A 63,224-nucleotide genomic window follows, 5' to 3' on the forward strand; every position below is an offset into this window, starting at 1 on the left:
CCTTGGGAGCAATTTCCAAATGCCTGAAGGTACCACGTTCATCTGTACAAACAATAGTACAAAGTATAAGCACCATGGTACAACGCAGCTGTCATACCACTCAGGAAGGAGACACGTTCTGTCTCCTAGAGACGAACGTACTTTGGTGCAAAAAATGCAAATCAATCCCAGAACAACAGCAAAGGACCCTGTGAAGATGCTGGAGGAAACAGGTACAAAAGTATCTATATCCACAGTAAATCGAGTCCTGTATCGACATAACCTGAAAGGCCGTTCAGCAAGGAAGAAGCCACTGCTCCAAAATCGCCATAAAAAAAGCCAGAGAACGGTTTGCAACTGCACATGGGGACAAAGATCGTACTTTTCGGATAAATGTCCTCTGATGAAACAAAAATAGAACTGTTTGGCCATAATGACCATCGTTATGTTTGGAGGAAAAAGGGGGAGGCTTGCAAGCCGAAGAACACCATCCCAACCGTGAAGCACGGGGGTGGCAGCATCATGGTGTGGGGGTGCTTTGCTGAAGGAGGGACTGGTGCACTTCACAAAATAGATGGCCTCATGAGGAAGGAACATTTTATGGATATATTGAAGCGACATCTCAAGACATCAATATGGTAGTTAAAGCTTGGTCGCAAATGGGTCTTCCAAATGGACAATGACCCCAAGCATACTTCCAAAGTTGTGGCAAAATGGCTTAAGGATAACAAAGTCAAGGTATTGGAGTGGCCATCACAAAGCCCTGACCTTAATCCTATAGAACATTTGTGGGCAGAACTGAAAAAGCGTGTGCGAGCAAGGAGGCCTACAATGCTGACTGAGTTACACCAGTTCTGTCAGGAGGAATGGGCCAAAATTCACGCAACTTATTGTGGGAAGGCTACCCGAAACATTTGACCCAAGTTAAACAATTTAAAGGCAATGCTACCAAATACTAATTGAGTATATGTAAACTTCTGACCCACTGGGAATGTGACGAAAGAAATAAAAGCTGAAACAAATAATTTTCTCTACTATTATTCTGTGATCCTAACTGACCTAAGACAGGGCATTTTTACTAGGATTAAATGTCAGAAATTGTGAAAAACTGTGTCTAAATATATTTGGCTAAGGTATATGTAAACTTCTGACTTCAACTGTGTGTATATATATATACAGTGGGGCAAAAAAAGTATTTAGTCAGCCACCAATTGTGCAAGTTCTCCCACTTAAAAAGATGAGAGAGGCCTGTAATTTTCATCATAGGTACACTTCAACTATGACAGACAAAATGAGAAGAAAAAAAATCCAGAAAATCACATTGTAGAATTTTTTATGAATTATTTGCAAATTATGGTGGAAAATAAGTATTTGGTCAATAACAAAAGTTTCTCTCAATACTTTGTTATATATCCTTTGTTGGCAATGACAGAGGTCAAATGTTTTCTGTAAGTCTTCACAAGGTTTTCACACACTGTTGCTGGTATTTTGGCCCATTCCTCCATGCAGATCTCCTCTAGAGCAGTGATGTTTTGGGGCTGTTGCTGGGCAACATGGACTTTCAACTCCCTCCAAAGATTTTCTATGGGGTTGAGATCTGGAGACTGGCTAGGCCATCATTGTCATGCTGAAAGACTCAGCCACGTTTCATCTTCAATGCCCTTGCTGATGGAAGGAAGTTTTCACTCAAAATCTCACGATACATGGCCCCATTCATTCTTTCCTTTACACGGATCAGTCGTCCTGGTCCCTTTGCAGAAAAACAGCCCCAAATCATGATGTTTCCACCCCCATGCTTCACAGTAGGTATGGTGTTCTTTGGATGCAACTCAGCATTCTTTGTCCTCCAAACACGACGAGTTGAGTTTTTACCAAAAAGTTATATTTTGGTTTCATCTGACCATATGACATTCTCCCAATCTTCTTCTGGATCATCCAAATGCTCTCTAGCAAACTTCAGACGGGCCTGGACATGTACTGGCTTAAGCAGGGGGACACGTCTGCCACTGCAGGATTTGAGTCCCTGGTGGAGTAGTGTGTTACTGATGGTAGGCTTTGTTACTTTGGTCCCAGCTCTCTGCAGGTCATTCACTAGGTCCCCTGTGTGGTTCTGGGATTTTTGCTTACCGTTCTTGTGATCATTTTGACCCCACGGGGTGAGATCTTGCGTGGAGCCCCAGATCGAGGGAGATTATCAGTGGTCTTGTATGTCTTCCATTTCCTAATAATTGCTCCCACAGTTGATTTCTTCAAACCAAGCTGCTTACCTATTGCAGATTCAGTCTTCCCAGCCTGGTGCAGGTCTACAATTTTGTTTCTGGTGTCCTTAGACAGCTCTTTGGTCTTGGCCATAGTGGAGTTTGGAGTGTGACTGTTTGAGGTTGTGGACAGGTGTCTTTTATACTGATAACAAGTTCAAACAGGTGCCATTAATATAGGTAACGAGTGGAGGACAGAAGAGCCTCTTAAAGAAGAAGTTACAGGTCTGTGAGAGCCAGAACTCTTGCTTGTTTGTAGGTGACCAAATACTTATTTTCCACCATTATTTGCAAATAAATTCATTAAAAATCCTACAATGTGATTTTCTTCCCTCATTTTGTCTGTCATCGTTGAAGTGTACCTATGATGAAAATTACAGGCCTCTTTCATCTTTTTAAGTGGGAGAACTTGCACAATTGGTGGCTGACTAAATACTTTTTTGCCCCACTGTATATACAGTACCATTCAAAAGTTGACACTTTTACTTTTTTTACTTTTTTTATTTTTACTATTTTCTACATTGTAGAATAATAGTGAGGACATCAACACTGTAAAATAACTCATATGTAATCATGTCGTAAGCAAAAAAGTGTTAAACAAATCAAATACATTTTATATTTTATATTCTTCAATGTAGCCACCCTTCGCCTTGATGACAGCTTTGCACACGCTTGGCATTCTCTCAACCAGCTTCATGAGGTATTCACCTGGAATGCATTTCAATTAACAGGTGTGCCTTGTTAAAAGTTCATTTGTGGAATTTATTTCCTTCCTACTGTGTTTGAGCCAATCAGTTGTGTTGTGACAAGGTAGGGGTGGTATACAGAAGATAGCCCTATTTGGACCAAGACCAAGTCCATATTATGGCAAGAATAGCTCAAATAAGCAAAGAGAAACGACAGTCCATCATTACTTTAAGACATGAAGGTCCGTCAATGCGGAAAATCTCAAGAACTTTGAACATTTCTTCAATTGCAGTCGCAAAACACATCAAGCGCTATGACAACTGGCTCTCATGAGGACCGTCACAGGAAAGGAAGATCCAGGAAAGGAAGATAATGCCACCTCAGATCGCAGCCCAAATAAATTCTACACAGAGTTCAAGTAACAGACACATCTCAACATCAACTGTGCAGAGGAGACTGCGTGAATCAGGCCTTCATGGTCGTTGAATTGCTGCAAAGAAACTACTACTAAAGGACACCAATAATAAGAAGAGACTTGCCTGGGCCAAGAAACACGAGCAATGGATATTAGACTGGTGGAAATCTGTCCTTTGGTTCTGATAAGTCCAAATTTGAGATTTTTGGATCCAACCACCATGTCTTTGTAATACGCAAAGTAGGATGATCTCTGCATGGCACACGTAACCAGCATGGATATCACAGCATTCTGCAGCGATACGCCATCCCATCTGGTTTGCGCTTAGTGGGACTATCTTATGTTTTTCTACAGGACAATGACCCAACACACCACCAGGCTGTGTAAGAGCTATTTGACCGAGAAGGAGTGATGGAGTGCTGCATCAGATGACCTGGCCTCCACAATCACTCGACCTCAAACCAATTGAGATGGTTTGGGATGAGTTGGACCACAGAGTGAAGAAAAAGCAGCCAACAAGTGCTCAGCATATGTGGGAACTCCTTCAAGACTGTTGGAAAAGCATTCCTTATGAAACTGGTTGAGAGAATGGCAAGAGTCTGCAAAGCTGTCATCTAGGCAAAGGGTGGCTACTTTGAAGAATGTAAAATCTAAAATATATTTTGATTTGTTAAACACTTTTTTGGTTACTACATGATTCCATATGTTAATTAATAGTTTTGATGTCTTCACTCTTCTTTTTTCTACAACGTAGAAAATAGTACAAATAAAGAAAAACCCTTGAATGAGCAGGTGTGTTCAAACGTTTGACTGGTACTGTATATTTACACACAATACACCATAATGACAAAGGGAAAACATGTCTTTAGAAATGTTAGCACATTTATTGAAAATGAAATACAGAAATATCTCACACCCCTGAGTCAATATTTTGTAGAAGAACCTTTGGCAGTGATTACAGCTGTGAGTCTTTGTGGGCAAGTCTCTAAGAGCTTTCCACACCTGAATTGTGCAACATTCTTCAAGCTCTGTCAAGTTGGTTGTTGATCATTGCTAGACAACTATTTTCAGGTAGTTCTAAGACAAAACTGTAATTCGGTCACTCAGGAACATTCACTGTCTCTTGGTAAGCAACTGCAGTGTAGATTTGGCCTTGTGTTTTAGGTTATTGTCCTGCAGAAAGGTGAATTTATCTCCCGGTGTCTGGTGGAAAGCAGGTAGAATTTTGCCTCTGCTTCGCTCCATTCTGTTTCTTTTTTTATCTTGAAAAACTCCCCAGTCCTTAACCATTACAAGCACACTAATAACATGGTGCAGCCACCACTCTGCTTGAAAATATGGAGAGTGGTACTCAGTAACGTGTTGTATTGGATTTGCCCCAAACATAACACTTTGTATTCAAGACAAAAAGTTAACTGCTTTGCCACATTTATTTTGCATTGTGTGGGGTACAGAGATGAGGTGTTCATTGAAAAAATCATGTTAAACACTATTCTTTCACACATGCATCTTATTATGTGACTTGTTCCGTAAAGTCTTACTCCTAAACTTATTTACAGTTGCCATAACAAAGGGGTTGAATACTTATTGAATCAAGACATTTCAGCTTTTCATTTTGTATTAATTAGTCAAACAAAATGAACATATCATTTCACTGTGACATTATGTTCTGTGACAAAAAAAAATCCATCGAATCCATTTTAAATCCAGTCTGTTAGACAACAAAATGTGGAAAAAGTAAAGGTGTATATATACAGGTTTATGTGAGTATCCGACATTGCAGTTCTTCTATATGGGTTAGTTAAGTGTCTCCATGACAGTCTCATATTCCCTCTCTTAATGTTTGTAGTGTAGTTTAGAGACTGGATAACTAGAAAGGTGAAACAGGAAATCCGTAATGCATTGTTTTGTCATTGCGTTGAACCTGAAATCAAACTAAAATGGAAACCATCGTCTCTAGACAACATATTGTGCACATATTATAAAAATTGACATTATTGTTAAACTGTAGTTACTGATGGAAGTGCTCTAAATTCACCCACATTTATAAGATGTATAAGGTTTAATTTAACGTTTTCTTACCAGTAACGTGGCCTGAGAGAGCAAGACCAGCCAAAGCATAGATCAAATGAACAGTCAGCTTTCTGTTAGAATAAAGAACACAGAGATAGAACTGGTCACACCACTTTTAAAACTTAAGGTTACTTGCGTAACCCCAGTTCTCTGATAATAGAGGTGTCTCACAATGGGAATTAGTTAAATAAGCAATTCACTACTACGGAAGATCCAATCACACAGTGTCTGTCGTGGACAGATAAGTCACGTGGCCAATGAGGAGGGGATCCTCCTCAATAAAAAGTGCCATGGAGCTGCTCTCTGGTCATTCTAAAGCATGTCCCTCTTCCTTGCGCTCTTGCAAGCAGGGAACTGCAGTGAGATACTCACTCAGAGAACCGGGGTTACATAAGTAATAATAGTTTGCCACCTCACAATGGGATGTAGCCAACTCCCATATGCTCTCCAAATAATAATAATAATCGGACAGATTCATCCCTCAGAGGCTCAGACCTTCTGTGAAAATCAGGGGTATATAAAGCCATAGAAAACCAGTGTCTGAAATAGAGGTCAACCGATTAATTGGAATGGCCGAATAATTAGGGCCGATTTCAAGTTTTCATAACAATCGTAAATCTGTATTTTTGGGCGCCGATTTTTTATATTTTTTATATACCTTTATTTAACTAGGCAAATCAGTTAAGAACACATTCTTATTTTCAATGATGGTCTAGGAACGGTGGGTTAACTGCCTTGTTCAGGGGCAGAACGGCAGATTTTCACCTTGTCAGCTCGGGGGATTCAATCTTGCAACCTTACAGTTAACTAGTCCAAAGCAATAACGACCTGCCTCTCTCGTTGCACTCCACAAGGAGACTCTGCCTGTTACGCGAATGCAGTAAGGTAAGTTGCTACCTAGCATTAAACTTATTTTATAAAAAACAATCAATCAATCATAAGCAATCATAATCACTAGTTAACTACACATGGGGCAGCAGGGTAGCCTAGTGGTTAGAGCGTTGGACTAGTAACCGAAAGGTTGCAAGTTCAAATCCCCGAGCTGACAAGGTACAAATCTGTCATTCTGCCCCTGAACAGGCAGTTAACCCACTGTTCCTAGGCCGTCATTGAAAATAAGAATTTGTTCTTACCTGACTTGCCTAGTAAAATAAAAATATTACTAGATATTATCTAGCGTGTCATGCGTTGCATATAATCTGACTGAGCATACAAGTATCTGAGTGATTGTAGGCAGAAGCAGGCGCAAGCATTCATTCAAACAGTACTTTTGTGCAATTTTCCAGCAGCTCTTCGTTGTGCGTCAAGCATTGGGCTTTATGACTTCAAGCCTATCAACTCCCGAGATGAGGCTGGTGTAACCAAAATTAAATGGCTATCTAGTTAGCGCGCACTAATAGCGTTTCAAACGTCACTCGCTCTGAGCCTTGCAGTGGTTGTTTCCCTTGCTCTGCATGGGTAATGCTGCTTTGATGGTGGCTGTTGTCATTGTGTTGCTGGTTTGAGCCCAGGGAGGAGCGAGGAGAGGGACGGAAGCTATACTGTTACACTGGCAATACTAAAGTGCCTATAAGAACATCCAATAGTCAAAGGTTAATGAAATACAAATGGTATAGAGGGAAATAGTCCTATAATTCCTATAATAACTACAACCTAAAACTTCTTACCTGGGAATATTGAAGACTCATGTTAAAAGGAACCACCAGCTTTCATATGTTCTCATGTTCTGAGCAAGGAACTGAAACGTTAGCTTTCTTACATGGCACATATTGCACTTTTATTTTCTTCTCTAACACTTTGTTTTTGCATTATTTAAACCAAATTTAACTTGTTTCATTATTTACTAAATTGATTTTATTGTATTTATGTATTGTATTGTAATGTATTATATTAAGTTCAAATAAGTGTTCATTCAGTATTGTTGTAATTGTCATTATTACAAATAAATAAATAAAAATTGGCAGATTAATCGGTATCGACTTTTTTGGTCCTCCAATAATCGGTATCGGCGTTGAAAAATCATATTCGGTCGACCTCTAGTCTGAAAAGAGTTGCCTTAGCGTCATGCCTATGAAGTAAACACTTGGACATAAATGATGGAGACACTTCCTCCCTCTAAACTTGGATTAGCTAACACAACGTGCCATTGGAACACAGGAGTGATGGTTGCTGATAATGGGCCTCTGTACGTTTATGTAGATATTCCATAAAGAATCTGCCATTTCCAACTATAATAGTCATTTACAACATTAACAATGTCTACACTGTATTTCTGATCAATTTGATGTTATTTTAATGGACAAAATATGTGCTTTTCTTTCAAAAACAAGGACATTTCTAAGTGACCCCAAACATTTGAATAGTAGTGTATACACTACATGACCAAAAGTATGTAGACACCTACTCGTCGAACATCTCATTCTAAAATCATGGGTATTAATATGGAGTTGGTCCCCCCCTTTGCTGCTAAAACCGCCTCCACTCTTCTGGGTAGGCTTTCCCCTAGACGTTGGAACATTGCTGCGGGGACTTGCTTCCATTCAGCCACAAAAGCATAAGTGAGGTCAGGCACTGATGTTGGACGATTAGGCCTGGCTCGTAGTTGGCATTCCTATTCATCTCAAAGGTGTTCGATGGGGTTGAGGTCAGGGCTCTATGGATGCCAGTCAAGTTCTTCCATACCGATCTCGACAAAGCATTTACACTGTGTGCATGGTGGCATTGTCATGCTGAAACAGGAAAGGGCTTCGCCAAACTGTTGCCAAAAAGTTGGAAGCTCAGAATCGTCTAGAATATCATTGTATGCTGTAGCATTAAGATTTCCCTTCACTAGAACTAAGAGGCCTAGCCCGAACCATGAAAAACAGCCCCAGACCATTATTCCTCCTCCACCAAACTTTACAGTTGACTGTATGCATTCGGGCAGGTAGCCTTCTCCTTGCATCCGCAGATGGTGAAGCGTGATTAATCACTCCAGAGAACGTGTGTCCACTGCTCCCAAACCACTACGGCCGATGCTTCTTGTGTGCACTGCCAGATGGTGAAGCGTGATTAATCACTCCAGAGAGGAACGTGTGTCCACTGCTCCCAGAGTCCTATGGTGGTGAGCTTTAAACCACTCCGGATATATATATATATATATATATAAATATACCGAAAAAATGCTTGGCATTGCGTTTATTTTCATGGTGATCTAAGGGTTGAGACATGTGCGGCACAGACATTGACCATGGAAACTTATTTTATTAAGCTCCCAAAAGAACAGTTATTGTGCTAATGTTGCTTCCAGAGGCAGTTTGGAACTCAGTTGTGAGTGTTGCAACTGAGGACAGACAAATTTTCTGAGCTTCAGCACTCGGCGGTCCCATTCTGTGAGCTTGTGTGGCCTACCACTTTGTGGATAAGCCGTTTTTGCTCTTAGATGTTTCCACTTCACAATACAGCAATTACAGTTGACAGGGGGCAGATATATATACTGAAAAGGGGATGTTTCTTTTTTTGCTGAGTTTATATACAGTGCCTTGCGAAAGTATTCGGCCCCCTTGAACTTTGCGACCTTTTGCCACATTTCAGGCTTCAAACATAAAGATATAAAACTGTATTTTTTTGTGAAGAATCAACAACAAGTGGGACACAATCATGAAGTGGAACGACATTTATTGGATATTTCAAACTTTTTTAACAAATCAAAAACTGAAAAATTGGGCGTGCAAAATTATTCAGCCCCTTTACTTTCAGTGCAGCAAACTCTCTCCAGAAGTTCAGTGAGGATCTCTGAATGATCCAATGTTGACCTAAATGACTAATGATGATAAATACAATCCACCTGTGTGTAATCAAGTCTCCGTATAAATGCACCTGCACTGTGATAGTCTCAGAGGTCCGTTAAAAGCGCAGAGAGCATCATGAAGAACAAGGAACTCACCAGGCAGGTCCGAGATACTGTTGTGAAGAAGTTTAAAGCCGGATTTGGATACAAAAAGATTTCCCAAGCTTTAAACATCCCAAGGAGCACTGTGCAAGCGATAATATTGAAATGGAAGGATTATCAGACCACTGCAAATCTACCAAGACCTGGCCGTCCCTCTAAACTTTCAGCTCATACAAGGAGAAGACTGATCAGAGATCCAGCCAAGAGGCCCATGATCACTCTGGATGAACTGCAGAGATCTACAGCTGAGGTGGGAGACTCTGTCCATAGGACAACAATCAGTCGTATATTGCACAAATCTGGCCTTTATGGAAGAGTGGCAAGAAGAAAGCCATTTCTTAAAGATATCCATAAAAAGTGTTGTTTAAAGTTAGCCACAAGCCACCTGGGAGACACATCAAACATGTGGAAGAAGGTGCTCTGGTCAGATAAAACCAAAATTGAACTTTTTGGCAACACTGCAAAACGTTATGTTTGGCGTAAAAGCAACACAGCTCATCACCCTGAACACACCATCCCCACTGTCAAACATGGTGGTGGCAGCATCATGGTTTGGGCCTGCTTTTCTTCAGCAGGGACAGGGAAGATGGTTAAAATTGATGGGAAGATGGATGGAGCCAAATACAGGACCATTCTGGAAGAAAACCTGATGGAGTCTGCAAAAGACCTGAGACTGGGACGGAGATTTGTCTTCCAACAAGACAATTGATCCAAAACATAAAGCAAAATCTACAATGGAATGGTTCAAAAATAAACATATCCAGGTGTTAGAATGGCCAAGTCAAAGTCCAGACCTGAATCCAATTGAGAATCTGTGGAAAGAACTGAAAACTGCTGTTCACAAATGCTCTCCATCCAACCTCACTGAGCTCGAGCTGTTTTGCAAGGAGGAATGGGAAAAAATTTCAGTCTCTCGATGTGCAAAACTGATAGAGACATACCCCAAGCGACTTACAGCTGTAATCGCAGCAAAAGGTGGTGCTACAAAGTATTAACTTAAGGGGGCTGAATAATTTTGCACGCCCAATTTTTCTGTTTTTGATTTGTTAAAAAAGTATGAAATATCCAATAAATGTCGTTCCACTTCATGATTTTGTCCCACTTGTTGTTGATTCTTCACAAAAAAATACAGTTTTATATCTTTATGTTTGAAGCCTGAAATGTGGCAAAAGGTCGCAAAGTTCAAGGGGGCCGAATACTTTCGCAAGGCACTGTATATATATATATATATATACACACAGTGGGGCAAAAAAGTATTTATTCAGCCACCATTTGTGCAAGTTCTCCCACTTAAAAAGATGAGAGGCCTGTACTTTTCATCATAGGTACACTTCAACTATGAAAGACAAAATGAGAAAAAAAAATCCAGAAAATCACATTGTAGGATTTGTTATGAATTTATTTGCCAATTATGGTGGAAAATAAGTATTTGGTCACCTACAAACAAGCAAGATTTCTGGCTCTCACAGACCTGTAACTTATTCTTTAAGAGGCTCCTCTGTCCTCCACTCGTTACCTGTATTAATGGCACCTGTTTGAACTTGTTATCAGCATAAAAGACACCTGTCCACAACCTCAAACAGTCACACTCCAAACTCCACTATGGCCAAGACCAAAGAGCTGTCAAAGGACACCAGAAACAAAATTGTAGACCTGCACCAGGCTGGGAAGACTGAATCTGCAATAGGTAAGCAGCTTGGTTTGAAGAAATCAACTGTGGGAGCAATTATTAGGAAATGGAAGACATACAAGACCACTGATAATCTCCCTCGATCTGGGGCTCCACGCAAGATCTCACCCCGTGGGGTCAAAATGATCACAAGAACGGTGAGCAAAAATCCCAGAACCACACGGGGGGACCTAGTGAATGACCTGCAGAGAGCTGGGACCAAAGTAACAAAGCCTACCATCAGCAAGGGCATTGAAGATGAAACGTGGCTGGGTCATTCAGCATGACAATGATCCCAAACACAAAGCCCGGGCAACGAAGGAGTGGCTTCGTAAGAAGCAGTTCAAGGTCCTGGAGTGGCCTACCCAGTCTCCAGATTTCAACCCCATAGAAAATCTTTGGAGGGAGTTGAAAGTCCGTGTTGCCCAGCAACAGCCCCAAAACATCACTGCTCTAGAGATCTGCATGGAGGAATGGGCCAAAATACCAGCAACAGTGTGTGAAAACCTTGTGATGACTTACAGAAAACCTTTGACCTCTGTCATTGCCAACAAAGGGTATATAACAAAGTATTGAGATAAACTTTAGTTATTGACCAAATACTTATTTTCCACCATAATTTGCAAATAAATTCATTAAAAATCCTACAATGTGATTTTCTAGATTGTTTTCCCTCATTTTGTCTGTCATAGTTGAAGTGTACCTATGATGAAAATTACAGGCCTCCCTCATCTTTTTAAGTGGGAGAACTTGCACAATTGGTGGCTGACTAAATACTTTTTTGCCCCACTGTATATATAGAGGTTGAGGTCCTACGTTCGGTAGCATTAACCTCATGGTGAAGACAGGGACCAAGTCATGCTGAGGAGAGCTTAGAGTGTAATGATCTTTGCTAGAAAGAGAGTGACAAATACCGTGGCACCTTTTTATATTTAAAACATCAAACCAAATTTTATTGGTCACATACACATAGTTAACAGATGTTAATGCGAGTGTAGCGAAATGCTTGTGCTTCTAGTTCCGACCATGCAGTAATATCTAACAGATAATCTAACAATTTCACAACAAGTACCTTATACACACAAGTGTAAAGGAATGAATAAGAATATGTACATATAAATATATGTATGAGCGATGGCCGAACGTCATAGGCAAGATGCAGTAGATGGTATAGAGTACAGTATATACATATGAGATGAGTAATGTAAGGTATGTAAACATTATATAAAGTGGCATTGTTTAAAGTGACTAGTGATACATTTATTACATCCAATTTTTTATTATTAAAGTGGCTAGAGATTTGTGGCAGCAGCTACTCAATGTTAGTGATGGCTGTTTAACAGTCTGATGGCCTTGACATAGAAGCTGACAGACCTGAGCACTGGGGTTTCCTGTTTTAGTTTCTGGCTATAGGCTAAAACATACAATATACTTGCTGTGAAGCCGCTCAACAACTACATTATATTAGTCATCTAACAGACTCCGATTCAGAGCGACACACAGAGGCAACCAGGGTCAACACCCTGCTCAAGGGCACGTCTCCCACAAGGTAAAAAACAGGGACACGGACCAGCGATCCATCGGCCACCGGCCCAAGCTCACAACCGCCAGGCCACCGGCCCTCCCAGATCCCCCCCACAGTTCCCCAAGAGCTGCCCCTCAACCATCCGAGAAAATAAGATTCCCCCTAATAACCAAGAAAATGAACAAAAGAGGAAAAAAGACTAAGGAAAACAGAAAACAATGCAAAAAACATCAAGGACAACAAAAATCATAACAGCTACTCCAGATGTCGTGTGATTGGATCTTCCGTAGTGAATAGCTTATTCAGCAAATTCCCGTTGTGAGACACCAAACGATTACTTGAAAGAGAACCGTAATTTTGTCAAACAGAGGTAATGACTTCTCCTAGAAAGCATCTTAGGGTCTTAGGGTAGTGGTAGTGGAAAATGCAAAGCAAATAGGACTAAGCAAAAAGACAATCGTTTTTTTCCTGCTCATTACATTATAATAAGAATATGTGTAACTTGCAGCAATGCCAAGTATCTTATGGATGTTCTTATGTTCAAGATATAATATGGATAATGAATTATCAATGAAATGTTGGTACATTATACAATTCATCTTTGTAATATAATGAAAAGTCAAAAACAAAGGATGTTTATTAAACAATTTGACTAAGAGTTGAGCATTTTCCCAAATTCTCAAAATCTTTTTAAAGACTATTTAGAGTCCCATCACTTTATCTTGTACCAGTATCATCATTGATATCAGTTGTAAATCTATTGTTATTGAAGATTAGGATTGAACAAGAAAAAAGGAAGTCTGAAATAACAAAAATGACACACACATTGCCAACCTATTGTGATCACACAAAAAAACACACAAAAACAATGAATTCAACTGTTCACCACTCTCTATCATTGAAGTACCCCCAGCAGCTGTACACATCTTTAGTTTCATTCTATAGGTAGACTGACTAATAAACTTCCTCCAAGAATACAGGTGTCCAAATATGTCAAATAGATTGTGTCATTTTAAAATTTCCCGTACACACATGTAAGTCAAAAATAAATACCCAAAAGTGGCAACCCTTGTGTTAGTGTTCGCTTACCGTGACAGCATTGTGACGGGATAGTTTAGCCAGTGGGGCGACACTCAGGTGTCTATAGTTTCCAGTAGGTCTACAGTCTGGCTGGAGGGAGCCCAAGAGGTTTTATACGTTCACCACTCCCTCTGCTCCTAGAGGGCCACAGAGACACACTGAGGGACAGAAAGATAGATAGAGGCACTGCAGAGGAACAGCTAGCATTAAACTAGTTTAAAACAGGGTTGAGCGTGAGGCTCTCACACCTTCGTGTTTTCAAACAGCTCATGTTCTAAAGTCCCCTCTGATCTGAATCTACCCCCATATCTCCCTTTAAAAAACCCTCAGCCCCTCACACACACTCATAGCTTACACACTAACCCCGTCCCCCTCTGATCTGAATCTACCCCCTGATTCTAATAAACTGGAAGCTATAAAAATAAATAGAGTCACACACACTCTCTCTATATATATATATATATATATAAACTCCCAGTAATTTACTGGGTAAAACACCAACGTTTCGGCATCACTGTGCCTTCAGGTTTACCCAATAAATAATACACACGATTTCCAGTTTACTTTGAGACACTCATTTGTGTATGGGTTGATGGTCACTAGACTTGATACTGAATGTTATGGATTGTTCTCATGTCTGTTGATAGTGGTTGACGCCAGACTCCAGGAACAAGAACCAAGGACACTGATTGTTATTATATTCTGTGACCCTGTGTAATTCTGTAGCAGCTGATGTTGTGACTTCCTACAAGACTCTCGGTGGGTGTTTATGGAATATTAAAATATAAGGGCCTGCTTAGAGAGGGCGAGTTAGACATTTTCTCATGCTGGACGTTGTCTCCCTGTTGCAACTTGTAATAAACCACATTGATTTAATTGTATTAAACCAGATTAATTTTGATTTACTATTTGCAACTTTTCTTTTATTCACCTTGAAAATTCCTATTACAGTGTCCACAAAATGTTTTGCATAAAGTAGAGGTAAAGAAATACATGACACAGATATTTCCAGGAGCTCCAAGGGAGGGGGGGTGAGATGGGGGTGGAGTGACGCGGTTACCGACGGATCCACAGTCTCGGCCTTTGCTAAAAGCTCACTGTAATCTCAAGGTTTCAAGGCAGTGGTTTACCTTTAGTATCTGTTTGAGGGCCGATAGTGTGAAAGTCATAATTATGCTCTAAAAGATGATATACCGCAAAATTAGCGTAGCCTACTGCGCGAACCCCCAAACTGTGGCGCATCATCGTTGCTTCACACATTCAGTCGTGAAATGAACATCGTGGCAAATTAAATATAGCCTAAACAATTTTGTATTTTTCAAAATCTAGTACAACTATAGTGCATTGTAAAAAGTGATCCTTCTAATCCCCAGGACACCTTGCACCATTGATTCCATTATTGTAGGACTAGGGTTACAAAATTCCGGTAACATTCCCCAAATTCAGTTTATCCAGAAACCCCTATTCGAAGATTCACAGAATCAGGAAGACCAGGGGATTTTGGTAAATTTGCCGTAATTTTGCAACCCTACAGATCTTAATTTGATCACTCTTTTGTTGCTGATCATTTTCCTACACCGCGGGAAATCCCAATGAGCTTTGTGTTTTACATAAAGACACTAAAACACGGTTATATTAACAGTATTGTACAGTATTGTACTAATGTAGCCTACTTTTGGCCAGCTAATAGCCTAACCACCGATCAAGCGACATTATGGACAAAAAATGTATATCCTGTCGCTGCAGGATTATTTCTGCTGTGACAATAAAGGCAAAATGAAGATCCTACACCTGTAGGTAGGACCCACCTGTCATGTTGTCGTGATGAAAGACGAGGCCATGTTCACCAGCAGGAAAGGGACGAAGAAAAACTGACCGGTGAGTGGTGATGGCAAACATTTTGGAAATACTACACACATTATGCCTACTCTGACAGATAGACATTCTGGGAATTTTCATCCCTAGACTGTTTTTTTGAACCCTAAAAGCACCAACAGGGTAATTTTAGACCCTAAATTAATGGTAAATTGTTTAAATTCCTCAAAATATCATATATTCTAAAAATCTCACACAATTATAGTCAAATTTGATGTTTCAAACAAATTGTTGTTGAATGTTAACAAATATTTTGATCAATTTCCTCCATAGCCACTTGTTATGAACATTTGTCTGTTATTCAATCAAAGGGTTGTGTTTCTGTGATACTCAGAAGCTGAGAAATTTGTGAGCTAATCTTACATACCTGATTTAGGCGATATGGGTGATCAACTCAGTTCTGAAAGATGAGACTCTAGACTTGGTGTGTAGACATTGTCTGGAAGCTACATATGTATTTAAATTGTTTTGTTATTTATTAGTTATAGTCTGTCACACCCTGACCATAGTTTGCTTTGTATGTTTCTATGTTTTGTTTGGTCAGGGTGTGATCTGAGTGGGCATTCTATGTTACATGTCTAGTTTGTCTATTTCTATGTTTGGCCTGATATGGTTCTCAATCAGAGGCAGGTGTTAGTCATTGTCTCTGATTGGGAACCATATTTAGGTAGCCTGTTTGGTGTTGGGTTTTGTGGGTGATTGTTCCAGTCTCTGTGTTTGTTTGCACCAGATAGGTTGTTTCACGTTTATTGTTTTTGTATACTGTTTGTGGTTTCAGCTTTATTAAAGATGTATACAAGTAACCACGCTGCATTTTGGTCCGCCTCTCCTTCAACTCAAGAAAACCGTTACATAGTCATTAGTTCTATAAGACAATTGTGCTCAAGACAAGATCAGGTCCAATCTAATACTTCATATAGAAAACAGGCAACTAATTAGACAAACATTTGTTATAAGTTAACTAACAAATTCACAGTGACGTAAAGTAACTAGGTAAAAAGTCATTTGGGGTATTTATATTTTAGAATACTTTTACTCCGCTAGATTCCTATAGAAAATCTGTACTTTTTACTCCATTCAATTTCTCTGACACACAAAAGTAGTAGTTACATTTAGAATGCTCAGGAAGGACAACAATACGGTCTGATTCACACACCTTTCAATATAATGCATTGTCATCACTACTGCCTCTGACCTGTCTGTAACGGTTTTCTTCTGGTGAAAGAGAGGTGGACCAAAATGCAGCGTGGTTAGTTTTGTACATCTTTAATAAAGATGAATTTCCAACAATCTACAAAACTAGAAACGTGAAAAAAATCAAAACAGTCCTATCTGGTGCCACAAAGACAGGAACAATCACCCACAAGAGACCTAAAGAATATGGCTGCCTAAATATGGTTCCCAATCAGAGACAACGATAAACACCTGCCTCTGATTGAGAACCACTCTAGGCAACCATAGACTTACCTAGAGTACTACTCTAACCACAATCCCATAACTACAAACAACCCCAGACAAAACAAACCACAGAAATCCCCAGCCTTTAAACTCCCTGAGCGGTTTCCTTCCTCTCCAGCAACTGAGTTAGGAAGGAAGCCTGTATCTTTTGTAATGACTGGGTGTATTTATGAAAGTGAAAAGCTGATTTAGTGAAAATCTGATTTACCTAACTCAGTGGAGATCAGAGATCTCCAGAGTTAGCCATCCCTGAGACTGGGTCAGGTAGCGGAAGTTAATGCAAGACAGCTTTCAAAATTCCAGTAGATAAGACAAAATAATTTATTAGATTCAATATACACATCACTTCAATCATTATACATCTTGATTAATTAAGCTAATTGTGTGATAATTCAAAATATAAATAAGTCATTTTACCTGCAATACTGGTATCTAAAGAGGAACCTGCATGTGCAGGCAAAGAAGCATCTGATAGACAGGGGATGTTAAGAGGTCAGTAAAAACAGACTGTTTAAATGAAACTCCTTGTAGCACTTAACATGACAGCCTAGAATAAAGTGGTAATAACATGGTGATAGTCAGTAGATGACAGAACAAGGCTTTACCATGGGAGTTGGGGTCAGAGGGTGAAGCATGTGAATCTCCTCCACCATCACCTTCTCTTACACCACCATCACCACTTCCTCTTACACCACGTCATCCTCCACCAAGTCCTCCTCTTCCTCCTTCACCACCATGTCCTTCACCACCTGAAGTAGACAGAAACACCTCAGGCCATTCAGTGCCACCATGGCTACGTTTACACAGGAAGCCCAATTCTGATCCAATTATTGTCAAAAGAACTGATCTGATCAGCCAAAATAATAATTTGTGAGATTTGTCTTTCTATTGTGCTTAACGCAGCCCATCTGCCAGATCTATATTATGTATTGTATATTTAATATGAGAATGCAATGGTATGGCCTAATGCCATTACTTCCATCTGATATCGAAGTTCTGCTTTTTAAAATTTTAGCTTTAATTAACTAAGTGCCATCTGTTTTATCACCAAAGCCCCATATACTACCCACCACTGCGACCTGTATGCTCTCATTGGCTGGCCCTTGTTTCATAGCCGTTGCCAAACCCACTGGCTCCAGGTCATCTATAAGTCTTTGCTAGGTAAAGCTCCGCCTTATCTCAGCACCCACCCGCTGCACGCGCTCCAGCAGGTATATTTCACTGGTCACCCCCAAAGCCAATTCTTTCTTGGCCGACTTTCCTTCTAGTTCTCTGCTGCCAATGACTGGAACGAACTGCAAAAATCACTAAAGCTGGAGACTGATATCTCCCTCACCAGCTCACTGCACCTGTACATAGCTCATCTGTAAATAGCCCATCCAATCTAACTCATCCCCATACTGTATTTATTTATCTTGCTCCTTTGCACCCCAGTATCTCAACTTGCACATTCATCTTCTACACATCCTACCATTCCAGTGTTTAATTGCTATATTGTAATTAATTTGCCACCGTAGCCTATTTATTACCTTACCTCTCTTATCCTACCTCATTTGCACATGCTGTATATAGATTTTCTATTGCATTATTGATTGTATGTTTTTTTATTCCATGTGTAACTCTGTGTTGTTGTATGTGTCAAACTGCTTTGCTTTTTCTTGGCCAGGTTGCAGTTGCAAATGAGAACTTGTTCTCAACTAGCCTACCTGGTTAAATAAAGGTGAAATAAATAAAATAAAGATTCAGCCTACACATAATGTCCATATGTAACCTGATACACTACCAATTTACAGCCAATACTATTACCAAACCAGGAAAGGAAGTGAATGGGTTCCTAGAAAATATTTTTCAAATGTACAAATTGTATTTGGATTGAGTGTTATAAAGGAAATCCTCCCTTAGCACCTTAACGAGGTGTCAGGCTGAGCGCTTATACCTACAGGGAAAGTAGCCTTTAAGTCTAGACAACCTTATTTAACAGTCCATTAAAAACATTTCAATACATTCACTTACATATATCCTGTATTGTAAGACTGAAACATATTACAGACTTCTGCAGTGAGTCTAACTCACAATGTAAGATCTGTTTTTGATGGAAGAAAGCCTCAAATAAAATGTTTCCAAGTGAAATAGTTTCCCTTCCAAATTGTTTGAATTAAGTATGTTAAAAAGCAGCTCTTCTGTGCTGGAACAGTGTGGGCGTACGCACCCCAACAATAGAATGGTGTGGGTGCATACCAGTCAGTAAAAATATTCATGTGAGTTGACTGCTGATTGGCCAGCTCAGCCAATGAGCCAACGTGACAACATGTTCAATGAGGAAACGGTCTGTTTGAGACACAACTTTGAGGTGGGAATTATTAGGTGTCAGTGAGTCACAAACCAGGAAAATACATAGAGCCAGGTCGCTCCCTTTCATGGTCCTTAGAGACAAATTTGTGACTTTGCTGACACCACTTCAGTATGGTAGCCCACAGAGACCACACAAGGTATTTTCCACACTGTCCCCCTGCAGTGCAGTGGAGTATGGCTCCGGGGTATCCAGTGAACTACTATGATGTGGATTATAACCCCTCTCTGGAGCCACGCCTGCCTAAGATGCAGCATGGACCCTGACGCCCCTCTCCTCCATCTGTGGGATATTACTCGGCACCAGATGGGGCTGCATCCCCAACAACCCAGCATGTGGATTGTTCTTATACGTTTGGATACCAGGGAGTTGCAGCGCAGTGGACATTGCCGTAGATGTCATACGGAGTACAGGAAGCTCATGTTGCCCATATTGAGCAGAATATACAGTCTTCTTGGACTTATGCAACAGAAGACCAGATCCCGGTCTTCCTCCTGTCAGGGGAGCCCTCTCCATCAGGTTGCCAGGTGTGACTGTGACCATCGGGTGTGACTACATTGCCTCTCCAGTATGGAACGCCTTTTGGGTCTTTGCGTGTCAAAAAAGATACACGTCAAATAAGCTTTTAATTTGGCACGTCAAATAACACAATTCTATTATAGAATGTTGTGTGTGCTGAATTTGCACTTGCAAGCCAAGCGCGACCATTACTATCAGTAGCACTGTCAAAGCTGTACAAAAAGTCTGCAAACAAGCATACGCAGGACACGAACGATGTGTTTACAATACCGCGTTGGTAATAAGCCATTATTTGTTCAACCGAATGGGAAAACGTCGGTGTAAGCTTTTGATATAAGATCAGGATCAAACAAGCAGGATAAAAAAAAATCAAATATCTTTCATACTAATGTTATTAGCAATTTCTGGGGTAGCTAGCTTTAGCTTGGTACCTAGCTAGCACCAATGCAAACACCCTGAAAACAATGATCAGTATAAACTGCAGTCATTTTGAATATTCTTAGCAATGATTTAGGAATCAATGTGAGTAAGTATTCGCTAGGTAGCCACTTGCTGTTTGCCTATTGCAATTGAACTTCAATTCATGAAAATAACTATGCCAGCCATCTACTCAAACCTGTTGATCAAAACTAACGTTATAATCAGCCAATTAACTTCAACTGGCTAGTTCAGCTTGACTGGACCGGGTTATGTATTGTGAAGCTAGCCACAATAAGGATTAGCCACAATGGTGGAATTTTCGGTTTGCATTCAAAATAAAAGACCCTCTTTGAAAGTGACGCAGAAGGTTACGATTGGTGTAATCATGCCACATTTAGACTAGATAATGTAAAACGAGGTTGGAATGTGGAGCAATGAAATGGTTTATCTGTCTACTCGGTGACACCCATAGAACACAACTGTGAAGAGTTTACACAAGTATTATCGTTGTAGCTCTTGTCGCGGGACTGAGACTATGTGAAATCACCTCCCCAGTCAGCCTATTATGCGTATTGACATTCATATTGCAATACACAGCTTTACCTAAGGATTGGGGATTAATGAAATGGGGTATCAGTCTACTCAGTACCCAAGTACTTTTTTCCCAAAGTCCTCCTCAGAGTTATCAGTCTCCAAAACATTCATGTTGTATTGTTTTTCCTCTGGAATAGTGTTCAATACACACAGTAGGTTGACTGGTACAATAAATGTGGCTCAATTCACAGTGGTAGCTACGATGCTAATGTTCTCGGGGTATCACTGAGTAGACTGATACCCCATGTCATTGATCCAAAATCCATAGGTGAGGCTGTACAGTGAAATAAGTATGCCACCAATGCAATTCTTAAGTGTTGTACATCCAGTGTGATTTCAACCAATTTTTGTCAAATGAACAAATTATTGTATTTTTATAACAACATTCCAGCATCATTTAGCATGATCTATTAAATTATGACATAATTCCATGTTTTGTATTAATTTGAATCACTGTCAATTACAGACCTTTATTCTGAAGGCTAACGGTAAATTCCACTAATCCTTATTGTAGCTAGCTTCACATAGATGGGTCCGACCACCATTAACCAAATAAGAACTGTTTTAGATGATGACAACTAGCTAGCTAGTTAACTACAGCTACTGATACATATTGTCGTTTTGCTATGTTTTTGGGGAAGAACATTGTTTGCATACATGAGCTAGCTAGCTTTGTTTATGACCAGCACTGTCCAGAGCTTGGGGAAGGGCAGGTGCGCGAAACAAAACTTTACCAGCATCATAGCATGCCTATCGATTCATCGTTGTGACATATGACATACGAGTGATAGTGTAATCAATGTGTAATAACTAAAAATGTTTGTAGGTTCTGATTGGTCGACAAGCTTATCTGACACGTCAAATAGCACGTCAAAGACTCAAACCGCGGTCCATACTCCAACCCCTGCACCCTTGCCGGGCACCGCTGCGACTGAGACCAGGCGGGTACACGTCCTCCCTCCTTACTGAGCGATATCGGTCACCCACACGCTCGTGGCTTCAGCCAATCAGACTCTGTCCATGCACTGATCACGCATTCTCTGATTGGTCAGATGCTCATAGTTATCCCTTTTTATTATATTTTTAAATTATTATTAACAACAAATCAATACAGAAAGTACATGAGGGAACACAACTCATAGCTAGCCCTTCACCACATAGGGACTCATATGATTACATCTTTATCCATTTAAAAAACAAACCAAAAACATTATGGTATAATACTCTATTGGAGAGGAATGTGATTAATGACTGTTTTTTTTAACCAAGAATATGTGATTATTTACTTTAAATGTACTCTTATGTCCTGTTTTGTAACTTTATCATATTCAGATTTTCACTTTTATATTTTGTTTGTTGTTGGGATTATTGAGGACACCATTTTAGTTTGTTAATAGCATTAAAATGTCACATTTAGCATAGCATTATCCTCGTCTCACCAGCACTGGCTGGTCCTGTGGTATCCTGACACAACTATCTGCCTTCCCCTCCTTCTCCCTCCCTCCCTTCCCATCTCATACCCCTTCTTCTGAGAGTTCCACTTCACCCTCCTCTACCTCAATCTCTATCTTCTCCGGCTTTTTCTCTAAAGAAAGAAGGTATTAAGTTGATTATCTGTTCAAATATCACAATGAATATTAATACAACTTTAATTCAATGAGCTTCTTCCATACCTTCCACGGGAGCAGTTGAAATTGTTGTTGCCAAAAAGACAACCACAGAAGTAATTAAATATCTTTGCAGATAAAGATGTTTATCAAAAGATGGAGGGATGTATAAGTGTATATCAAGAGTTTAATATCAAGGATCAATTATATTCCTTCTCCAATCTGAAGTGTATGATTTAAATTGAAATACAGTTTTGCAGATGGAAGTGAAGTTTCATTGTGGATTGATAAATTTGCCATAAACCTACAGTACATCCATGTCATATTTATGTCCTCAGTGCATACATATGAGATGTCACTAGGGCGCAGTATTCCAAAGCAATCATATCAATTGTATGACATTAAGAGGAAGAATCAAGAAAGAGGGTCAAATCAAGCCAATAAAGCCAAGACTAGAACTGAGAATCAGAGTCATCTATTTTTATCAGATATGATGTCATCTTCAACAACAATACCAACAGCAAAAATGGATTTAGGTTTTATCAATTATTTCTCAAGCGCTTGAAAACCAACTACCTCAATCATATGAAATGTCAATGCAGTAAATTGTTCATTGTGTGGATGGATACCAACCCAGAGAGGCAAATCATACATTGATCAATTACATCAGCATTACAGAACAATAATCATATTCGAGGCCTAATCTCATGCTTTGAACAAAACAAAACAATAAGCCTGGACCAATATGCATTCTTTCATTACCAATATGACCAATTACAGGATTCATTATGAGCAACATTTGCAGCTATTCATTGTTTACTCACCGTGGCAACATGTTTTGTAAAGGTCAATGTGGGAAACACAGGAGCAGAAATATAGAGCAGTATGGTGGAAAAATTGCTCTAAAAAATTTTGTTCTAATACTTTTATTGCATCAAATGGTTGTTTTAAGCAACAGAATAGAGTATTCTTAACTATTGTGTGTGTGTTCTACTGAGGATGGGCCTCTGGGAGATAACACTGACCGGAGATTTACAATGTTTTTTGGGGTGATAATACCTAAAGAGCATTCCAGAGCATGAGTTAGTGTTTCTGTTCTCTACAGGGCCAGACACTGGTCTCTATACAATGAAAACTGTTGACACAGCAGATACTGTCTGCTATGGATTATAGGGATCTTTCATATAAATCTTAACCTTGTGACCCATTCTATATATCTGTTGTTCGTCATGTCAGTTGAAAGGGGTGTATCTTGGCTATAAAATACATTTGTACTTTTGTCTCGGGGCTCTCAGCGAATCATCTGAGCGTGAATTGTCGACCAGCCATGACCAGCCATCATTTTCGTAGAGCACTCAATCGATTAACTTTATATGTGTGCGTTGAATTGACCTGCTCCCTTATTAATAAGTGATTAAAGATTTAGTTTAGTATAACTCTGACTTGTGTGATAAGTTTGTCTCTCCTCATTCCATAGTTAAGAAATTAACCACCACGCCAGGTAACTGTAGCACACTGGGTTTTAGACTTACTTAAGCTTGACTGCTATATGTTTTAAACCCTCTCATCCCCCTTTCTTGGGAAGGGGCAGGACTTGTGGGATAACCCCAGCCCCTACCAATTGAGCTCAGCTACTCCCTAGCTAGGTTTCTTTCCTTACAGGTGAACATACTACTAAAACACATTAACATTAGAGCTAGAGATACAAACAAGAATAATTTTTTAAAAAGTAATTCCAATATGAGCATTCAATTTATTCAAACAAACCCTGAGGCAGGCAGTCTCTAACTGATGGATCTTGCTGAGAGTGAGACTGTGGACAGATCTGGACAGTGATGAAGAGTAATCCTGAGTACCAGTCTCTGTAGATAACATTCCACTCCTTGTCACTCCTTGTCATTGCCAAAGATATTGGCATTTCAGCAATCTCAAAGTTCAATATGAAGCCAGATATACTAGAGTAAGCCTAGTTAGGGGAGAGAAAACGGGCCAGGTTGCTCAACCATCTTGCCTTCCTTGAATCCCCCTGACATGAGCTGTAACCTCTATACCTCTAGTCTAACCTCTCAGCTCTGAGATCAACAGTTAAACTGCTCTGACAGTGGAGGCCACAGCCACCCTTCTGACAGTGGAGGCCACAGCCACCCTTCTGCCAGTGGAGTCCACAGCCACCCTTCTGACAGTGGAGGGCACAGCCACCCTTCTGACAGTAGAGGCCACAGCCACCCTTCTGACAGTGGAGGGCACAGCCACCCTTCTGTCAGTGGAGGCTACAGCCACCCTTCTGACAGTGGAGGGCACAGCCACCCTTCTGTCAGTGGAGGCTACAGCCACCCTTCTGCCAGTGGAGGCCACAGCCACCCTTCTGCCAGTGGAGGCCACAGCCACCCTTCTGACAGTAGAGACCACAGCCACCCTTCTGACAGTGGAGGCTACAGCCACCCTTCTGCCAGTAGAGGCCACAGCCACCCTTTTGTCAGTGGAGGCCACAGCCACCCTTTTGTCAGTGGAGGCCACAGCCACCCTTCTGCCAGTGGAGGCCACAGCCACCCTTCTGCCAGTAGAGGCCACAGCCACCCTTCTGCCAGTGGAGGCCACAGCCACCCTTCTGCCAGTGGAGGCCACAGCCACCCTTCTGACAGTAGAGGCCACAGCCACCCTTTTGACAGTAAAGGGCGCTGCCACCCTTCTGACAGTGGAGGCTACAGCCACCCTTCTGCCAGTAGAGGCCACAGCCACCCTTCTGACAGTGGAGGCCACAGCCACCCTTCTGACAGTAGAGGCCACAGCCACCCTTCTGACAGTAGAGACCACAGCCACCCTTCTGACAGTGGAGGCTACAGCCACCCTTCTGCCAGTAGAGGCCACAGCCACCCTTCTGACAGTGGAGGCCACAGCCACCCTTCTGGCAGTGGAGGCCACAGCCACCCTTCTGACAGTGGAGGCCACAGCCACCCTTCTGACAGTGGAGGCCACAGCCACCCTTCTGCCAGTGGAGTCCACAGCCACCCTTCTGACAGTAGAGGCCACAGCCACCCTTCTGCCAGTGGAGGACACAGCCACCCTTCTGACAGTGGAGGCCACAGGCACCCTTCTGACAGTAGAGGCCACAGCCACCCTTCTGACAGTAGAGGGTGCTGCCACCCTTCTGACAGTAGAGGGCGCTGCCACCCTTCTGACAGTGGAGGCCACAGCCACCCTTCTGACAGTGGAGGCCACAGCCACCCTTCTGACAGTAGAGGCCACAGCCACCCTTCTGACAGTAGAGGGCGCTGCCACCCTTCTGACAGTAGAGGGCGCTGCCACCCTTCTGACAGTGGAGGCCACAGCCACCCTTCTGACAGTGGAGGCCACAGCCACCCTTCTGACAGTAGACGGCACTGCCACCCTTCTAACAGTGGAGGCCACAGCCACCCTTCTGACAGTGGAGGCCACAGCCACCCTTCTGACAGTGGAGGCCACAGCCACCCTTCTGACAGTGGAGGCCACAGCCACCCTTCTGCCAGTGGAGTCCACAGCCACCCTTCTGACAGTGGAGGGCACAGCCACCCTTCTGTCAGTGGAGGCCACAGCCACCCTTCTGACAGTGGAGCGCACAGCCACCCTTCTGTCAGTGGAGGCCACAGCCACCCTTCTGACAGTAGAGGCCACAGCCACCCTTCTGCCAGTGGAGGACACAGCCACCCTTCTGACAGTGGAGGCCACAGCCACCCTTCTGACAGTAGAGGCCACAGCCACCCTTCTGACAGTAGAGGGCGCTGCCACCCTTCTGACAGTAGAGGGCGCTGCCACCCTTCTGACAGTGGAGGCCACAGCCACCCTTCTGACAGTGGAGGCCACAGCCACCCTTCTGACAGTGGAGGCCACAGCCACCCTTCTGACAGTGGAGGCCACAGCCACCCTTCTGACAGTAGACGGCACTACCACCCTTCTGACAGTGGAGGCCACAGCCACCCTTCTGACAGTGGAGGGCACAGCCACCCTTCTGACAGTAGAGGGCGCTGCCACCCTTCTGACAGTGGAGGCCACAGTCACCCTTCTGACAGTGGAGGCCACAGCCACCCTTCTGACAGTGGAGGCCACAGCCACCCTTCTGACAGTGGAGTCCACAGCCACCCTTCTGACAGTAGAGGGCGCTGCCACCCTTCTGACAGTAGAGGGCACAGCCACCCTTCTTATGAAATGAAAAAGAGCAGCCTTCTGCATTCTGTTCTCATTTCCTGTTCGCTGACAGATAAGAGAGGTGAAAAGCTCAGCAGTGGTGTTTCTGAGGACGGGATTATTAAGAACAGTCCTTAGCCGTGGTATACTGGCCATATAACACAACCCCCTGATGTGCCTTTTGCTATTATAAAATGGTTACCAAAGTAAATAGAACAGTAAAATAAATGTTGTGGTCATGACCTTGGTACAGTGCCTTGCGAAAGTATTCGGCCCCCTTGAACTTTGCGACCTTTTGCACATTTCAGGCTTCAAACATAAAGATATAAAACTGTATTTTTTTTGTGAAGAATCAACAACAAGTGGGACACAATCATGAAGTGGAACGACATTTATTGGATATTTCAAACTTTTTTAACAAATCAAAAACTGAAAAATTGGGCGTGCAAAATTATTCAGCCCCTTTACTTTCAGTGCAGCAAACTCTCTCCAGAAGTTCAGTGAGGATCTCTGATTGATCCAATGTTGACCTAAATGACTAATGATGATAAATACAATCCACCTGTGTGTAATCAAGTCTCCGTATAAATGCACCTGCACTGTGATAGTCTCAGAGGTCCGTTAAAAGCGCAGAGAGCATCATGAAGAACAAGGAACACACCAGGCAGGTCCGAGATACTGTTGTGAAGAAGTTTAAAGCCGGATTTGGATACAAAAAGATTTCCCAAGCTTTAAACATCCCAAGGAGCACTGTGCAAGTGATAATATTGAAATGGAAGGAGTATCAGACCACTGCAAATCTACCAAGACCTGGCCGTCCCTCTAAACTTTCAGCTCATACAAGGAGAAGACTGATCAGAGATGCAGCCAAGAGGCCCATGATCACTCTGGATGAACTGCAGAGATCTACAGCTGAGGTGGGAGACTCTGTCCATAGGACAACAATCAGTCGTATATTGCACAAATCTGGCCTTTATGGAAGAGTGGCAAGAAGAAAGCCATTTCTTAAAGATATCCATAAAAAGTGTTGTTTAAAGTTTGCCACAAGCCACCTGGGAGACACACCAAACATGTGGAAGAAGGTGCTCTGGTCAGATGAACCCAAAATTGAACTTTTTGGCAACAATGCAAAACGTTATGTTTGGCGTAAAAGCAACACAGCTCATCACCCTGAACACACCATCCCCACTGTCAAACATGGTGGTGGCAGCATCATGGTTTGGGCCTGCTTTTCTTCAGCAGGGACAGGGAAGATGGTTAAAATTGATGGGAAGATGGATGGAGCCAAATACAGGACCATTCTGGAAGAAAACCTGATGGAGTCTGCAAAAGACCTGAGACTGGGACAGAGATTTGTCTTCCAACAAGACAATGATCCAAAACATAAAGCAAAATCTACAATGGAATGGTTCAAAAATAAACATATTCAGGTGTTAGAATGGCCAAGTCAAAGTCCAGACCTGAATCCAATCGAGAATCTGTGGAAAGAACTGAAAACTGCTGTTCACAAATGCTCTCCATCCAACCTCACTGAGCTCGAGCTGTTTTGCAAGGAGGAATGGGAAAAAATGTCAGTCTCTCGATGTGCAAAACTGATATAGACATACCCCAAGCGACTTACAGCTGTAATCGCAGCAAAAGGTGGCGCTACAAAGTATTAACTTAAGGGGGCTGAATAATTTTGCACGCCCAATTTTTCAGTTTTTGATTTGTTAAAAAGTTTGAAATATCCAATAAATGTCGTTCCACTTCATGATTGTGTCCCACTTGTTGTTGATTCTTCACAAAAAAATACAGTTTTATATCTTTATGTTTGAAGCTTGAAATGTGGCAAAAGGTCGCAAAGTTCAAGGGGGCCGAATACTTTCGCAAGACACTGTATATGGTCTGATATACCAGGGCTTTCAGCAAATCAGCATTCAGGGCTCAAAACACCCAGTTTAAAATGATGCAATTTTTATTTAACCTTTATTTAACTAGTCAAGAACAAATTCTTATTTACAATGGCGGTCTACCACAGCCAAACCTGGACGACACTGGGCCAATTGTGCACCGCCCTATGGGAAGTGATTCCGCCTGGATTTGAACCAAGGACTGCAGTGTCGTCTCTTGCACAGAGATGCAGTGCCTTAGACCGCTGTGCCACTCAGGAGCCTGAGGCACAGGGGTTGTGGTATATGGCCAATATATCACGGCTAAGGGCTGTTCTTAGGTGGGGCACACTGCTGTTTAGCCCCTCCTCTGTCTGCCAACTAGAATAGTACATTACACCCAATGGTGTCCAGAGAGCCACTGTTAATTCATCCCTCTTCTCCAGTATTGGGTGATTGCATTCCTGCTGATCTTGCTAATTCACATCAGTCCCAGCCCAGGTCAACGCCAGCTGACAGACTGTTTTACACTGTCATTAATTTCTCGAGGCTCAGAGACTTATTGGTTTAATAAATTCTTCCTGATAAACTGGATAAATATATCTTTCATAACAAAAGTAATTACCTCTGCCATTAAAACAGACCGCTGTTGTTGTCCACTGAAATATAAGACCAAATGTTCCCTTGATCAACCCAATAACTTTAACTCTATAGACTTCAGTGACAGAGAGAAATTTCATCTGTATACGATGATTCATATCTTTTTTATACACGTTTCTAAATCAATCGCCCCGTTACTTGAAATGTTGATTTAGCAACAACTGTGACTTTACTTTTTCTAATTCTGACAGTGGAGGGCACAGCCACCCTATTAGCCACCCTATTTAGCCACCCTAATAGCCACCCTATTTTCTAATTTAACTGAACAGAACCAGCACTATGACCTAATTCTCTTTAGAACGTTTGGGACTGACTGGTACTGGGAGGAAGTGTGTCTGCAGGACATGCGACCCTTCCTCCTTTTGGATATCAAAATAACAGGGTTGATGGGGAGAACATATAGAAAGGCTGCCGTATTATAGTGTTACATGCTGACTGTACCGGGTGTGTGCCATCGCGTGCATGTTGATTTTGTCCACCCGCACCAGAAACCATCAGAACATACAGGTTGAAATATCAAAACGAACCCTGAACCAACTATATTAATTTGTGGACAGGTCGAAAAGCATTAAACATTTATGGCAATTTAGCTAGCTAGCTTGCTGTTGCTAGCTAATTTGTCCTGGGATATAAACATTAGGTAGTTATTTTACCTGAAATGCACAAGGTCATCTAATCCGACAATTAACTCACAGATAAAAGGGTTAACCGAGTTAGTTTCTAGTAATCTCTTCTCCTTCATGCTTCTTCTTCTTCTTTTGACTTTATATAGCGGTTAGCAACCAACTTTAAGGTGCATTACCACCACCAACTGGATTGGAGTGTGGACCTCAGTTTGTCTTTCAATCACCCACGTGGGTATATGCTCCTAAAACCTAATGGGTAGATGGGAGAGGCGGATCTTGCAGTGCATCATGCGTCACAAACAGAAACAAGTTCTATTTTAGTGCCTGGCTACGCAGACGCTCATTGATGTGCACAAGGAGTGTGGATGCAATGATTGAATAACATCTATGTGTACATTTATTTTGCCATGTTCACACACAGGTGGTGTGGTCAGCATGTTATGGACCCTGTCAGCCTTTTGCCAAGATTCCTCTTAGCTAGATCCATGTCCCACCTCCCCACATCATGTGACCGCTAGGCTCCTTGGGCTGGGACAATGGGTTCCTGTTGTGGGCTGAAAGTGGCCTTGGAGCCAAGTTTGGGTAACGGCCTAGATTAGAGGCCTGATGGGCTGGTGGATTGATCCAGCATCAACCTCAAAGGTTAACCAGTGGAGATGTAGTCTGTCTTTACAGGTGTAGTCCCCATTGTACGCTCGAGTACCACCACCACTCTCTGTTTCATAAACCAGACCACCACTCAGGTTAGAGGTGACCAGCCATTCACACAGAGGAAAATATGTAGCCTTCTACTTCGTCTTCTGGCAGGGCACAGACCCTTTGTTCTGAGCGGTTTGGAGGTTTTTGTCTTTGGTTCACTTCCCCTCACCTCCTCTTCCATCTCTTCCTATCAGGTATCAAGGTAAGACCCAGATGCAGACCGTGTCGGAGTAACAATGTTTATTAAAGCAACAGGGGTAAAGGTAGAGGACGGCAGGCAGGCTCAGGGTCAGGTCAGGCAGAGGTTGGTAATCCAGAGGTGGGGCAAAGTCCAGGATGGCAGGCAGGCTCAGTGTCAGGGGCAGGCAGAGTGGTCAGGTGGGTGGGTACAGGGTCAGGACAGGCAAGGGTAAAAAAAACAGGAGGACGAGAAAAGAGAGATTTGGGGAAAGCGGGCCTGACACAAAAATGCTGGTTAGCTTGACAAACAAGATGAACTGGAAACAGACAAACAGAGAACACAGGTATAAATACTCAGGGGGTAATGGGGAAGATGGGTCACACCTGGAGAGGGGTGGAGACAATCACAAAGACAGGTGAAACAGATCAGTGTGTGACACCTCTTTCTCCTCCTCTTCCTCCGTCTCCATGCAGGCTGGGTCCTGTCTGGACCACCAGGTTTGGTTTATTTGTAATGTGAGAAGACCCCCAGGTTTCAGGGGCTCAAACATCTGAAAAAGCCTCACCGAAGTCCAACACTGACAAAACGTCACAAAATAGGGGCCTCCCGACTGGCGCAGTGGTCTAAGGTACTGCATCGCAGTGCTTGTAGTGTCACTACAGATCCAAGTTCGATGCGGGCTGTGTCGCAGCCGGCCGCAACCGGGAGACCCATGAGGCGGCGCACAAGTGGCCCAGCGTCATCCGGGTTAGGGAACGGTTTGGATGTCCTTGTCCCATCGTGCTCTAGCGACTCCTGTGGCGGGCCGGGCACATGCATGCTGACATGCTCACCACTGTGTTTCCTCCAACACGTTGGTGCGGTTGGGTTAAGTGAGCAGTGTGTCAAGAAGCAGTGCAGCTTGGCAGGGTCGTGTTTCAGAGGACGCATGGCTCTCGACCTTCAGCTCTCCCGACTCCCCACAGGAGTTGCAGTGATGGGACAAGACTGTAACTATGAATTGGGGAGAAAAAGGGATAATAAAAATATACAGTGCCTTGCGAAAGTATTCGGCCCCCTTGAACTTTGCAACCTTTTGCCACATTTCAGGCTTCAAACATAAAGATATAAAACTGTATTTTTTGTGAAGAATCAACAACAAGTGGGACACAATCATGAAGTGGATATTTCAAACTTTTTTAACAAATCAAAAACTGAAAAATTGGGCGTGCAAAATTATTCAGCCCCCTTAAGTTAATACTTTGTAGCGCCACCTTTTGCTGCGATTACAGCTGTAAGTAATTTGGGGTATGTCTCTATCAGTTTTGCACATCGAGAGACTGAAAGTTTTTCCCATTCCTCCTTGCAAAACAGCTCGAGCTCAGTGAGGTTGGATGGAGAGCATTTGTGAAGAGCAGTTTTCAGTTCTTTCCACAGATTCTCGATTGGATTCAGGTCTGGACTTTGACTTGGCCATTCTAACACCTGGATATGTTTATTTTTGAACCATTCCATTGTAGATTTTGCTTTATGTTTTGGATCATTGTCTTGTTGGAAGAAAAATCTCCGTCCCAGTCTCAGGTCTTTTGCAGACTCCATCAGGTTTTCTTCCAGAATGGTCCTGTATTTGGCTCCATCCATCTTCCCATCAATTTTAACCATCTTCCCTGTCCCTGCTGAAGAAAAGCAGGCCCAAACCATGATGCTGCCACCACCATGTTTGACAGTGAAGATGGTGTGTTCAGGGTGATGAGCTGTGTTGCTTTTACGCCAAACATAACGTTTTGCATTGTTGCCAAAAAGTTCAATTTTGGTTTCATCTGACCAGAGCACCATCTTCCACATGTTTGGTGTGTCTCCCAGGTGGCTTGTGGCAAACTTTAAATGACACTTTTTATTGATATCTTTAAGAAATGGCTTTCTTCTTGCCACTCTTCCATAAAGGCCAGATTTGTGCATTATACGACTGATTGTTGTCCTATGGACAGAGTCTCCCACCTCAGCTGTAGATCTCTGCAGTTCATCCAGAGTGATCATGGGCCTCTTGGCTGCATCTCTGATCAGTCTTCTCCTTGTATGAGCTGAAAGTTTAGAGGGACGGCCAGGTCTTGGTAGATTTGCAGTGGTCTGATACTCCTTCCATTTCAATATTATCGCTTGCACAGTGCTCCTTGGGATGTTTAAAGCTTGGGAAATCTTTTGTATCCAAATCCGGCTTTAAACTTCTTCACAACAGTATCTCGGACCTGCCTGGTGTGTTCCTTGTTCTTCATGATGCTCTCTGCGCTTTTAACGGACCTCTGAGACTATCACAGTGCAGGTGCATTTATACGGAGACTTGATTACACACAGGTGGATTGTATTTATCATCATTAGTCATTTAGGTCAACATTGGATCATTCAGAGATCCTCACTGAACTTCTGGAGAGAGTTTGCTGCACTGAAAGTAAAGGGGCTGAATAATTTTGCACGCCCAATTTTTCAGTTTTTGATTTGTTAAAAAAGTTTGAAATATCCAATAAATGTCGTTCCACTTCATGATTGTGTCCCACTTGTTGTTGATTCTTCACAAAAAAATACAGTTTTATATCTTTATGTTTGAAGCCTGAAATGTGGCAAAAGGTCGCAAAGTTTAAGGGGGCCGAATACTTTCGCAAGGCACTGTAAATCAACGTCGTCATAATATATGCACAAACTCCTACGAATTGCTTCGGTTGGGAAGCATGCAGACGCCTTGAGTCTATTGTCCTGCTGCCGAAAGGCCACTTCACAACTACAGTGTGTGTTAGGGACCAGGTTGCCATAGAACAGAGTCAGCTGACCTGGTCCCTGAACTCTAAGTTGTCTCAAGGACAGGCTGAAATAACCTCAAGAAATTCCTGTCCTCTACCTCAACTCACATCCACATGTACAATGCTTCTTCTGGATTCCCTGACTGGTATTTAGGGCATCTTTGACCGTAAATCTCTTACACTACAACACTTTCACTTCCACCTAGTCCACATCCTGTTTGCTGTGTGTGTGTGTGTGTGTGTGTGTGTGTGTGTGTGCATGTCTTGAGTGTTGCAATAAACGTGTGTTCTGTACATCTATCTCTTACTGGTCATTTCCGTCCTTTTACCGGGACGCTGGGACAGTTGCGCCACTTTCAGAAACCACCACAAAGTGGCTCGCTTTGTCAACAGGGCCAAGGAACGAGGAAATAAGCAATGCCATGATGCTTTCTTATAAGACAAAAGCCACAGTGACACTGTTGGATTGAAAGAAAAAAAGGCCAAAGGAATATCATTACCTGGAAATACTCATCCATCCACAATGAAAAGTTTGTCAGAAATAGGAGTTTTGAACAGTATATACTGGAAGACATGAAAAACAATTGATGGAATATGGTATCTCAAGATACCATTTAGGAGAAATGTGTGGCACCAGGCCCTGACTTACCTGTAGCTATACAGTGTTTGCTACCAGGCCAGTGCACTTAACACCTCTTCTTCATGTCATCATTGGCATAATCTCTTTTATTACAGTGTTGTTATTCAGTGTTGTTGTAGTGTTACAATGTCTGAAAAGGTTATCTGCTATGTTGGTTACTAATGTGGTATATTATCCCAGACCCTGGATGTAGGACTTTGTACGCTAGTATTGAACTTGACATGTGTCTGTATTTCAATTGTCAATGTATCACAATGTAACTCCATTGATTATTATTATGACATTATATTTTGTTTGTTCATTGTATTATCATATTATTTATAGTTGATATTATTGTAATGTCCTGGTAGTCGGTGAGTAGGCTTCTTACTTGCTTCTTGTTTCATCAGCACATCCTTTACACATTCACAAAAACACACACATACTGCTTTTTATCCCAACAAACTCGCCCCCCCAAAATGATCTGACAACTCAATATTTATTAGATTTTCCCCCTGTGTGCATACAGTTATGAAATTAAATTCTTATTATGTCTATGCAATTGTTATTTTACCATTTGTCCAACCAATGTAAATTATACTTAATCAAAGACATTGTATGTACACTTCTTTTTTTTTATAAAGAACCTTCGTTTCTCATAACTTTAAAATGAATGTTGAACTGAGCCAGTAGGAGTTATTTTTCAAATGTAGCAGCCATTATCGGTTAAGGAAAAAGTGCCAATTGAGCTTTCTGTCAAGGACTGAGACAGCAATGCATCACATGAAAGCAAGAGGAAAACTGTAGTAACCCACAACCTGCAGAAACCTAGCAAACCTACAATGACTGAATGCTATCTTAAAAAAACAGACTTCTGTTTTTTTCAAGGGCATTGTAAGGCAACATGTTGACCATTTTATCAACACGCTAGTTGATAAGGGGTGTAACTTGTATAATGATGATGTCACAACTTAAATAAACTGTCTTTAACAAAAAACAAAGTTGAAAAAATATATATTCTCCATGATCAAATATTAAACTACCCTTGAGATGCCAAAAAAACAACAATGCAGTCAAAAAGTGGGTAAAAATGTAATGTACACCAAAACAGTAGAATAATTTAATTGTATCCCCATTGACACCTTCACCATTTTGCGTGGCAAGAAAGGGTTAAGGAACGTAAGGAACGTAAGTTTATTTTACGCTGTTTGTTGTCATGACTACAGGAGGACTTGTCAGGTTTTTAAGTGGGATTCACCATGATGGGACTGCAATGAAAAGAGATGGAATGAAGTCAAAAAATTATTCAATGTACAATGTACCTCTCCACTTATAGTAAGTACAAATCAATGGATATGGCTTTAGCTACCTATCAAACTGTCTGATTCCATTCACAGCGTCATGTGGCCTCAACCCACAGGGCTAAGACTGGGCTGCCGGTGCATCAGCGCCTGTAAACAAAATGAGATATACAGTACATAGAAGTGAATACAATCTGAAAGCATCATACAGTATAATGGATCCCCTCCATCTCTCTCTATGTCAGAGAGTGACAGACGGGTTAAATATGTCTGAAACGGATGCGAGATGTACACAAGTAAAATGTTAGCACACATGACTGTAAGTCAAATCAAATTGTATTCGCGACGAATACAACAGGTGTTAGACCTTTCTGTGAAATGCTGACTTGCAAGCCCTTAACTAACAATACAGTTTGAAGAAAAATAAGAGTTAAGAAAAATATTTACTAAATAAACTAAAGTAAAAATTAATAGAACACTAATAAAATAACAATAACAAGGCTATATACGGGATGGCAGGTAGCCTAGTGGTTAGAGCGTTGGGCCAGTAACCGAAACGTTGCTAGATTGAATCGCAGAGCTGACAACGTAAAAATCTGCCGTTCTGCCCCTGAACAAGGCAGTTAACCCACTGTTCCCTGGTAGGCCGTCATTGTAAATAAGAATTTGTTCTTAACTGACTTGCCTAGTTAAATAAAAAAATACTGGAGGTACCGGTACTGAGTCAATGTGTGTGGGTACAGATTATTTGAGGAAAATAAGTGTCTGCTAAATTGCATATATGATATGTTAATGTGCTAATGTGGCTTGGTGGATCATAATGTTCTGCTGACATTACCGTGAGAGGCACCCTGTGTCATGTAATCCTGTTGGTCTGGTTGGTCCAGAATGTCAGCTGGAACATCTGAGGGAGAAAAGGATGTTTATTCCAATCCACACTGTTCCCAGTAAAGCTCTGTTAAGTGCTCCCAGTATGCAGGTTTATATGTCTTTTTTTAACGTTCTTTCATCCTTGTGTTGTTCTCTTCCTCATACTTGTCATTGTACCTCATGTGTTTGGATAAATGAGTCAGTCAGATAACTCCCTGCACAGTGCTAAGAGTGTGTGTGTGTGTGTGTGTGTGTGTGTGTGTGTGTGTGTGTGTGTCTGCATAATGTTGTGAGATGTAATCTCTGTTCATACAAACAGACATCTGATCAGACTTCATTATCTCTGTTCATACAAACAGACATCTGATCAGACTTCATTATCTCTGTTCAAACAAACAGACATCGGATCAGACTTCATTATCTCTGTTCATACAAACAGACATCTGATCAGACTTCATTATCTCTGTTCAAACATACAGACATCTGATCAGACTTCATTGTCTCTGTTCATACAAACAGACATCTGATCAGAGAAGTCACAGGGACAAAATATATGTTTACTTCATGGCACATTGACTGAGTTGGTTGGTGCACACACATGCACTGTTTCCTCCCCTGGTCGAGGAAGCCTTAGAATGATGGGGCCTTTCATTGGTAACTACCCAAAGATGTAAGTCAGTTTTGCTCTTTACCTTCTGAATCTGGAGCCATTGTTTCTGCCCCAATCATGTCATCATCACCCATATCGTCATCTGAGGGGAAAAAACACGAAACAGACTTTATTTTACTATTTAAATTATTCAAATGTGAATGTTTGTTTGTATGGCTTTGACTAACCTTTCGCCATGGACTCTGACACATCATGGGAATCCTCGTCGGTCTCATCCTCATCTAAAGACCAGATTAATATACATGATGTTGACCCACAATAATTAATTAGAACGTTTACAACAGCTAAAGACCAAGCCATTTGAAAGCACAGCTGATATGATTCAGGATAAGAGGAAACAAACCTTTGTGTGAATCTGTGCCTGGCTCTGCATCAGATTCAGATTTGTCATCCTCTGAGTCTATGAAAAGAAAATGTGCATAACATCGAGAAATAGTATGAAATGATGGAACGTTTCATGCAAATTACTCCAGGCTCTTTGATTCAGTGCTGCATGGATCAGCTGATTAACAAGAAAGGGGATCAAGTGACATGCAAGATAGATTGACATACCAGAGGCATCCTTGTCATCTTTGTCAGCATCATCAGAATCTGTATCAGAAAGCGATGTTTCAGTTATCACAATATGGTACCATTACCACTCACAATATAGTACTTAGTGCTTTTATATTTTTTTATTTAACCTTTATTTAACTAGGCAAGTCAGTTAAGAACAAATTGTTATTTACAATGATGGCCTACCCCGGCCAAACCCGGACGACGCTGAGCCAATTGTGCGCCGTCCTATGGGACTCCCAATTGCGGCCGGTTGTGATACAGTCTGGAATCTAACCAGGGTCTGTAGTGACATCTCTAGCACTGAGATGCAGTGCCTTAGACCGCTGGGCCACTAGGGAGCCCATTTTACAGGGAATCACATATGTACATTTCATTATGGCCTAATTATTAGCTACATTTCTATGGTTTAGTAGTGGTAACCGCACCTTTGGGCTCCTTCATCATGCTATCATCAGTGTCCTCTTCACTGTTGGAGTCTGCGTCAGCCTCAGTCTTATCCTCACTCTCATCCTTGATCTCATTCTTACTGTCATCCTTACTGTCCTCCTTACTGTCGGACTCTGTTGTGTCTAGGTTCATCTCCGCATCCAGCTCCTCCTCCTCCTTCTCCGCCTCCTCCAGCTTCCCCTCCTCCTTTGACTCCATCTCCGCCTCCTCCTCCGAATCCTGTAGAGGCTCAAAGTCTTGGCTCCCTACAGGGCTTCCCTCCTTGATGTTGTCTTCAGGGCTGGCCTGCTCTTCCCCCATGTCACCTCTCTCCTTCATGTCCATTTCCTGCTGCTTTGGTTCCTCCTCCGAGACCTGGACATCCGCTTCGCTGCTGTCTTTGCTGTCGTCTGAGCTGTCGCTGTCTATCTCATCTTCTTTGTCTGGCTTGACGTTTTCGTCTGAGCTGTCGCTGTCTTTCTCATCTTCTTTGTCTGGCTTGTCGTTTTCTTCTGAGCTGTCGCTGTCTTTCTCATCTTCTTCTGAGCTGTCGCTGTCTTTCTCATCTTCTTTGTCTGGCTTGTCGTTTTCTTCTGAGCTGTCGCTGTCTTTCTCATCTTCTTCTGAGCTGTCGCTGTCTTTCTCATCTTCTTTGTCTGGCTTGTCGTTTTCGTCTGAGCTGTCGCTGTCTTTCTCATCTTCTTTGTCTGGCTTGTCGTTTTCATCTGAGCTGTCGCTGTCTTTCTCATCTTCTTTGTCTGGCTTGTCGTTTTCTTCTGAGGTGTCCTGTTGGCTCTCTCTGTCCTTTTCTTCTATTTCCTGGTGCTCTGGTTCCTCCTCCGGAACCTGGGCCTCTTCTTCGCTGCTGTCTTTGCGGTCGTCTGAGCTGTCGCTGTCTTTGCTGTCATCTGTGCTGTCTTTCTTGTCGTCTTTGTCTGGCTTGTCATCCTTAGTGTCTGAGTCTGCGTCGTCTTGTTTGCTGTCGCTGTCCGTCGCTTCCTCTGTCTCTGTGTCTTCTGCGCTGTCCTTCTCTTCTGCAGGAGCCTTACCATCTAGTTCAATGTCCTTATCCTCATCACTATCGTCTTTGTCTGTGGCAGCATCTGCAGAAAAGTGACAGTGTTTAGACATTCTGGTAATTAATTATTACGGTATATGACATAGAATATGTAGTTCTGAACCAATTGAGAACAAGAGAGGTCATGGGGGACACCAGTAGTGAGAACAAAAGAGGTCATAGTACTGAGCCCTGGGGGACAACAGTAGAGAGACCTTCCCTATAATGACCCTTTGTGGGTGAGAGATGCACAACCTTCAATGAGCAGACTCACCTGCAGAGTCATTATCTAACATTTCTTCTTCACCTGCAGTATCCTTCCCATCTGCATCCTCTTGAGCTGAAGAAAATAACAGGTTTATGACCAACTGATGGGTAGAATGGCTCAAATGACAGTTTCCCAGACAATGAATATCCAGTTCAGAAATTTCAATTTAGCACACCTGAGTCACTCTTGTCGTCATCTTTGTCTGTCTCCATGGCCTGCTCCGTGTCATCACTGGTCACGTCTACAATCACACATGATTTATGTAATCAAACTTTCGCAACCTATTATTTGATGTCGTTGTATTGCCAATGAACCTGTCTAGTACAACATTATGATGAAAACCTTGACGTTGTTCTTCATACTTACCAGAGTCAGCTTGCACATCTGTCAACACTTCATCTTAAAAAGAAACACAAAGTTCATTGTGTGTTTTATTATGAGTACCTAATCATGTTTTCATTAGACAGGGTCATGTATTGTCTATTTATCAATGCTTTGAGGGGGGGGGGCGTACAGTATTAGACAGGGTCATGTATTGTCTATTTATCAATGCTTTGAGGGGGGCGTACAGTATTAGACAGGGTCATGTATTGTCTATTTATCAATGCTTTGAGGGTATTAGACAGGGTCATGTATTGTCTATTTATCAATGCTTTGAGGGGGGCGTACAGTATTAGACAGGGTGATGTATTGTCTATTTATCAATGCTTTGAGGGGGGCAGTAGGGTCAGTCTATTTATCAATGCTTTGAGGGTATTAGACAGGGTCATGTATTGTCTATTTATCAATGCTTTGAGGGGGGGGCGTACAGTATTAGACAGGGTCATGTATTGTCTATTTATCAATGCTTTGAGGGGGGGGCGTACAGTATTAGACAGGGTCATGTATTGTCTATTTATCAATGCTTTGAGGGGGCGTACAGTATTAGACAGGGTCATGTATTGTCTATTTATCAATGCTTTGAGGGGGGGCGTACAGTATTAGACAGGGTCATGTATTGTCTATTTATCAATGCTTTGAGGGGGGCGTACAGTATTAGACAGGGTCATGTATTGTCTATTTATCAATGCTTTGAGGGGGGCGTACAGTATTAGACAGGGTCATGTATTGTCTATTTATCAATGCTTTGAGGGGGGCGTACAGTATTAGACAGGGTCATGTATTGTCTATTTATCAATGCTTTGAGGGGGGCGTACAGTATTAGACAGGGTCATGTATTGTCTATTTATCAATGCTTTGAGGGGGGCGTACAGTATTAGACAGGGTCATGTATTGTCTATTTATCAATGCTTTGAGGGGGCGTACAGTATTAGACAGGGTCATGTATTGTCTATTTATCAATGCTTTGAGGGGGGGGCGTACAGTATTAGACAGGGTCATGTATTGTCTATTTATCAATGCTTTGAGGGGGGCGTACAGTATTAGACAGGGTCATGTATTGTCTATTTATCAATGCTTTGAGGGGGGCGTACAGTATTAGACAGGGTCATGTATTGTCTATTTATCAATGCTTTGAGGGGGGGGCGTACAGTATTAACGACGGTATTTACAGCATCGTCCCGGTCGTCCTTGTCTGTGGAATGACAGAGGATGACCTACTGCACTGCGACGGTTCTAGTTCTTCACGACCAAAACAAAGGAACTTTTTTTTACTGCCAGCGCTTCCTATTGAAAATACTGTGAAGATAACTATGTTTTGTCTTTCTCAGCAAGGAGTTCACCTGCCTCATGTTATGATTAGTTAATGTCAGAATCCAAGTATTTATTTTTGTAGATACATAATCCAAGTCTTTAGTCCCTTATCCTCAGAGGCATCATCTGACTGTTTTTCTTCTTTATTGCCATCTAATGCAGTTTCCCAACTCCAGTCCTCTAGAACCCCAAAAGCACACAATTTTGGTGTAGCCCCAGACAAGCACATCTGATTCAACGTGTCAACTAATCATCAAGACCTCAATGAGTTGAATCAACGTGTACTGTTGGGGGTACTTGAGGACTGGAGTTGGGAAACACTGATCTGATGGACAAAGAAAAATACTCTTAGATGTGTATCTCCAACGTTAATGTTGGGTACTGTGCACTTTTCCACATCATACTGTCCTCGTATTTTTGGCATGTTTTTCATCTGTCTTTATCTTCACCAGCTGCCATGTACTTTAACTTACAGATTTTGGTTTTGAATCAGTCTGTTTTTAACACTTACCTGTGGAGTCACTGTCAGGAGACTCTGTGGAGTCACTGTCAGGAGACTCTGTGGAGTCACTGTCAGGAGACTCTGTGGAGTCACTCTCTGGAGACTCTGTGGAATCACTCTCTGGAGACTCTGTGGAGTCATCTTCTGGAGACTTATCCACATCTGCTGATTCTGAAATCATAATTTAAAGCAACATAGATGTATTATATATTTTAAGTCTGCTTGTTGATGTTTATAGCAATGTTTATTACACTGATGATGTTTGTTACAGCTATAATGATACTATGTTCTGATGATCAGTGAAGTCAGAGCTTGGTTATTGAACAAGGAATTCAGAGAGAAAATGTCTTACCCAAAACCTCTGCTGACACCTTCTCACTGTCATCATGTCTATGTCCCGGGATTTTTTGTTTGTTACTTTACAACCTCATGCTAATCACATTAGTCTACATTAGCTCAACCGTCCCGTAGAGGTTAAAGACTTATCCAAAAAGACTCACAGGTGTAATCGGTGAGCTTTTACAAAGTATTGACTCAGGGTATGAGTACTTATGTACTTATATCTACTTATGTAAGTTAGATATTTCTGTATTATATTTTCAATAAATTTACAACATTTTCTAAAAACATGTTTTCACTTTTGTCATTATGTGTAGCTGGGTGATAAAAAAAATAAAAAAATACATTTTGAATTCAGGCTGTAACACAACAACATTTGGAATAAGTATGACAACTTTCTGAAGACACTAAGTATAATACTGAAAGGCACAATTTATAGTACAATATTTACACATGTATCAGGGAAGGGGGAATTGGGGATCCAAGCGTCACCTCTAACTACCATTTTGTACAATGTATAATAACTCTTGAAGAATTTGTGTTTCACTTTGTATCTTTGTTTTGACTAAAGTAGCTGTTGTACCCAGCTGTGCTTAGACTTTCTGGGGGTAAAAGTAGCTGTTGTACACAAAAGAATGAGGAAGCTGTGGCCTTGGGTGGCAAGAACATCTCTCAAAATGTATCGCTTCCCTCACCAGCTGCATCTTACCATAATGACATTATCGCTTCACTCACCAGCTGCATCTTAACATAATGACATTATCGCTTCACTCACCAGATGCATCTTAACATAATGACATTATCGCTTCCCTCACCAGCTGCATCTTAACATAATGACATTATCGCTTCACTCACCAGCTGCATCAGTTGTATCTTGGCTGCCTGCTGCTTCAGCTGCATCTTAACATAATGACATTATCGCTTCCCTCACCAGCTGCATCTTAACATAATGACATTATCGCTTCCCTCACCAGCTGCATCTTAACATAATGACATTATTGCTTCACTCACCAGCTGCATCTTAACATAATGACATTATCGCTTCACTCACCAGCTGCATCTTAACATAATGACATTATTGCTTCACTCACCAGATGCATCTTAACATAATGACATTATCGCTTCCCTCACCAGCTGCATCTTAACATAATGACATTATCGCTTCACTCACCAGCTGCATCAGTTGTATCTTGGCTGCCTGCTGCTTCAGCTGCATCTTAACATAATGACATTATCGCTTCCCTCACCAGCTGCATCTTAACATAATGACATTATCGCTTCACTCACCAGCTGCATCTTTAACATAATGACATTATCGCTTCACTCACCAGCTGCATCAGTTGTATTTATCTTGGCTGCTGCTTCAGCTGCATCTTAACTTCATTAGCAGATGCATCTTAACATAATGACATTATCGCTTCACTCACCAGCTGCATCTTAACATAATGACATTATCGCTTCCCTCACCAGCTGCATCTTAACATAATGACATTATCGCTTCACTCACCAGCTGCATCAGTTGTATCTTGGCTGCCTGCTGCTTCAGCTGCATCTTAACATAATAACATTAGTGTTATTGGAAGGTATGAAAATACTGTGTAATTTCTTACCTTGTTATTGATTATACAACTATACAACATTTTGGCCATTGTTTTTGTTGACAGTAGATATAAGGCTAAAGTTTGTCTCTCACAGCTTTATCCAATTCGGAGTGACATTACAGTGGACATGCAGGTGAAGTATATACACACTACCGTTCAAAAGTTTGGGATCACTTAGAAATGTCCTTGTTCGATGTTATTTTAATGGACAACATTTTTTGCTTTTCTTCCAAAAACAAGAACATTTCTAAGTGACCCCAAACTTTTGAACGGTAATGTATATATTTTATGTGCACTTCAAGGCACAGCACGTGACAGCATGCCGCACTCGCCTGGGCAAAAAATATTTTACTGCATGAATTGAAATAACAAATCCTCATCATCAACAGGGACTTTCACATATTTTGACCAGCTGGTTAGCATTTTTCGTGATGAATCTTTGCAGCTTGCCAATCTAAGTGGGAATTTCTCAGTTCTTCCTCCAGGACAAGACTCATGACAATAAACGTCAACCGGCTCATTCTTATTGAATGATTTCGACCTTTGGCCATAACCCTTATCTTTGACATTTGACCTTTGTGTATTTTACTCCTAGGCCTCACCTGGGGCATCAGGGGCATCAGGACTGCCTGTGGTTTCCACGCTGGTATCTCCATCTAGAAGACAAGGACGGGTGACTTTGATGCTGTCATTGAAGTCACCATTACTGTAATTATCAGGAAATCCCCAGTAGTCAGTGTGCTTCATTTCCATTCAAATCAATTGGTGACTCACTGCTTGTGTCTGTGGATGTATCACTGCTACTCACATCTGATAAATGAAGAAGAAAACATTGGGTGAGTTGGAGTTCGTCGTCTGGCCATTGAACTTGTTTTAGCCATGGACTCTTCAGTAATAAAATTGGTCTGGACAAGATCAATATTACTATATTCTTTAATTGGTAAATGATTTTGATTGGGCTTACTGTCTTTCAAATAGTGTTTAAAGTGGATGTTATAGAATGTGTGTTTGAAGAAGGCAGTAAGTAAAATGTTTTATGGCATGAAAAGGTTTGGGGAATTGATATAACTTTGGCATGGATTTGAGAACCCTTTGGTTTATTCTGTCATCTGTCTAAACCTTCAGCATGGCCCACAGCAAATAGTCAGACTCTGACACATTTATGGGGCATGATGAGGTAGGACCCAGGAGCAGAGAAGAGAACCAATCGAGGAACCCTTGGTTTAGAAGAAATGTAAATACTTTACTGGGAAACATTCAACAGTAGGTACCATGTAAAACTGGGAAAACAACAAACACTAAGACTCGATAACTACTAAGGAGACAACGCACACAGAAAACAAATCAAGCTTCTGCAAAGGGTAACAGAAAACACACCTCACTTAAAAGGGAATCATAATTATTAACAGAAAACACCTGAGTGTCATAGTAGTCTCTAGGGCGGTCTCTGCCGCTCTCTGGGGACAGGTGAAACTATGACAATTTACTCATGTCTGGTCTAGAAAGCAATAGTCTAGATATGTTTCATGGGTACTGTTGTTATAGTGTATACATACAGGTTTATGTGAGTGTCCAATATTACAGTTCCTCTATAGAGGATAGTTAAGTGTCTCCATGATAGTCTCAAAGCAGGCCCATGTTGTCTGCTACCTAAAAACAAATTAGCGTCACGATCAACAGCTCAGTTTTGAATTCTCTCGTGTTGAACGTCCTTCACTGGTACTGTGAAGTTAAGGTTTTTACTTTCAGGGGGAATCACCATCGTAATTATTGTTCTAATCTACAGAGTTGGTTTCCTTGAGAGTTGAGTTGATTCTACATCATACACTTCTTCCTTGATAGAAAGACAGATTCCCCCAGTCCCCAAACCTAGCCACTCATACCTCCAGCCAGCTCTTTACTAGAGTCAGTCGCATCTGTGGTCCCTGTGAACAACAGAGGTTTTCTGTTTAGTTTCCGTCGGTATGAAATGGTACATACCTGGTGTGTTTAACTAGGTATTGGGTAGGAGATACATTGGAGTCAATACAAACCTACAGAGTCTCCAGCTGCTGCTGCAACTACCGGGCTGCCAGTGGGGCCTTCGCCATCTTTGGCACCTGAGACCAGAAAAGTATCATAGCACCCATTTTGTCAGTTGCCAATGATCACCCAGCTAAGCCAATACCAAACTATAAAACTCAATATCTTAATGTATCCAATCATGCAACACTGGTTTCAGTCCAGTGTTTTGAAAATGAATGTAAATGAAATCAGAAGACAAAGCACATGTCGGAAGCGATCCATATGTGACCTATGTGTGTAGGCTTTGACTGGAGGGCTTGTCAGTGTGCTTAACATTAAGGTGCTCTAGCAAAGCAGCAGCTCTCTCTGAAACACAGCACAATGAATGGTGTCATTGTTCCATCATAAACATCACTTCTGACTAAATACAAATACATTCATGTGTATACACTACTTATAATTAACAAAGCTTATTAGCCTGTAATTTTCTAACTGTTGTGGTAATTATGAACGTCATGATAAAACACAAATTACACGTTACCGTCATTATCTCCCTTAGTTCCATCTGCAAATGAAAGATGCATAGGGGAGCATGATTAGTGGTTTGGGGATTTATCTCCATTTGAATAGACCATATGTAAGGCCCACCCTACTTCTCTCTCTATCCCACATCAGGCACAAGAGAACAGACCTCTTTTGTGTCTCCACAGAGTGACCTGGGTTCTGATTACACTACCGTTGTGGAGAAGCAGAGGACTCCCATTGTGATTCAATGGGATGGATGGAGGTCGTCATATACATTGCAAAGGCCTCCTTAAACATAATGTAATGGTCATTTTGGTTGAGATGTTTGCTCACTTGATGTTTGCAGTGTAGCTTAGAGTAGCTTATAGTAGCTTACAGACTGGATAACTGGAAAGGTGAAGCATGTTTTGTCATTTGCGTTGAAACTGAAATTAAACTAAAATGGAAACCGTCGTCTCTAGACATCTTGTTCACCTATTATAAAAAATGTACATTATTATTAAGCTGTAGTTACTGATGGAAATATTCTAAATTCCCCAACATTTCTAAGATTTAACAGAAGGTTTAATTGAATGTTTTCTTACCAGTAATGGGGGCTGAGAGAGCAAGACCAGCCATAGCAAAGATCAAAGGAACAATCAACGTTCTGTTAGAATGAAGAACACAGAGATAGAACTGGTCACTTTTAAAACAATACTTTAGTCAAACAGATGTAATGACTTCTCCCAGAAGCCATCTTAAGGTCATAGTGGCAGTGGAAAAGGAAAAAGAGTATTTGAATGGAAGCAGGTAGGAGGAACTGTGTTTTTTCCCCTGCTCATTACATGATAATAAGAATATGTGTAACTTGCAGCAATGCCAAGTATCTTATGGATGTTCTTATGTTCAATATATATTATGGATAATGAATTATCAATGAAAAGTTCATAAAAAATGAATCAATGATATGTTGGTACATGATATACTTTTCATCTTTTAATATCATGAAAAGTCAAATAAAGGATTATTGTGAACTATTTTGACTTTAAAGGTAAATTCTCAAAATCTTTTTAAAGACTATTTAGAGTCCCGTCACTTTATCTTGTACCAGTATCATCATTGATATCAGTTGTAAAGTTATTGTTATTGAAGATTAGGATTGAACAAGAAAAAAGGAAATCTGGAACAACAACAAAAATGACACACACATTGCCAAGCTATTGCGATCCCACAAAAACAATGAATTAAACGGTTCGACTCTCTCTATCATTGAAATACCCTCAGCAGGTCTAAACGTCTCAAGTTTCCTTCTACAGGTAGACTAACAAATACACTTCCCCCAAGAATACAGCTGTCCAAATATGCCAAATAGATTGTGTCATTTTAAAAGTTCCAGTACACACGTAAGTCAAAACCAAATACCCAATGCAAGCCACCCTTGTGTTAGTGTTCACTTACCGTGACAGCATTGTGACGGGATAGTTTAGCCAGTGGGGCGACACTCAGGTGTCTCTATAGTTTCCAGTAGGTCTACAGTCTGGCTGGAGGGAGCCCAAGAGGTTTTATACTTTCACGACCCCCTCTGCTCCTAGGGGGCAGAGCCTGTGAGCCACAGATACACACTGACAGACAGAGAACACACTGGAATGCTAGTTGGCCCTAAACAGAAAGTACACAGTAGCAGAATACCTGACCACTGTGACTGACCCAAAATTAGGAAAAGCTTTGACTATTTACAGACTCAGTGAGTGTGGCCTTGCTATTGAGAGAGGTCGCCGTAGGCAGTAACGTTTACTGTTAATTTCTGATTGTTTATTTACCTTTTTGTTTATTGTCAATTTCACTTGCTTTGGCATTGGCATATTTTTATGTTTACATTCCCGTGCCAATAAAGCCCTTTGAATTGAATTGACAGAGGCGTTGCAGAAGAACAGCTAGCATTAAACTAGTTTAAAACAGGGTTGATCGTGAGGCTCTCACACCTTTGTGTTTTCAAACAGCTCATGTTCTAAAGTCCCCTCTGATCTGAATCTACCCCCATATCTCTCTTTAAAAACCCTCAGCCCCTCACACACACTCATAGCTTACACACTAACCCCGTCCCCCTCTGATCTGAGAGTTCATAGCAGTAGAGGAACAGGCTATTTATGAAGTTTATGGAACGAACAATGGCACAGGATTCATCACTTTAATTTAATATACATGGAGCATACCAAACATTAGGAACACCTTCCTAATATTGAGTTGAACCTCCTTTTGCCCTCAGAACAGCCTCAATTCGTTGGGGCATGGACTCAACAAGGTGCTGAAAGTGTTCCACAGGGTTACTGGCCCATGTTGACTCCAATGCATCCCACAGTTGTGTCAAGTTGGCTGGATGTCCATTGGGTAGTGGACCATTCTTGATACATATGGAAAACTATTGAGCGTGAAGTTCTTGATACAAGCCGGTGAGCCTGGCACCTACTACAATACCCCATTCAAATGCTCTTACATGTTTGGTCTTGCCCATTCGCCCTCTAAATGGCACACATACACAATCCAATTCTCAATTGTTTAAAGAATTAAAAATCCTTCTTTAACTTGTCTCCTCCCCTTCATCTACACAGATTGAAGTGGATTTAACAAGTGACATCAATAAGGGATCCTAGGTTTCACCTGGATTCACCTGGTCAGGCCATGTCATGGAAAGAGCAGGTGTTCTCAATGTTTGTATACTCAGTGTTTGTGTTGAACGGGTTGCTTCAACAACAACTAAAAAGACTTCCTCAAATCCTTTGTTGGGAAAATGATATTGTTGAGAAACCTTCAGTCTTTCTTCGTTTTCCTAAAGCAGTAGAGAGAATCTGTTCATGAGGTTTATAATGGTTGAAACAGAGAACATGACACAGACATCAAGGCATATAGTGTGCCTTGATGTTTCCATGTTTACGAGCTTTGTAACATGTTTAAAGCTTTGTAATGTTTTAATGAAGACTTCTAACAGTCGTTATGCTCCTCTGTGATAGTCTGTGACTTTATTCCCCCCCACTCAACTCTCACTTCATTAGTGATGATTATTATTCAGCGTGCTACGTTTTAAGACTTTGATGTAAAGATAAACACGGAGAGCTTTAGTATTATCACTATGGACAAACAGTTGTTACATTATCAACCTTATCATTTCACACCAAACAAGTTGCATCAGAGACTTACACTCACACTCTGAGGCAACTTTTATAAGCTGCATTTGAAGAGAACGAACCAACCAAAACTGTTATTGCATGATTTTCAGAACGTTTCTTTGGTACAACTAAAAAACTCTTCTACTAACCTGATGAAAACAGTCAGATATGACATTTTCACATGCAAGAGACCACACTGGCAGGATTATAATGGGTCTTCTCTGGTCAGATTAAACTCTTTTGAGGATTGGGGATTGACTGTTTCAGATGCTAATCTGATGCTAATGCTAACCGTTTGTATGGGAAATGGGTGAATAGGTGATCACTGAGATAAAGATAATAGATTACTGGTGTAACAGAATAATAGATTATTAGCTAGCTTCCACTGATATTAACCCCCTGCTGTTAGCTTCATTGGGTCTTCAGTTTAGCATTGTGTTGGCAACGGCCCACAATGAGTCCTCCATATCTGACTAAGAAGGGTCTTTCCATCCTGTACTAGTGGGCCTAAATTGCAGACAATTCAAAAGAGCTATAGTCAGGTTGTAGAGGCTCATTTAAGAGGTTATATGACTCAGTACCATTAATAAGCTTGGTACAGATGCTATCTTTCAGAAGGGGCTTTTCCACCCTATAATGGGCGGTAGGACTAAGCTTTTCGACACAGTCAATTAGTTAGCCTGTGTAACAAATAAGCATTTGATATCTTTCTCTTTCTCCTTTGCTTCTTCCTGATTCTCGATGCCTGGAAACCCCCGGGAGATTTCTCAGAACACCTCAATAGTCCTCATTCCTTGTTATTTTCAGTCACACAACATTTCAGTGAATGAACATGGGAGTGAACTCAGGTATTTGCTTACCAGGTTGCTTGCTTGGCATTTCAAATGAATTGCATCGTATTACAATTCAATCTATTGAAATCTCTCAGGAAAAAAGCTTAACTGTAAATAAGGGAGGTAGCAGACCCAATCAAACGCCTTTGTTTAATGTTCAGTTTTGATGGAACAAGCTGATCTGTTGAGGAGGGATGCTGTTGTATAATGACAAAATAGAGTCTGTCGGACTCTTGTGATTAGACAAAACAGAGCAATGAAGATATTGTGGTAGAATGGATTAAAGTGGGTTTCAATATCAATGGTGTCAGATGACATATTTATCCATATTCAGTGGTTCACTAGTTGGCTTTTGAAAGGTCCTCAACAATACAATTTGAAATAACAGATAACTTCCCAACATGGGTGTGGACTATCAAGTGTGAGGTATGACCTTACACGTTTTCAACAACATTCCAGTTTAAACATACTGACAAATGTGTTAATGCAGATTCAAGATCCAAGGTTTTCAACTTGGCTAGAGAGATAGAGATCAGTGCTTGATCTTTGACCCTGCTCTTGTCAGTCCTATAGTTATGGGGGTGTATGCCTTATGATTAACGAGACATGGTGTGATCATAACAACATACAGGATCTCAAGTCCTTTTGTTCACCTGACCTAGAATTCCTTACAATCAAATGCCGACTGCATTATCTGCCAAGAGACTTCTCTTCGATCATAATCACAGTCGTGTACATCCCCCCAAGCAGGCACATCGACAGCCCTGAAAGAACTTCATTTGACTCTATCTAAACTGGAAACCACATATCCCGAAGGTGCATTTATTGTAGCTGGGGATTTTAACAAGGCTAATCTGAAAACAAGGCTCCCTAAATTGTATCACCATATCGAATGCGCGACCCGGGTTGGCAAAACCCTGGATCATTGTTATTCTAACTTCCGCAACGCATACAAAGCCCTCCCCTGCCCTCCTTTCGGAAAATCTGACACGACTCCAATTTGTTGCTCCCAGAAACTGAAACAGGAAGCGCCAGTGCTCAGGTCTGTTCAACGTTGGTCCGACCAATCAGATTCCACGCTTCAAGATTGCTTCTATCACGTGGACTGGGATATGTTCCGGATAGCGTCAGACAATGACATTGATGAATACGCTGATTCGGTGAGCGAGTTTATTAGCAAGTGCATCGGTGATGTTGTACCCGCAGCATCTATTAAAACCTTCCCCAACCAGAAACCGTCGATTGATGGCAGCATTTGGGCAAAACGGAAAGTGCAAACCACTGCTTTTAATCAGGGCAAGGTGACCGGAAACATGACCGAAAACAAACAGTGTAGCTATTCCCTCCGCAAGGCAATCAAACAAGCTAAGCGTCAGTATAGAGACAAAGTAGAGTTGCAATTCAACGGCTCAGACACGAGAGGTATGTGGCAGGGTCTACAGTCAATCACGGACTACAAAAAGAAAACAAGCCCCGTCGCGCACACCGATGTCTTGCTCCCAGACAAACTAAACAACTTCTTTGCTCACTTTGAGGACAATACAGTGCCACTGACACGCCCCGCTACCAAAACCTGCGGGCTCTCCTTCACTGCAGTTAACGTGAGTAAAACATTTAAACGTGTTAACCCTCGCAAGGCTGCCGGGCCCAGACGGCATCCCCAGCTGCGTCCTCCGAGCATGCGCAGACCAGCTGGCTGATTTGTTTACGGACATATTCAATGAATCCTTATCCCAATCTGCTGTTCCCACATGCTTCAAGAGGGCCACCATTGTTCTTGTTCCCAAGAAAGCTAAGGTAACTGAGCTAAATGACTATCACCCCGTAGCACTCACTTTTGTCATCATGAAGTGCTTTTACAGACTAGTCAAGGAACATTATAACACCCCCACCCTACCTGACACCCTAGACACACTCCAATTTGCTTACCACCCCAGTAGGTCGACAGACGACGCAATCACACTGCACACTGCCCTAACCCATCTGGACAAGAGGAATACATATGTAAGAATGCTGTTCATCGACTACAGCTCAGCATTCAACACCATATAGTACCCTCCAAACTCGTCATTAATCTCTCGCCCTGTGCAACTGGGTCCTGGACTTCCTGACGGGCCGCCCCCAGGTGGTGAGGGTAGGAAACAATATCACCCCGCTGATCCTCAACAATGGGGCCCCACAAGGGTGCGTTCTCAGCCCCCTTAATCAGAGGCAACAAAGAGACCAACGATAACCCTGAAGGAGCTGAAAAGCTCCACAGCGGAGATTGGAGTATCTGTCCATAGGATCACTTTAAGCAGTACACTCCACAGAGTTGGGCTTCACAGAAGAGTGGCCAGAAAAGAAGCCATTGCTTAAAGAAAAAAATAAGCAACACGTTTGGTATTCGCCAGAAAGCTTGTGGGAGACTCCCCAAACATATGGAAGAAGGTACTCTGGTTAGATGAGACTAAAATTGAGCTTTTTGGCCATCAAGTAAAACTCTATGTCTGGCGCAAACCCAACACCTCTCATCACCCTGAGAAAACTATCCCACAGTGAAGCTTGGTGGCAGCATCATACTGTAAGTATGTTTTTCATCGGCAGGGACTGGAAAACTGGTCAGAATTGAAGGAGTGATGGATGGCGCTAAATACAGGGAAATTCTTGAGGGAAACCTGTTTCAGTCTTCAAGAGATTTGAGACTGGGACGGAGGTTCACCTTCCAGCAGGACAATGACCCTAAGCATACTGATAAAGCAACACTTGAGTGGTTTAAGGGGAAACATTTAAATGTCTCGGAATGGCCTAGTCAAAGCCCAGACCTCAATCCAATTGAGAATCTGTGGTATGAATTAAAGATGAATGTACACCAGCGGAACCCATCCAACTTGAAGGAGCTGGAGCAGTTTTGCCTTGAAGAATGGGCAAAAATATCAGTGCTTAGATGTGCCAAGCTTATAGAGACATACCCCAAGAGACTTATAGCTGTAAATACTGCAAAAGGTGGCTCTACAAAGTATTGACTTTGGGGGGTGTATAGTTATGCACGCTGAAGTTTTCTGTTTTTTTGTCTTATTTCTTGCTTGTTTCACAATGAAAAATATTTTGCATCTTCAAAGTGGTAGGCATGTTGTGTAAATCAAATGATACAAACCCCCCAATAATCCATTTTAATTCCAGGGACTTCCTGGTTAGGCAACAAAATAGGAAAAATGACAAGGGGGGTGAATACTTTTGCAAGCCATTGTAAAGTTAGCGGCTATGTTTGCCACATCAATGTCAGACAATAATTTACTATGTCAAGGGACTTCCAGGTTAGGCAAGTGTTGACTGGAAATAGAGAGGAACTTGCCAGATTGTATCTATTTTGTGTTTTTCAAATATATTGTTGTAATGTCATCAAAAAGGAAACGAATTTACTCATTGCAGCTTTATCACCACCTATTTTGCATTGAATGCAAAGTATTGACGTATGAGTCAGCACTCTTGAAGTATAGCTCTTTGCAATGAATGCAGTGTATTTACTTAAGCATCAATACTGTTGAAGCATACCTTTTTGCATTGAATTCAATATATTTACTTTGTATTAATAATGTATTGACAGACGTCAATTTGATTGAGTTGTCAACTAAAGTATATTCAAAGTGAAATCGACCAACATGTGAACCATGTCATTGGATTTCGGTTCAAAGTTGGGTGAATAAAAAACAAAAATGCAAAAACATCCTTTACGATAATTATGATTTTTTTTGCAAATCCAATTCATTTTCCATGTTGTTTCAATGTCCTAAGAATGAAAAACATACATTTTTTTCTTTGTTGAAAAGACGTGGAAAGAACATTGTTTGTGCCCATTTGGAAGGGCCATACCAAATATTTTATCACATTTAAAAATAACACTGTGACCTATGAAGGGTGGTTGTTTTTATGGAATTCATTATGTATTGTCATGGTTCTCTCTGTGATCATGGCTGAGACCAGGAACAAATGATAAATGTGCATATATATGAGCTGTAGAAATCCCTCTTTTGAAAACCAGTCCTGTATAGCTAATCCCTCTTTGGAAACAGAGTCCTTGCCTGTGAATGTGCAGTGTCATAAGGAAAGGCTTGTTCCTTTAGCTGACTGCTTGCACGCCATACCCTTCAGTAGCCATGCCCTATAAAGCTACAGTCACAGGCCTGGACAGAAAACCCAGAAAATAGACAACAACAAAGTGAGGTTAAATGAGAGATCCACTAAAAAAGAGAAAGGTAAATCTCGAAGACAGACACCTCTGTTAGAAGATGGAGAACATTCAGTGAAAGCACAAGCTAGCCAGACAAACTCTTTTCATTGCTCGGTTTCCTCAACTGTTTTCTTCCCAGTTGGAAGCCAGTGGAATGCATGCAAACTGCTCTTAATGAGAGTAAGAGAGATTACTCAGGACTTGGAAACCCCAGATCCTGCAGAAGAGTTAACATAATAAATGGTATTGGTTAACAAGAGTCCCACCTCTTTCTCTATAGGCCTAACTGACTGGGACATGGTCGAAATCCCACTACTATACTACACCTTACCCCTGTTCTTGTTGTTGGGTGTCCATAGCAACCGTGTTGGGTGGTTGAGGTATGCCTCCAGCCTGAGAGAAAATAAGTTACCAGTTAGTTCTGACTAATGCCCCCCTCCCAGGCACTAATCGTAACTACCTCAGTGTCCGTGTTTAATGATGGTGAAGTCAGGCAGAGAGAAACTGGTTTGCCTTTTTATATTTTACAGCCCTCAGTGAGCAATAAACCTTTCTGAAGTTTGTGTTTGACCTGGTCTCTAAGAAGGCCTAATACAAATATAAAAACAGTAGCTCTTCATTTGATTTAGTATGTGTGATTATGATATTAGTTCTTCACCCTTGTTTAATTTGTATTCAAATGCCGTCTTACTAAATTCAGTGGAAAGAATCAATGGAATCACTTTATCTTACTTGTCAGCAATACTTCCCAGGAGCAGCAGGGGGCAGCAGTGATGCCCCCACCTGATGAACTGTGTACGGATGGGCTTACTCAAACTTCATATGGGACATACTAGCTGAACTTTATAGTAGCTACATCCTTTTCTGAATTCAGTTCAGAATTGGGTCCCTACAAAAACCTTGGAGAAAATACAAACATGCAGGAGATATTTCTATGATCCTGTGTCAGTTTGACATGTGATACTTCAGGGAGCATGTTCATGTTTAACATATACTTTTTCATTTGATCCTTTTTCATGTGAGTTAAGTGAAAGACTAGAGCAACAGAGCATATTTGTCTTTCTACCACCTAGTGCATGTTAGGAAGGTTTTTGAATGACAGCACATCAGAGAAAGGAGAGATGGAGCTTTAAACCACTTTAAAGTTGTTGTGTTCAGAGTCTGTGCTGAGTTTAATTGATGCTGCTGTAACTTTAGCTAGTCAGTTCACCTTTAAAGCTGTTTTAGGATGTAACGTATTAATTCAAGTCATAGCAAAGATAGAAAGTTTAATTGTTTCCTATATTGATTTGGGAGCTCTTCTCAGATTTCCTTTGTCACATATACTGTATGTACAGAGGAAGGGATTCTATGAAGGACCGCCAATCTAAACGGCCAACGTGAGGAGTTTGTCAATGGCTACAAAGGGAACACAGGCAGGGGTGTAGTGGAGGGTAAATGCAAGTAAACACAGTTTACCCACTTTTTGTTTTGCCCAACAGTTTACCCACCGTTTGCAGAAAAATGCATTGAAAGTAGAGGAAGCGTTACTTTTTTCACAGAGACCGGCGATTAGAGTTTACCCACCATTGTTTTTTACCGCTATACCATTCCATACAGGCTGCTGTTGGGCTAGAGCTCCTTTGCACAATTCTACTCATCTCTAAGGGAGTGTACAGTGCATTCTGAAAGTATTCAGACCCCGTGACTCTTTCCACATTTTGTTACGTTACAGCCTTATTCTAAAATGGATTGAAATGTTGTTTTTCCTCATCAATCTAGACACAATACCCCATAATGATAAAGCAAAATATTTTTGGGGTGTTTGTTTTTTTGTGAAATAAATACTTTGTTGAAGCACCTTTGGCAGAAATTACAGCCTCAAGTCTTCTTTGGTACAAGTTTGGCACACCTGTATTTGAGGAGTTTCTCCTAATCTTCTTTGCAGATCCGATCAAGCTCTGTCAGGTTGGATTGGGAACGTTGCTGCACAGCTATTTTCAGGTCTCTCCAGAGATGTTCGATCGGGTTCAAGTCCGGGCTCTGGCTGGGCCACTCAAGGCCATTTAGAGACTTGTCGAGAAGCCACTCCTGCATTTTCTTGGCTGTGTGCTTTGTCCTGTTGGAAGGTGAATCTTCGCCCCAGTCTGAGGTCCTGAGCACTCTGGAGCAGGTTTTCATCAAGGATCTCTCTGTACTTTGCTCATTTCATCTTTCTCTTGATCCTGACTAGTCTCCCAGTCCCTGCCGCTGAAAAACATCCCTACAGCATGATGCTGCCACCACCATGCTTCACCGTAGAGATGGTGCCAGATTTCCTCCAGAAGTGACGCTTGGCATTCAGGCGAAAGAGTTTAATCTTGGTTTCATCAGACCAGAGAATCTTGTTTCTCATGGTCTGAGTCCTTTAGGTGCCTTCTGGCAAACTCCAAGCGGACTATCATGTGCCTTTTACTGAGGAGTGGCTTCTGGCCACTCTACCATAAAGGCCTGATTGGTGGAGTGCTGCGGAGATGGTTGTCCTTTTGGAAGGTTCTCCCATCTCCACAGAGGTACTCTGGAGCTCTGTCAGAGTGACCATCGGGTTCTTGGTTACCTCCCTGACCAAGGCCCTTCTCCCCCGATTGCTTCGTTTGGCAGGGTGGCCAGCTCTAGGAAGAGTCTTGTTGGTTCCAAACTTCTTCCATTTAAGAATGATGGAGGCCACTGTGTTCTTGGGGACCTTCAATGCTGCAGAAATGTTTTGGTACCCTTCCCTAGACCTGTGCTTCAACACAATCCTGTCTCACTCTGCGGACAATTCCTTCGACCTCATGGCTTGGTTTTTGCTCTGACATGCACTGTCAAACATGGGACCTTGTATAGACAGGTGTGTATGCCTTTCCAAATCATGTCCAATCAATTGAATTTACCACAGGTAGACTCCAATCAAGTTGTAGAAATATCTCAAGGACGATCAATGGAAACAGGATGCACCTGAGCTCAATTTCGAGTCTCATAGCTAAAGGGTCTGAATACTTAGGTAAATGAGTTACTTCTGTTTTCAATTTTTAATACATTTGCAAGAATTTCAAAAATACTGTTTTCACTGTGCCATTATGGGGTATTATATTTAGATTGATGACATTTGTTAAAAATTTAATCCATTTTAGAATAAGGATGTAACATAACAAAATGTGGAAAAAAATCAAGGGGTCTGAATATTTTCCAAATGCACTGTATAAGGCAGGATAGGTTTGTCGTTAACCTCTTTCAAATATTGCAAACCTTTACAACCTTTCATGAAATATTCTAACACAACCAAGAAACACACTGAGGTGGTACAGAGAGATAAACATAGAGCCTTCTCCTCACTGAGATATACCTGCAACACAGGCCGTTTTGTGGTCGCAGCGAAGCGGGGGGAAACCCAGCAAAGGAAGGTGACACCGGAGACCAGTGACCCATAAAAGGTCGACAGAATCTGGAGGAACCGGGCTGAGTGTTGTTTTGTCCTGCCGGTGTGTGTTTGTGTGTCACTTTAGAAGTCAAACCCCTCAAAGAAAATATAAGATCTGGGAGGATGGAGTGAAGGATGGGGAGTGGAGGTAGTCTTAATGCCTCATAAGATAGGCTTGGAGGCTTGTCCTCTTAAACCTTCTTGCATGGTGGTGTGGGATTCGGCTGAGAGAGAAAGTAGACCCTGGTTGCCCCTCTCTGAGGAGGGGCCGGATCCAGGGGCTTATCCATCCGAAAAGGGCTCATGCCGGCACCAGAAGTTGAACGTATCGGACTGCAGACGTCACAGGGAAACAGTCAGGGGTGTCCAGTAGCAGGTGAGTATCAGCTTCAGTGTGTGACTGAGAATGGCTTGACCTTTATGGAGGGAATAGAACAGGTAATGCTGTTGTTGTATTGGTGGTTCATAACTCTGATGGCTCAGTGTGGGGATTAAAAGTCGGACTATATTTCAGGTTGCTGAAAAATCCCATTACACTAGAAGCAACCTCGAGTAGGGTTACCCACTTTCTGTGCAGTCACACAGGTAATGGGGTCACTAATGTCAAATATATACACTAGGTAGTTTTGAAATGTTAAAACAGTGCATGCCAGAGTAATACTACGCTGGAGAAAAGCACAAGACTCATATTGGCAGACTCCAGGATTGGTATTCAGAACACAGGAAGCTTCAGGTCAGAAACAGAGCAGTGACTCCAGGATTGGTATTCAGAACACAGGAAGCTTCAGGTCAGAAACAGAGAGCAGTGACCCCAGGATTGGTATTCAGAACACAGGAAGCTTCAGGTCAGAAACAGAGCAGTGACTGCAGGATTGGTATTCAGAACACAGGAAGCTTCAGGTCAGAAACAGAGCAGTGACTCCAGGATTGGTATTCAGAACACAGGAAGCTTCAGGTCAGAAACAGAGCAGTGACTCCAGGATTGGTATTCAGAACACAGGAAGCTTCAGGTCAGAAACAGAGCAGTGACTCCAGGATTGGTATTCAGAACACAGGAAGCTTCAGGTCAGAAACAGAGCAGTGACTCCAGGATTGGTATTCAGAACACAGGAAGCTTCAGGTCAGAAACAGAGCAGTGACTCCAGGATTGGTATTCAGAACACAGGAAGCTTCAGGTCAGAAACAGAGCAGTGACTCCCGGATTGGTATTCAGAACACAGGAAGCTTCAGGTCAGAAACAGAGCAGTGACTCCAGGATTGGTATTCATTACACAGGAAGCTTCAGGTCAGAAACAGAGCAGTGACTCCAGGATTGGTATTCATTACACAGGAAGCTTCAGGTCAGAAACAGAGCAGTGTTCACACCCCCATTGTAAACAAAATATGGTTGCACTTAATTGTATGAACTGTACCAAAAAGACCACTTACAGTATATAATAAGATGGAAAATGGTAATAAAATTAATTAAATATTATTAGCATTGTACTTGGGTCTACTTTCATCCTCATATTTGCATGTCTAATTTCCATTTCCAGATACCCTGCCTTGAAACAGTTAGAAATGGTTTAAAGTAGAACATGGGGATGTTCTAGCAAGATGTTACATGTTAACCAGAATAAGAAGAGCATTCTGAAATGCCAGCTAATCAAGGACATTTACTGTAAATAAAGCACCATTTTTTAATCCTGTTTGTTATGTAGGAATACAATCTCAATTTGATTCATTTTAAACAATCAGACATGGTTCAAGAATGGAAATCAGTCAAGTAGAAATATCACTTTGCTCAAAGAAGTGTATTTAGAGATGTAAGCGACAGAGGTTCACACTTAAACATGTTTTGATATGTATATTCATAAAACATGTTTAATACATAATGTGTCAAATACTGTGTGTGTAAAAGTGTGGATTAGAAAAAACTAAAAACACTTTGGATTGAAACACTGGCTTTGTGTTGGAGAGCAGGGTTATTTTTAGGCTATCCACTAAATCTATGCCAAGACTGAGTACAGTTTAACAGCCTTCTGGTAGGCGGCATCAGTCAAATGTACTGTATTGTCCTCAACTCTGAGAGAGATTCTGTGATTTCTTTAACAATTTTCTGTAAAGGATGATGAAAAATAGAGTTGATAAAGTATATCTAGTCTTTTCACCTTAGCTAAGGACAGTTATTTGTCTTAGTTCGTAACTCCGTATTTCCACCAACTGGCTAATAATCAAAATAGCAAGAGTCTAGTATAGACAGACCGGTAGCGTTTGACCACCGAGAGCACTTAGCACCTCTGACCACCAGCCGTAATTTGCTAACCGAGTGCAAACCGATTCTACATGTAGAAATGTTGGCAGTCAAACGCGCGGTGAACGAGCAGTAAACGAACAGCAGATGAAAGGCACATGGACATTCAGTGCAGTGTGTGCGCTACCTTAGAAATGGAGGTAAACTCAGCAAAAAAAGAAACATACCTTTTTCAGGACCCTGTCTTTGAAAGATAATTTGTAAAAATCCAAATAACTTCACAGATCTTCATTGTAAAGCTTTTTCAATGAACCATAAACAATTAATGAACATGCACCTGTGGAACGGTCGTAAAGACACAAACAGCTTACAGACGGTAGGCAATTAAGGTCACAGGTATGAAAACTTAGGACACTAAAGAGGCCTTTCTACTGACAATGAAAAACACAAAAATAAAGATGCCCAGGGTCCCTGCTCATCTGCGTGAACGTGCCTTAGGCATGCTACAAGGAGGCATGAGGACTGCATATGTGGCCAGGGCAATAAATTGCAATGTCTGTACTGTGAGATGCCGAAGACAGTGCTACAGGGAGACAGGACGGACAGCTGATTGTCCTTGCAGTGGCAGACCACATTTAACAACACCTGCACAGGATCGATACATCTGAACATCACACCTACGGGACAGGTACAGGATGGCAACAATAACTGCCAGAGTTACACCAGGAACGCACAATCCCTCCATCAGTGCTCAGACTGTCCGCAATGGGCTGAGAGAGGCTGGACTGAGGGCTTGTAGGCCTGTTGTAAGGCAGGTCCTCACCAGACATCACCGGCAACAACGTCGCCCATGGGCACAAACCCACCGTCGCTGGACCAGACAGGACTGGCAAAAAGTGCTCTTCACTGACGAGTCGCGGTTTTGTCTCACCAGGGGTGATGGTCGGGTTCGCGTTTATCGTCGAAGGAATGAGCGTTACACCAAGGCCTGTACTCTGAAGCGGGATCGATTTGGAGGTGAAGGGTCCGTCATGGTCTGGGGCGGTGTGTCACAGCATCATCGGACTGAGATTGTTGTCATTGCAGGCAATCTCCACACTGTGTGTTACAGGGAAGACATCCTCCTCCCTCATGTGTTACCCTTCCTGCAGGCTCATCCTGACATGACCCTCCAGCATGACAATGCCACCAGCCATACTGCGTTCTGTGCGTGATTTCCTGCAAGACAGGAATGTCAGTGTTCTGCCATGGCCAGCGAAGAGCCAAGATCTCAATCCCATTGAGCAGGTCTGGGACCTGTTGGATCAGAGGGTGAGGGCTAGGGCCCTTCCCCCCAGAAATGTCTGGGAACTTGCAGGTGCCTTGGTGGAAGAGTGGGGGAACATCTCACAGCAAGAACTGACAAGGTGCAGTCTATGAGGAGGAGATGCACTGCAGTACTTAATGCAGCTGGTGTCCACACCAGATACTGACTGTCACATTATTCCATTTATGTTAGTCACATGTCTGTGGAACTTGTTCAGTTTATGTCTCAGTTGTTGAATCTTGTTATGTTCATACACATATTTACACATGTTAAGTTTGCTGAAAATAAACGCAGTTGACAGTGAGAGGACGTTTTTTTTGTTGCTGAGTTTATTTTCATGTGAGGGAAGGTCCTTTCTATTTTGAAACAGGTTGGTGAATTTAGAGCAGTTTCATTGGCTCTCAAGGTCAGTGTCAAGTCATGATGCTGCTAAAAGCATGCCTTGTCCTGGATTTCAATGGATGCGTGAACTGGTCTCAGACTGGTGTTTTTGGGCCTGTTGTCATGTCATCACATTAAATGGTAAATGCAATGGTACATTTTATTCACAGAGAAAGGCCCCATAAGTTTGTGTTGAACCTACCACTGAGTTGTTCCACAGGTGTTAAAGTAAACAATATGCCATGTCATGCTGACTTTGTTTTACAGCCCAAGATACAGAAAACAGCTTTATCATGTGTGTACGGTTCTGTTCACGTCCATGTTATGGCATACACAGTAATAAGATACAACATGGTTTTTTTCTACGTAATCACTCAAATTAAATGTTTGCCTTTGTGTGTCTTTGTGGCGTTTCAGGGTTGACGACGAGAGGGCCGTGATCTCCTCTTCTGTTTTGGTGCTGCTGCCTTTCTTCGGTTACCATCTGCTGGCCCAACTAACTTCCGTGACTTCTGTTGTGGAGCAGCAGGAGGAGGAGGTGGAGGAACGATTCTCACACCTTCATCAGAGCTTTCATCCTCTGAAAAATAGGTCATGTGAAACTTCATTGTGGAACTTTGCACACATTTGACTGGTTTGTCATGCACAGTTTTTTTTAAATCCACTTTTAATATCTAGAATGATACAACTGAGATATTTGTGCTTTGTATTGACAAGCTGTGTGCATGTGTGTGTTTTTGATTTTAGTCTTTTACCTTCACGGTCCTCAACACTGTTTGTCGTGCCACCTATTGGAAAAAGAAGCAATCACGTCAAGGAATTTAATCAGATTCATATTTTATTTGTTTCTTCTCATAGCCGTACATGTTTACTAAATGAATCTGATATACGTGTTATATACCAACACATGTCAAAAAGACACCCACCAGGTCCAGTCACCCCGTTAGGTTTAGAAGCTGTCGGGAAACAAATTATAAACAGATACTTTAGATATCCACACAATTAGGTTTATTCCTTCATTCTTCATGTTTGTTTACCAATATTCATTCAGTAGTTTTATTGTGAATACAGAACAACGTAAACTCACCATCTTGTCCAACTTCTACACTTGTGCGGCTTACATCTAAGATGAGACATGTTGACATGTTACAGAGTGAGGCATACATTTTTTGTCTAAATAATGTTTAGTTCATTTCAAAGACATCACATTTCATTGTGTTTAATGTTATGGTATTTGCTAATCTGCTATTATACTACACCAGATAATTAAAAAGTCCCTACCAGCAGTCACTCCATTGTAATACTGTGGCTTATCTATTAACAAATTGCACAAAAATGGCATAATCAAAATTAAGAAACAACATCACCATATTGCCTTGCTTCAACATGTATAAAACAAATGTTACTGTCTGCCAGCAAGCTTCCCTATACTGAGGAAATGTTGCAAGATATAATAATTACCACTAGATGGAGGTGTAGGACAAAAAGTTCCAGCATTTCTCTGTTTTGGTTGAGTCATTGAAAGGGATACACAGACTTTTCTGACATGAAAACCGATATGTAATTTCAGAATTTGTTACAATTGGTTTAGGGTTAGGGACAGGGTTAAGGGGTTGGTTAGGGGTTAAGTAGGAGTTTTTGATTTTGGCTAGTCGGTTTGTATAGCCCTTCCCATAGGTCACTTATATTTGTGTCTGTGATTTTGACTCCAATCTACACTGAGAGGCAGTCATATCTGTCTGGTCTTCTCAGGAACACTCCGGAACATCCATGCACAAAACAAAACCTCACGTTATCCCAAGAGCAGGCTATCACAAAGGTGACAGGCAGCATGTTCTAGAACTAGTCATTTAACATCA

At 41.7% G+C, this 63,224-nt stretch overlaps 2 protein-coding genes across 10 annotated transcripts in view; both read right to left on the reverse strand.

Moving 5' to 3' along the window:
* LOC112265797 (cylicin-2-like) overlaps positions 1 to 15,522 on the reverse strand; it is an 18,132-nt gene extending 2,610 nt beyond the window's left edge. Inside the window, exons 1-3 of the mRNA XM_024443352.2 lie at positions 15,426 to 15,522; positions 13,627 to 13,754; positions 5,422 to 5,483 (exon numbers count right to left, since the gene is read on the reverse strand). Coding sequence (XP_024299120.2) covers positions 5,422 to 5,483; positions 13,627 to 13,637 — 73 coding nt within the window. The 5' untranslated portion in view covers positions 13,638 to 13,754; positions 15,426 to 15,522. The remainder of the gene's footprint in view (positions 1 to 5,421; positions 5,484 to 13,626; positions 13,755 to 15,425) is intronic.
* An 18,986-nt stretch (positions 15,523 to 34,508) lies between these two features.
* Positions 34,509 to 47,434, reverse strand: stm (starmaker). 9 transcript variants are annotated; one of them, XM_042295196.1, is made up of 22 exons: positions 47,279 to 47,434; positions 46,426 to 46,487; positions 45,858 to 45,881; positions 45,346 to 45,411; positions 45,196 to 45,237; positions 44,087 to 44,122; positions 43,915 to 43,968; positions 43,219 to 43,257; positions 42,883 to 42,921; positions 42,567 to 42,605; positions 41,382 to 41,543; positions 39,545 to 39,577; positions 39,354 to 39,419; positions 39,185 to 39,250; positions 37,853 to 38,956; positions 37,422 to 37,460; positions 37,213 to 37,269; positions 37,037 to 37,090; positions 36,892 to 36,951; positions 36,168 to 36,233; positions 35,398 to 35,479; positions 34,509 to 35,296 (listed from the first exon to the last, which is right to left on the reverse strand). In XM_042295196.1, the coding sequence occupies exons 1-21, from the start codon at positions 47,287 to 47,289 to the stop codon at positions 35,451 to 35,453; spliced, it is 2,148 nt and encodes a 715-aa protein (XP_042151130.1). In that variant the 5' UTR covers positions 47,290 to 47,434; the 3' UTR covers positions 34,509 to 35,296; positions 35,398 to 35,450. The 9 variants fall into 9 exon arrangements, with proteins under 9 accessions (XP_042151130.1, XP_042151129.1, XP_042151132.1 ...); XM_042295195.1 differs by having other exon boundaries at positions 43,219 to 43,263; XM_042295198.1 differs by lacking the exon at positions 42,883 to 42,921 and having other exon boundaries at positions 42,567 to 42,611.
* Between the last annotated feature and the right edge of the window lie 15,790 nt (positions 47,435 to 63,224).

This window comes from Oncorhynchus tshawytscha, linkage group LG13 (genome assembly GCF_018296145.1).
Source record: "Oncorhynchus tshawytscha isolate Ot180627B linkage group LG13, Otsh_v2.0, whole genome shotgun sequence".
Classification (NCBI taxonomy): Eukaryota; Metazoa; Chordata; class Actinopteri; order Salmoniformes; family Salmonidae; genus Oncorhynchus; species Oncorhynchus tshawytscha.

What these genes read in the sequence shown, in the direction of transcription:
- stm (XM_042295195.1), bottom strand. An exon ending in AGCAGCTGGAGACTCTGTAG is followed by an intron (nt 45,238 to 45,345) that starts GTTTGTATTGAC and finishes TGTTGTTCACAG; the next exon opens with GGACCACAGATGCGACTGAC. An exon ending in AGATGTGCAAGCTGACTCTG is followed by an intron (nt 39,420 to 39,544) that starts GTAAGTATGAAG and finishes GTGTGATTGTAG; the next exon opens with ACGTGACCAGTGATGACACG.